Genomic DNA, 72,089 nt, shown 5'->3' on the forward strand with positions numbered 1-72,089 from the left:
GGGGATTTAGCTCAGCGACATAAGCACCTGCCTTGAAAGTGTGAGGTCATGAGTTTAATCTCTGGTACAACAACAACAACAAAAAGAATATTTAAATTTAAACAGAAAAAAGCATTATAAGGAGAGACATATTGCTATTAATTCCCCTTTGATATACTCAAACACACTTGCTCTGAAAACACTTAACCCAAAATTCTTGTCACTTTTTGAAACACTTGTGTAAATTTTCTTTTATGAATATCTTTAGTTTTTCTAGTGTGGTTTCTGCTTCAGGGTCTTGGGTTGATTCAAAACTTTTACCTTTGTGGTCACTTTCACTTTGGGTAAAGCCTGAAATCACATGGTGTCAGATCCAGTGAATAACCTCTGTGAAAACACTGTGCAATGTGTTATTTGACATGCTTGAATTGACTGAGGATATCAAAACAGTCACAGAAAGGTGCTCCTGACAATACATTCAGATTTTTTTTTCAGAAAGTGGCAACAATGATTAGTATGTTTAACCAAGAAAAAGGAATTCAAGGGGGTTCAATAGCAATAAGTTTTTTTTTTACTTTAATAATGTTTCACTTAATAATTTTATAAACATTCAATAAGTTTTGAGATTACCTGTAGAAAAATGTCTACAATAATCACCTGTCCCTGACACTGGACATCTCCAAATGATCTCAGAATTCAAATGTCTTGATACCAAATGAGTTATTTACAATGCATTTCTCTTTTCTGTCTTAAGAAAATCAGCTAAACTTACCTGAATTTTCAACCATCAGGCTATTTTATGCTTTGCTTTCTAAATACAAATTGACAAGTGGAGATTGCTAGTTGTTCTTGTATAAAACAAAGATAGGATTTTAAAGAGAAATTTGCATTTCTCAAGGGAAATAAAAGGATAGAGAGTTCAGCTGAAGAAGAATGTGAGGTGTCAGCTGAGGAAAGCTACTGCTGCCACATAGCTCAGCTCAGCACTCATCACCACTGTGCTGTTTGACTATTTTGGTTTTCTAACTCCTTAACAACCAGCCTAGAATTGGCAGGTAAAGTCACAGGAGTGTCTGCAGCTATTCAACACACATTAGTCATTGCAAAAAAACAGATGACAATTAGACAACAATTAGAGTGACTGCATCTAAAGGAAGTATGTTTCAAAGAAAATTGAGGGAATAAACTTAAAGGTGTGTAAGAAACAAGGAAAACATTCAGGTTTTGAACAGGAGAGTAGGGATTATCCAACTTCCCATGATTTTGTTTCATTTGAAAGTAGTAAAATACAACAGAACAAGACAGAATAAAACCAACTGAGACTGTGCAGTTAAACTGGTACAGAACTTCACAGCAGGTTACCAGGATAACAGTAATAGGTATCACACTATATTTCATCATCTTGATAATAGTTGTTCTTTTAATCACTTATATCAAAATTAAATAAAATACAGAATATTATAGAACTTAGGGTTTTATTGAATAGAGCAGTATCATTAATCCGAATAAAGCAAAGCAGTAATAAAAATATTTGCCTTCAAAGAGATGGTAGGAGGAAATCCACTTTATTTGCTGTAGTCAACCTCCCAAGAGATGCTCAGATTTCTGGTCCCCATTTGCTAACAGAGGTGCATAGGAAGGGGAATAGGGAGAGTAGGATGTTTGACACTAGGCCGTGCACCAGTAGGTTCACTATTGCTTAGCAGGGAGGCAGGCTGTTTGCTTAGTTTCCCAGCATCCTAAATTCCAACATGGTGTGGGTCTCAGAAGACACTGGTTGTTCTCCCCCTGGAAATGCCACAGCTGGCCACACCACAGCTGGTTACCAGGGAGGGGAGCTGCTTGCTTGGTTTCCCAGGCTCCTAAATTCCAACATGGTGTGGATCTCAGGAGCCGCTGGTGGTTCTCCCCCTTTGAGGTCCACAGTCTGCCACACCACAGCCACTTTCCAGGGTGGGGAACTGCTTTCTTATTTTCCCGGTTTTCTGTTTTAACAGAGATATTTTTCAAAGCTTCTTATAATTAGATTACTTCAAGAACTTTTGTAAAGGCATAGTTGCAAGATAAAGAATGTAAAATTTTTAGATCTTTCTAGAATTCTGATGCACACTTGTTAAAAGGAGAATACACCCTTATTTTAATTTGCTTTTTTTGTATAAATATAGCCCACGGTTACTGTCCACTCCTTGGCAAACTCAGAGTTGGTGCATAAGAATAATTACTCCATAACATACAAAGTTGGCACATAAAAAAGTTGGTACATAAAGAATTACTCCATAACCTACAAACAAGGAGAATGGATTTACACATTAAACCAAGACATTAACAATGGAGGAAAAAAAAGATTTAAAGACTGAAGAGCAAAATAGATCCAGTCAATGAAGAGCAATGTGTTCATAACTGCATCAATAGGGATTCCAGCACATTTATCAAATTATAAAGCATAGGGACTGGAATATCAGACTGAACTGTGTGAGATGCAACTAATGAATAATTATATATTTTTAAAATCTAACTTTATTTTCTAAATCCTTTCCTGAGTAGGAATCCCTGAGTAGGAGTCATTTGTTTGCAGTGGTGACAGTGCAATGTGTTCCTTGCAATCATGGCATGTGCAGTATTGCACATGAAGTGGGCAATGGCAGACACCAGATTTGGGAGGGTCAAGTAGGTTTTTCTACTTGTCCATACATACAAGAGTCATGGAGGAAAATGAGATCAATTATTCTAGGAGATGCTTATTTTTAATTTTTGATAATTATCAAATTACTTTCTCTTTTAAGAAATTATCATTATTTTTGTGGCATTTTTCATTATCACCAAAAGTTACAGAAAACCTGGTATCTGAATTACTATTCCTTGCCCAGATCAATGTTTCCTTTCTTCCCTAGGTTGCAAAGCAATGATGCAATCTGTGCTCTGGACTCAGAGACCAAGTCATCTTATCCACAGTTTACTTGTCAACTTCGCATTACCCTGTTCATTCTGTCTCTAAAGAACTCTTCATTACCAATGCTTCATTGCTCTTAGGATTGCTAAACCAAATGTAGTTTTCTTGTATTCAATAAGTTTTCTGGGACTCTTTTTTCTCAAAATTTACACAGTCAAAGGGGAAGTAGTTCAAATAAGCAACAACTGGGATCTCACCTTGTTAAAATGTTTTTACACATCAAAAGAATTTACTAAGAGCGTGAAAAGAAAATCCACAGAATGGGAAAAAATATAGTCAACTCTCCTGCAGGAAAGGACTTCTCTCTATAACATACAAAGAATTGAAAAAAGTCAGTCCTCTCAAATTCAAAGACCCAGACCCAAAATGGGCAATGCACTTCTCAGATGAAATATGAATGGCAAATAAATATATGAAAAAATGTTCAACACACTGGTGATGTGAGAAATGAAAATTAACACAACACTGAGATTCCACTTACCACAGAAAGAATGGCTCTCATCAAGAAATCAACCAATAACAAATGTCGGCAGGGCTGTGGGGAGAAAAAAAAAAAAAAAAAAGCCTGGTCCACTGTTGGTGAGAGTGTAGAGTGATGTAACTGCTGTGGCAATCAACATGAAGATTCCTCAGAAAACTGGGTTTGAAGGTGCTGTTCCATCCATCTATTCACCTCCTTGGTATTTTCCCAAAGAATTGAAAACTTCATTCCACAGTGATATATGTGCACCCATATTTTTAGCAGCACAATTTTCCATAGTTAAATCTTGGAAACAATCAAAATGGCCATCATCCATGAAATGGATAAAGAAGAATTGGAATTTTTATGCAGCAGGGTACTGTTCAACTCTTAAGATTTTTATAGGTAAATGGATATAATTTGAGACTCCACTCATAAGTGAAATGATAAGACTTACATGTGTAAACTTCACATTGTTACCCTAGTGTTCAAAACTGAAAGAGTAAATAAGATTCAAAATCTACAATAGATACTTTGAAGTGAAAGAGGAAAAATGCTCAAAAGAAAACTGAGATAAGGAAAATATATGTGTATACATAAAATATATATTAATTATAATATATAATATATATTATATAAAAATGTATATATAATATGTTAATTATAATGATAATCTCTGTTAGTTCATCAAGAAGAATGGTTTGTACTTTCATTATTTGATCATTTTTAATGCCTGTATCTTTTAATCTGAGCAACTACTTTGAAGATAAAAACATGCAGTTCATTAACCACTGTTAATCTATTATGTTGTCTTGAAATTCTGTACCATCAGAGACAAGAGGATGGTGGCTTGATAGGTAGCTGAGTGGAGAGCCTTTCTGGGAAAAACAGCTCAGATGCTGGAAGTTGACAACATGGAGAAGGCCGAAAGAGGGGAGAGGGATTCTTGTGTCCCAGGAGGAAACTGAGAAAAAAAAAGGGTAAGAGAAAGCAAAAATGCAGGTGGAGGGCTGGGGGCAGACACACTCATTGAGACCTGTCCCACGCTGTGCTGGGCACGCCCTGGAGTTGAATGATTCATAGTCATGCTGAAATTGCGGCTGCCGATAAAGAGAGTTGGTCACTTCTGGGCCCTTGGAAGGAGGACACAGCACAGTGTGGGGTGGAGCCAAGGTGGAGAAGTGCATTAATTCTCAGTGAGTGCTAAAAACTGGGTCCTGTGGCAGGTGTGGCTAGAAATTGGGTCCTGTGCCATACTGGATTTGGGCAGGATAGGCCTGAGTCGGGCACCAGAGTGGCTTCAGTCAGCTGCCTCTGGCCCAAAGCAGACTGGTGGGACCTAGTTGGGCTGAGTTAAACTCCTGGTTGGGATCAAATGGCCAGGGACAAAACTGTCCTGAAGCTGTGATGTCAGCAAAGCACAGACTAACGTGCTGAAGGCACTTGGTGGTTGACTGGCTCAGAGAAGTGGGGCCAGCCCACATCCCTGCATGCACCTCAGACAACAACAAATTGGAGAAGGCAGCAATTCTGTGGCCAGCATGCTTTAGAAAAAACATAAGCAGTATGTAGAAGGCCTGAGACGACCACCACACACCTCTCTGAAAGAAACCAGAAACATGATAAGAGAAAGAAATAAGAAAAAACCTCCAGCTGTTGACCCTGTGAAAATAAATCCAGGAGAGGTAAATACAGAAGAGATCCAGTGCAGCAATCACGTAATATTGGCAACAACATCAGTGGACATAAAGACCTACCTTTGTGACCTCATAGATGAACTTAAAACTGAAATTCTAATCCAAATGAGGCAAGATATAAAAAGTGTGGGAAGTCCTGTCACCTTATATCTGTAGGCTGCACCACCTTAACTCCCTCTAGGAGTTAAGTTTGGTAGTTAAGCAGCACCTTGCTTACCTAGCTTGTTTGGCTCATTAAGAGATTATGATAATCAGCCCCCCTTATGAGCCCACATGCGGGAAATTTGAATTGACCTATAACCCTTGGACTTGCCACTGTTGCTAAGATACCTGTTGATGTCTCAGAACCCAACTCCGTCCTCCTCAATACTCTATATATTTGATACTCCTTCCTTGAATAAATGAGATTTGATCAGACTACTTCATCTTGTCTCCATTCTTTGCATCTCTTGTTTCCTTTTCATCCCCATCACCCTCTGGGGTCTCTGTGGACTTACCCACAGGCTGGGACAAAAAAAAATTAATAAAAGAAAAGCTAAGCCCCTCTCAAGAAGACACAGATGGAAGAATGGAGGAACTCAGACAAGGAAGAGAAACCTTTGGTGGAGAATATAAGCAAAATCTAGAATACATGAAACAGATCCAAACACATTACCAAGAAATTAAAAACTCCATGGAAAGCTGTCAAAATTCCTTGATAGAAACTAAAGTTAGCCTTTCAAAACTTGAAGATAGATTTGCAATGTGTATCATGAAAGAAAAGACCTCTGAAAAATAACAAGGAACCAGGAAGTAACAATTCAAATGCTAGAAGATGACAAGAGGATCATAAACAATGTGAGTGAAGAAGCAGTAGTAACCACATATGAGTTACAAAGGCTATTCACAGAAATAATTAAGGAAAACTTACCAAGCATAGGAAAAAGAAATGATATTGAGATAGATAAGGCATTTAGAACTCCAACCAACTACAACCAAAACAGATATACACCTAAACATATAACAATCAAGATCCCAGAAATTCACCACAAGAACATAATTTTAAAAGCAGTCAGAGAAAAGAAGCAGATCACTTATAAAGGAAAACCCATCAAAATAATGACAGACTTCTCAACACAAACTATCAAATCAAGAAGAGCCTGGAGATAAGTAGTCCAAGCCTTGAAAGAAAATAACCTTCAACTGAGATTGATGTGCCCTGAAAAACTCTTAAAGTTAATAGAGAAATAAGATGTTTCCAAAACAAGGAGGAACTGTGGGAGTTCATGGCCACCAGTCCAACACTGCAGAGAATACTGGGGGAGAATACTGAGAGAGATAGCAAAAAAATACCAGGATTCCATCAACAGTGGCAGAGAGGCCTCAATGAATGGGGCAGTCAGTGGAGGTAAGGAGAAAAGTAGACAAATAATAGCAGAAAAATAGAATAGCAGAGATGAGGCAGAGAAGATGGGCTCTATTCTCTAATATAGATAACCTTGATACACTAACAAAAAGAAACACAGGCAGAGTACATCAGGGGACAGGATCCATCAGGATCCTCTGAGTAGGAAATATACTCAACCTGAAACAGGATTAATAAACTGAAAATCAAAGATGAGAAAATGATGCTTTATGTGACAGGGAACCAGAGAGAAATAGGGACAACTCCTCTAGCAGCTGCAGATAGGTTGAAAAGTTATGACACTTGTGCAGTGAAGAACTACTCAGTTACAAGGAAGGAAAACCTTGTGGCTTTAGTAAGTAAAGGAATACAACTCAAGATCAAGCTCAAGGGTAAAAAGGTTTAATATCACTTAGATAGATAAAGGGTTTCCCCTCTAATCTGAAAACTAAAGGAGTAAGTGGATCCAAAATATACAAAGCATCCTGAGAAAGGGAAACGAGATGACTTGCCTAAAAAAGGAAGGCAGTATTAAATCGGGTTATTTGGTGGTGAAGCACGAGGTTGCTGAAACAGTCATGCTTTGACCTCTATTGTTATATTGTTATGTCCTGTTTTAACTCAATCTCTCCCTTATTATTTAAAAAAATATTTAGTTATTTCTTATGTTTGTTTTAATTAAGGGGAAAATTTTTAAAAAATTAGGATATATAATAGTAATTCTTTTTGATTTCCTATTAACTTGTTTTGAAGTCCTGTAATACTCCCACGATGTTGTTTTTGACTGATTAGACTCTGTTCCATTCTGTGCTATAGTATCAAGTTTGAGGGTATAGGCAACTACTTTGAAGGCAATAAGATTCACTAAGATGCCCATTCTGGTTTGACTATTGTCTCCTTTGGAAGTCCTGTAATGTTTACAATGCCTAAGTTTTATTGGTCTTGTTCTCTACTGTTTTGTCCAACTTTAAAATATCTAATGAGATAGACAATTCTCTTTAAGGAAACAAGAGACAACGTTGATAACCATTGTTGATAACCTTGTACTCTGTTCTACATCATGTGCTATGTCTATCCTTGGTTTTGATTGACAGCTTTGTTTTGCCATATTTGACTTTATTCTCTCCCCCCCAAAAAAGTAATAAGATCTAAGGAGTAATAAAATCCAAAATGTGTAAATTTTGTTGTAAAAAAGAGAGGGGGGAAAAAAAGAGCTCTAACGGATATAACAGCAAGTGTGTTTAGGGGTGTTAAATAGCTGACTATATTAATGTTTTTGGATCATTGAACACAGCTGTTTGCAGTCTCTCTGTTTGAATGTCCACTTTGTATTCTTTGATACTGTGATTTGAGCAACTATTTCCAAGATGATAATATGTAATCTATTAACAGGTGATTTCTTACTGTTATTTTTTTTTTTGTAGTTCTGTATTATGTGTACCCTTACACTGCTTTGTTTTGTTTTATGTTTTTCTCTTTTTCCTCTTAAATAAATTTTTTTAAAAAAAGGAAGGCAGAGGAAATTCTTAATAATGTATCAGTATTTAAAAGCCACATTAGTCTTATCGCTCTGTTTAGTTTGATTTTATGTGGATCCGGTCTGTCTATACATACTAGATTTGAGACCACAGACAGCTATCCTAAAAATAGCAGGATATACCTTGGTAAATATCCTTAATTTCCTATTAACTTAAACTGAAGCTATGTATTACATTGGCTTACTATGACTGATCTTATTTGAAGCTGGTTTGTTAGACTGCTGTTTGGTTATGACTGATTTTATTCAAACTTGGTATGCTTGATAGTATTGAGTGTAAGAGTAGAGGTAACTACTCTGAAATGACAAGATGTAATAATATACTAATTCCAGATTGATTATTAACTGCTTTTGAAGTCCTACAATTTCTCCAATGCTGTTTATTAAAATTACTATGTAATGCTGTGTTCAATTATATTATGTCTGATGATGTAGACAATTCTATTGAAAATAACAAGAGAAAGCATAGTAACTACTGTAGATTACCTAATAATGTGGTTTCACATGTCCTTTTTTCACATGTTTTCCTAGGAACTTGTTTTGTTATCTTGTTTTGATCTGTTTTTCCCTATAATACAGAAAGGATAGGTATACATGTAGAGATTCACACATGTGAAGTATTTCTAAACATTTACAGGAACAGATTATATAATGCACGATGTAATGAACAGATGTTCTGAAGAAGAGACACTAAGATACCCAGTGCTAATTCTGTAGCATTGTGATATAAAATCTAGCAGTACTATTATTCACTCTTCAGAGTCATATTCGTCTAGTCTCTTATGTTTGATTTCAGCATATGTAAAAATATGGACAGCTACTTTGAAGAGAATGAGAGACATTATGGCAGTCATTGTTCACTTCCCTAATGTCAGGTCTTGAAGATCTGAAAAGCTTTCATCATCCCATTCTGATTAGATTAGTACTATAATTTTCAGTATGTATTCACTGTGTGTGAAGATGGCAACAACTATTTGGAAGAAAACTAGAAACAATATGATACACAGTGAAGATCTCCAGTGAACTTGCTTTGAAATCCATGCTTGTTAAAAATGTTTCCTTATGATCTGTTTTGTTCTGTTTTGTGATGTTTAATCTTACCCTCTTTAAAATAAAAAAAAATTAAAAAAGAAATTCTGTACCATTATTTTTGTTATTTTTTCATCTTAAAATTAAAAAAAAAAAAAGATTTACTCTGCCTTAAGGAAAAAACATAGAAATAGTAGCACAATCACATATATACAGTTTAAAATAAATTTGATATTTGTACCAAGGTTTAAATTCAAAACATTTTTTATCTCTCTACTTGTATGAGGACCACTTACCTGGCTCACTGAACTCATTAGGAATCACATTCTTCGAAGCTTAAATTCTTAGCTGAGAGCTAAGATTATTTATCCCCAGTCTTCCATTTATGTTTTCTCTTCAACTTCATTCTGGGTAATTTTCCACTCTGTTAGAGTGATGATGAAAACTAACAGTAGAGCATAACTTTTAGATCTTAGGGAGTATTATCTGGCCTATTTTAAGGACTGAGACTAATGCCTAACTAAGGATGAAGGCCCATATGACATTTAAATTTGGGTCTGAGTTGTTTCACTCAACATTATGTTTTCCAGGTACAACTACTTTTCAACAGATATGTCAAATTTTCCCTTCCTTATAGCCCTATATATTGATATATATCTTTATATCTATCTATATATATCTACATATCTATATATCTATGTATCTACAAATCTACATATCTATATATATCATCTATATATCTATAAATCTATATATCTATATATATGGTTATAAAGAATATATCACATATTATTTATTTAATCATCTGTAAATGGTTATGTATCCAAGCTCTTTCTAGGATTTTTCAATTACAAATTGTGCTGCTATAAACAATTACAAATTGTTTCACTATAGTACAATGTAGGAACCTCTTTGAGGAGGAAATCTAGAAGAGAGAGAACTCGCTTACATAGAATATCTAATTCAAGTCCTTTGAGAAGTCTCTGAACTGGTTTCCATAATGGCTGTCCTAGTTTACGCTCCCATAAACAATGGAGGAAGGTTCCTTTTACTCCACGGTCAGACCACCATCTGATATTGTTTTTCTTAAAGACTGGCATTCTTTCTGGAATAAGATGAAGTCTTATTGTTGTTTTAATTTGACTCTGTAATGGTAAGAGATAGTGCACATTTTTCATACATTGTTGCAAGATAAGAAATGTATAATTTTCATGTATTTGCATGTATAGGGAAGGTATACATTTCATATATTTGTTGGCCATTTGTACTTCCTCTAGAAAGTACCTGTTAATTTCTCTTGCTCATTTTTGACCGAGTTTAATTTAGGTGATTTTTTTTTAAGTTCCTTATATGTTGTAGATATTACTGCTCAGTCTGAGGAGGATCTGACAATTTTGTTTTCCATGTGTCTTAGTTACTTTTTACTCATTGCTGCGACAAAATACCTGAAGCCCAAAGTTGGCAAAGGAAAGGTTTATTTCTTACAGTTTTTGGAGGTTTCAGTCCACACTCAGTTGGCTCCAAGACAGGCAGACATGGCTGGACTGCCTTTCATGGCGCTGCAAACAGCAAACTCGAACCAGCAAAGAGAAAGAAACACCTTCTTCCTGCCATTACATCACGTCCTGGCTCCACCCTTTGTGGTAGGAGCAGTGACACCATCAATCTAAGCACTAGATGCCGAACAAATAACAAATGCACAATTCAAACTCAGGAGGCCTGGGGGACACAGACATAAATGATGACACCATGTTTTAGGCTGTTCCTTTACTAATAGGATATTTTGCTATGTGTAAGCCTTTTAGTCTGATATAACCTTATTTGTTCATTCTCACCACTATTGTGTAATTGAGGTTCTGTTTAGAAAATCATTTCCAAACCTATGTCTTCAAATACTTCACTTAGTTTATATTCCAGTAGGTTTAGTGTTTCTATTTAATGTTTAGATCATTCACCTATTTTCATTTTAACTTATTAAATGGTGAGACAGAGAGGCACGATTTCAGTCTTCTGTAAACACATAACAATTCTCCCAGCACCAGTTATTAAAGAGGTAATCATTCCTCCAACATGTGGTTTGGATCACTATCAAATACATGAAAATGTCTGGAGATGTTTCTGTGACCTCTATTCTATTCCACTGATCATTGTATCTGTTTTTGTTCCAGTACCAATCCATCTTTATCGCTCTTATCCTGTAGTATAACTATCACATGGTATCTCTAATCTGAATAAGACAAAGCACAAACTAAGATAAAAATGAAGGAAGGGTACATGGAGAAAGAAGTATGGGTCTCTTTTAGATGTGAAGGAGTTCAGGGGTCTAAGAGAAAGAGACAAGCAGGAAGAGATGGGGAAAAAGATAGAGAGAAGATGTGCAAAGTACAAGGTCAAATAGCCTCAGTGAAAGTGGTAATTACATGCCGTAAACATGAACTAACTTTAATAAAATCAAGAAGAACACAAATGAGGAAAGGGAAACTAGAGTGAGCAAGAGGGGGATGGAGAAAAGGGTATTAAAATAGAAAGAAACTGTATTTATGTACAAATTCCAACACCCAAGATGATTATAAAACACATGCACTAATAAAATTCTAAGAGAAAAAGTAAAGACATGTTCAAAGATTGTGTTATCAGTATTCTTAAATATTTGTCTTTGTTCCTCCTCATGTTTCTTAACTTCCTTCTCTTCTTGCACCTTTTTGAATTTTCATGTTATTTTCCACTGTCAATAACCAGTCTGATTCTCCATTACAATCTTAACTTAAATGACATTATACTGGAAAGTCACATCTGATTCATTATTTGTATTCCTGCCATCATCAATCATTTGTTCTGAATTTGTCTCTGCATCCTTGAGAGTAATTTTTGAGTATCCCCACTGCTAAATTCATAATACATGTGTTTATTAAATCATATGAAAAAGAAATTGTGAAAAGGACGTGGTGAGGAATACAGATGAAACCAGAGAAGTGTTCCCGCATCAATAGCAAGGCTAAAACACAGAGAAAAGGAAAATGCCTGACCTCTCTCCTCCAGCTAATTTTTCAAGAGTGTAATACAACTGATAAAAGGTCTATTAGATACAGTGTAGTGAGACAAAAATACTTCCCTAAATCTCAAAATGGACCAGAAATAAAACAAAAAATGAAAATGAAATTCATAGATGAAGAGGAAAGTTAGGGTGACATGGTAGGGCAGATGAGAGTGTGGGAATGGAAGCATTTGTTGAAATGTAGATCATAGGCAGCTACTCCAAAATTAAGAATGAAGCCAGAGACACAAAGACTAGGTATTGAATACTAGTTATATGTGCCGGAAAGGGAGAATATTTCTTCTGTGATCAAATGTCAGAAGCAGACCTACTAGATCAGGTGTTTTCATGTAATTTGTAATTGAATTCAAGGATCAGGTACCTATGTTTGTAGTAAAGGAAAAACAATACAACTAAAATGTTCTGATTAAATCAAACTTTTATGTTAGCTTGTATATTTGAAGCTGGGATTTTATTACCATTGATATGTGTAGCGCTATAGGTGTAAATAAATTCGAACTGTGAGGACTATCCCCCGTACTGCGCTTTTCTTATTTTCTATTCTAAATAGAAAAAAATAAGAATACTAATAAGACAGAGTTTCAAAATAGGTTAGTAGAAAAGCAGTAATAACACATTGCATATTGTTATCTTCATAGTAATTAGAGTGCAAGACATAGGCATGAAATATTGTCCAGATATCCGGGCCTCTCCCTGAAAGAAAAGCTACAATAGACAGATTGCTAGCTACTGTCACTGTGGCTCCCTCAGTTCCCATTCAACAGGCTTCTGCCTCCCAAGCCAACTTTCATTCAAATGTTTCTGCCTTGTGTTAACCGTTTCTGTTAACTCAGGAACAGACTCAACACATTTTGAAAGAGAAGAAAGATCAAATCAACAATGAACCTGCTTCAAAACTTTTTAGCAGGACAGTTACAATAATACATTGAATATTGTTATCTTCAAAATAGTTACTCAGAGTATAAGTACAGGCATGGTATCTCATCCAACAACAAAGCTTTCTTTACAATGTATCAAGAGAAACTATCTATCTTTACTATCATATATATATATATATATATATATATATATATATATATATATTCTTTTCTCTTCCTTTCCCCTTTCTGCCATCAGTTTCTTTATTTTTGAACAATTTCTTCACAATTTTTATCTGAGCTGAGCTGCTTTTTTGTGGGTTTGTGATGTGTCTATTTGGTTAGCTTGACCTCAAATTCACCAATCATACGTCTTGCATATTTTTTACTTTAGCTTGTTATCACAACAAACTATTTTAAGATTGGCAGGTCTAAAAAAGAAGAATGAACTTTTGTTAAGCTCCCATGCTTTGTGGTAGATCACCTGACTTACCTTCTTCTGTTCTCATGGTTTTCTGGGTCAGATGTGTGGACTCCAGACTGTCTTCCATTTCTTCTACTATACAATGTGCTTCCCTTCCTGATAACCTGTCCTGTGAATGTCAGCCTATAACATCATAGTCAGAGACAATGTCTTGCAGAGCAGAGGTCATTTTGACAAGTTCCCTCATCCCAACACTGGTTGGATTCTGACACACTGAGGTTTCTTCTATTTGTCCATTGAAGCTGTACCCTGTGTACGTAATGGAGTTTTCAAAATCTTAATTGCTATTTGTCGTCTTTTCACCATCACAAGTGCTTTCTGTTCTTATTATTTCCTATATCTGCTAGTCCATTTGATAGTAATAATGGAAACAAGCACAAATCATCATCAGAAATTCAAATTTTTATTTCCTCACTTCATACGCATTAAAAAGAGAATGTTTGATTTTGTTCTAACAATGAGCATTTATTTGGAAGACAGGTGCAGTGACACACACCTTTTGTGCCAGATATGTGGGAGGTTGAGGAAAATGAATCACTTGAGTCAAGGAGTTCCAGTCAAATTTGGAAAATGTAGAAATACTTAATGTCAAGAAGAAAGAGCATCTTGAAGGATGTAATATAATTTTAAAAATCATATTTAGGATTAACTTAAAATTTCACTCCTTGTGTCAGTGTAAAGCTTCTTGTTTTGATACCTTTCATCTAATGGTTTAGGTACTTCTTTCTTATGTGCTAAACAAAAAGTTTACACTTTTTTATATTAAACCTCCAGAAATCTCATAATAGTCATTGTGTTCCCCCTTGGTCATGTTCCCCCTTGGTACCCCCTCCATGTTAAGTATCATCAGATTCTCTGACTTTTCTATATCACTAATTTAATGCTGTTGAGTATTTACAGTATTTTGTTCTCAACAAGACAAATTATGTTCTCCTTTCTAAAACACACAATTTGAAACAATCAGGGCATTGTAGGCACACCATTTAGCATGTAGAATATAGGGACTCTGTGGTTTCATTAAGTATTAGTACAATGCCTGGAAGCATGTATACAAAGTGCAGTCCTTATTATCTCTGACATTATAACAGTTTATCTGTGATGTGTTTTAAAATTTAGTTAGGCGTACAATATGATCATGTAAGCTCTCAGGCTAGTCATAAAGAATTGTGACAGCTGCTTGGAGATGCACTGGCTTGATTTGTGGCAAGCTTATTGAACTGCTTAGTTAGGATTATAAATAATAAACTCCCCAAACATAATGAAGTAGTAAATGACAATAGAAAATCAATAATGCATGAAAACATGCCTGTAATTTACTGATATTCAAGACATTCACACACTGTGTGGTTCAAAGATTGCTTGAAAACCACTTTCAAGGACCAAGAAGTAATTGCGTATAAGATATTGTTGTGGAGGATGAAGATATTAAATAAATTTACCATCATGGCTTAATAATTACCTAGATGACTCTAACCCATGAGATGGGGAGTTAATTTAGACATGTCAGTTAATTTATTGTATAGCAGTTTAATTGTACCAATATTATTTTTCTTTAAAGAGTGACTTTGTTTATGGGAAAGGGTAAGTAAAAAAGTTCTTCAACTTTATTCTTTGTTAGTGTAAGAAATAACAAAAATTTCAAGTTATTCTGAATGAGTGGTTTGCTGAGAATTGAGGAATATCTAGCAACCACATGGTAAAATGACAAGTGACATGTTGTCTTCAAGAACGTGTTTTCATACTAGACAGGGACAGGAAGGAATATTATAAATTGATTAAAGACATACTAGAGATTAAAAAGCATAAAGATCTGTGGACTGAAATAAAATGTCCATAGATCAATACTGAGATAAAATAACCAAATTTAGAATTTTTTCACAATATAGCCAATGTCTTGCAGATTCTTCAATAATTATCCCAGGTATAGTTCTTTTGTTCTGGCTATAAAATGTCATTCTTCATCTATGGCCGTTTTTGCCTTCAAGGTCAATCAGCTTTCTTTGGCCTTTCTCTAAACACCCTCTAACCAGTTTTGTTTTATTCCATGTATCGTATTCTCTCTCTGGTGTTCATGGCTGACTTCCAACTAATCTGTTGTACTGAAGAAATCACCTGTCTGCCCAGTATGACATTCAGACCTTGTAGCTTATATAATGGAAACATTGATTGTATCCAGATAACCTGGATTAAGAAAAAAAACTTATCAAGTGCTTTTCCAAACTCTCTCTTCTCTATTCCAGACCAGACTGTTAATGGTTTGTTTGAATTCACATAAGAAATGAAAATATAGTCCAATGATCATAAACACTCTTACTGAGAATATAGATGTCTTCTACATAAGAACCTGATTTAACCTCCTGAAGCCAGGTATCAAGACACATCAGAGCCCATCTTTAACATTTCCCTACCAGTTTCTGGGAGTCCATTTCATTGTGCCTGTTACTGTTTCCAGTAGCATCGTTTATACCCAGTCACGTCACACTGCCTCTACTCCACCTGATACCACTTCTACCTGTATTTCACCTTTAATGTTATCTGTCTATTAACATCAATTAATTCCCCCTCGCATACACACACACCCTAAATGACAACCTTAAATTTATGATTTTCTCCTAACACTATCATTAGCTCTCTTAATTTCTCATACTCACACTTCTTGACAGATTGTCTAAATTCTTCTTAACTTCAGATTTCTTACTTTAACACATTCCTAAAGTCAATTTCTGGAACTCTAAATGTACATTACTTTTAGTGGTAGAAAAACTTTTCACACTACGTATTTTATGGATAGTAAACCAGATAAAAATGTATGCAATATAAATTTTCATAACAGAAGTTTAATAAATTGAAGTATTTTCCATTAAGTTTGTCCTTATTCCTCTATAAAGAAACAATGAATTATACCAACTTGCAATGCGAAAAGGCAAACTTTTTAGCCTGGTTATTTCTTCTGGAATAAGGGCACCTCCCCTCCCTGGGATTTTCCTCAGCCTTTACTTTTTCCTGTATATGTATTTATAAGGCCAAGGAAATGCATTCATCCGCAGCTGTACTCTTTCCCCACAAGAATGCTCCAGTTAACACCTATTCTAGGAAGTCCTTGCTTCAATGATTCTTGCCTTCCTGATAAATTTCTTTTCAAGTGTAAAATCACACCACTAAGAAATGAACCAAAGAGTATTTGGAGGTCACACATAGACCTTGAGTTTTCTGGTAGGGTTAAGTGGAAAGAACACAAGTTGTGTGAAGCTTCTTGTGGAAGGAGCCAGCGAATGGTTCTGAGGAAGACACTAGACCAGCAATCTCCATGCTGACACTGCAAACTGAGAAAATCTTAAGATTGATATTTTAACATTTTCATGTAAACTTTCAAGTCATTTCAATGCATTTGCAAAAGTAAAAAGAAAAAATTCTGAGTTGTCAATATGCTTGTTTTACTTCCCTTGTTTAGATGTGTGTGTTTGGATATGGAACATCAGCATTGCTTCCTAGCTATTGCACAGCCTGACAAATGTATGAGATGCTCATGGTATTCCATTTGTGTAGGAATGTTTTTTTTCTTTCTTCCACCTTTTTTCCTTTCCTTCTACCTTTTTTCTTGAATTTCTACATTTCTATTTTTTAGTCTTTCTATAAAGCAATAAAATAACCCAAAACATTATGCAGAAGATAAAATATTACACACAGAATTGAATTAAAACAGGCATAACAGAGAGCAATTTCATAAATATTGGATGCCAAATATTAAGGAATGCAGCTAACAAGCTAGGAGTAAGCATGGAACAATGATAAGGCCACAGGAAGCAATTATCAGGATTGAGAAGTATCTCTGAAAATTCTTGTGATTTTTCACTTTAAACAAAGAATGCGTATCCTGAAACAACATAGGACACAGAAAAAAATGAACCAAATTAATATACATAGAATATTTATGAGAAGGCTGTTTCAAAACTGTTTTCAAGGTTCCCTCTCAATAAATATGACTGATGAAAAAATTTTCACAATAGAAATGGACAGAGGAAAATAATTTTCGAGGTCAGGGATCTATTAATGCAGGGATTATGCTAAAGAAGCAGAAAATATAATGACTTCAATTTAGTTTTCCCAACATTACATTTTATCAGGTTTCATTTTTTCTCTTTTAGTCAGATAAATTTCTTCAATAAAAGGATTCTAAGAAATCCACACAAGCATAAAGTTAGCCATAAAAATATTTTTTCCATTTTCTCAATTGCTGCCTGACTCCTGCTTAAAGTGGGGGAGAAACAAAAACAAATGAGGTAAATTTGAGAGTTTATTTCATCGATTAGAAGAGTGAAAGGTCAGGGAATGAAAGGATTCAGTGACTATCAATTAACCAAGTGCTGGACATTGCCCCCAGAAGGAGACCAGCTAATAATAATACATCTAAACATATTGGTCTCTTTGTGCTATAATACAGATGACACATTCCATTTCATGTTTTTTGAAATGTTTTATATTTAGATGCTGTTAAATATTCACTAAATATTTTTCTTTATATACCTTGACCAGTATATTTCTTTCAAACTCCAAAATGACTCTATCTCTTTCCGTGTTTCTATACTTGTCCAGTTCTCCAGCTGATAATTATGAATTTTCTCCCCTGGTTGGGCATAGATCTTCCTCATTAGAAAGTGGACCTTTCTTTCCATTCAGGTGTAAATGGTGTGTAGCTCTGATAATGGGGGGTGGTGGTATTTCTTCATAGCCTCAGTGGGTTGGCAGTCAAAGCCCTCTGCGGAGAACACAACTGTGCTTCCACTGCTGCTGCTTCAGCAGCTCCTGTCTCTGCACATCTGCCTGTCCCTCATCTCTCCAGTGTCATTAGCCTCTTTGATGATGTAACAGTGCACAGCTCCAGCCAGCTCAGAAAAGTTCCATTTACTCACTGCTTAGTGCTCTCATCATAGGAGAAGCACTTGTTGATACGATCCCATTGTTGTTTTCTGATGGTCTCATGGATTCCAAAGTCCTAAAGACTCACATTAAAAAGCAGAAACCTGTAAGTCAAAGTTAATTATAAAAAGGGTAAACACTGTTAAGTTTTACTGAACTGTATTATTTCATAACCCTAGTATGTGTCTTCATTGTAACATACTTCAAGGCATCCTGTGATGTATAGAAGTTTCCTATGAGTGAGCTATATATTCTTTTTAGAATAAACGGAAATAATTTGAGAGGAAGATGCTTTAGAACAATTACCTCTGCTATTTATTCTAGTTATTTAAATTTATAATACACTCACGTGGATAAAATCCATAAAGATGTGAGGAAACCCAGGCAAAATAAATATCCTCGTTCCCACTTTCTCTCCACTGTGCAGCTGCTGCTCTCACAAGCCAGCACCAGCATTAATGGCTTCCTTTTCATCCTTGTAATATTTCTTCATGAGTATCGCACAAATGAGAGTGTGCATACTCACTACTTTCCACTGCATGCTGAAAGTAGCAACCCATGCACGGTCTTTGGATGCTGTTTCTTTCATATAATGGTGTAGCTGGTAAAACTTCTCATAAATTCTTAGTCACCATCTTTATGTCGAATGGTGTTGAGAAGCATTAAGCTGGATGTCATCACACAGTGAGGCCAGGAACCCCACCATGATCACAGTTGTACACATCTGTGTACGCAAAGGTGTGTATGCAGGTAAGGCCACGATAATGCTGTAATCTTGACAGATACTGGAAACTGGCCTTTCAATCATTTCATACTTTCATGACATACATAAAGGGCTCTTAATTTTAAACAGTGCTGCCTCAAAACAGAATTTCAGAGCACTAGACTTTTGAAAAACGGACTTTTGAAAAAGAGGAAGTTTATCTTGGTGTATTTTCTTTTTACTTTTCTTTCTTTTAGGTGAAAACAAATACAATTTCATGTGTTTACTAATAGCTTATAATGATTTTGAATAATTTTGTTTCCTGTGAGGTTTATTTTTTCTCATTATTTAATAACTCTTAAAAGTCGATACATTAATACTTACCTGGAAGGGGAGATACCAGGATCACGAAGGTGGTTTTCCCAGGGTGAGGCTCAATTTTGCACTCTGGGTGTGCCTATCCCGTTGGTTTCCCCAAATGTGGGAAACTAGACTGCATAATTTGTGGTAGTGAGGGACTGCCTTTGCATGCTTTCTCCTGATTGAAAAAAAAAAGTCAAGACATTTACTTGCTTCAATTAGAGGTTGAAATGTGTTTTTGTCATTTTTTCTTTTTGAATTTTCATATTGATTACGGTGATGTTATCCTTTAATATTTAATATTGCTTATTTCAGTGGAATTGACATATCAAGTGTTAACTTACCATGTTAATAACATATATTTTGGATTATCCCAAATATTTTTCTTACCCCACATTTATAAGAAAATTTACTACATTTTATTCTGCACTTGTATAAATATATTTGATGATCAATTAAGTTTTGCTTTATTTAAAATCATACTAGTATACAACCTTAGCTTTTGTCATTATGTTGCTCAATTCCTCGAAACAAATCATTTAGAAATTTTATTCCTTTCATTCTGATTTGAAAAATTAAGTTTGTTGTCTACTAAAACTTCATATTTATTTTAAAGTATTTACTTACTTTCTATTTTGTTTCTTTGACTTTAAAATATAATATGCATTATTAGCTTATTTGTCTGCTTTTGCATCATAGTTCACAGTTACATTTTTCTCAGACTATTATTATTTATATTTTTAAGTTTAAACTCCATCCCTCTATATATAGATATAGATATATAGATCTATAGATTTTTTTTCTAATTCTTATTTTACATACTTGCATTTTAGAAGATACAGCTCATTATTTCTTAATGTGATGTTATTATATTTCTGAACTAAGTACTAAATACATTGGTTCAGTCCCCCAGGAAGCAGAAGCCAATATAAAGTGGAATGTGCAGAAGATCTTTTGAGGGGTGTGCTTGGAAAAGCCTGAAGGACAACATAGACACACTTGGGGTAGCAGCTTTCAGTCCACTGTAGGGTTGAAGGAGAGCTGCATATAGGAGCCTCAGTCTGCTGGACAGGCTCGGAAGCTTGCACCTTCCCAACTACAGATGATAAATGAAGAACCCTGGTGGCTCCATTGTGAAGATAATCAAGCAGCCCTAAGGAGGCATATGGCCACTAGAGTAGGAAGACTCTTCCCAAAGCCATTTAGGGAAGCCATCAATATAGCAGAAACTCCAGCCCTGTCATCATATGATGACAGTAGCCAGAGTGAAATTTTCATGACGTCCTTGTGAGAAACTCTACATCATACTAACTAGGTAAGTTTCACTCATATTTCATACACACATGATTAATAAGTGTTTCTTTTTATATTAAACAGAAAAAATTAAGAGATAATAATAAAACAATTTGAAAACAGTATAGGAGGGGAGAAACCATAATCAACACATTGTGTATTGTTATTTGCACAGTGGTTGTTATGAGTAAAAGATACAGACATGAAACATTGTCCAGAAAATTACTGACACAAACCTCAGTGGACCAAGAGAAACAAGCTGTTCAATTATCTAAACTTTCTTGCATTTTTATATACTCTTTTATTTCTCCTTCTTTCCTTTATATCATCACTTTTATTTTTCTTTTGATGTACCTTTCCTATTCACAATATCTACTGTACATTTTGGATCTTGTATACTCTTTTAGGTATTCACATAAGTGAGACAACACGACATTTACACATGGGAGTCCAGTTTATTTCACTTACAAGTATGGTCTCCAGTTTCATCCATTTATTTGTAAAAATATCAAATTTATCTTTTTTATGGCTGAGTAGTGTTCCATTATATTTAAAAAATATTTTTAGGGATGAGGATTTAGCTTAGCTCAGTGGTACAAGCACCTTCCAGGGAAAGAGTGAGATGATGAGTTTGATTCCCAGTACAAAAAATAGTCTTTTTAAAATCCATTCCTCAGTTAAAAACTTTTTCTTGTTTTGAGCTACTATGTTTGGTATGATTCATTACAAAGTAGTAGATGAATAATAGCTGCCACCTACTTCAGCCACTGTCTGTAGCTGCTTTTGGAAGAGAGTCAAGAGCTGAAGTAGACCCTGAAGTTGCTGATAGAGAACCAGTTAGTTCCTGGGCCCTACATATGACCTACTTGAAATTTTATGCTAGAAAGGTGGCTTCTACACATCCATGGTAGTCACAGAGAGCATGGGAACCTTCCAGGCTCCAGGCAGTTAACTGCACAGTATAACACAGTGTTTCTGCTCAGACCTACCAGACTTTTTCGGTTTTGTAAAAATTGATTTCCAACTTTTCTGATAGCCTTTTAAAACATTTTTTATTCCTGTTGAAAACGTTTGAAATTTTAATTCTAAGGCTTTTTTTGTATATGAAATTCTTTTTCTTATGGTTGGTGTATGTGAAGGCTATAGATTTCTGCATGTTAATTTTATATTCTTCTCTTTTACTGATTTATATTATTTTGAATGCTTTCATGTTTTCTTTTGAATTTTTAAGTAATATAATTAGTACTTATTTACACTGTGATAGGCCTACTGACTCTTTAAGCTTCTTATATTTTTCCTTTCACATTCCACTGACTATATTTGTAGTAAAATAACAAATAATGGCATACACAAGGCTTCATGTAACTGTCCTAGACTTTCTATATCAACTTCTTGATTTTACACCAGGAAAAACAGTTCTGATAATCAGTTTCTCATGGCCATATAATATATGCTGTGCAATGTATGCTTCAAGGAATTTAACCTTTCTAAGATTCAGGGAAACATTCATAAACACTCCTGTAGAAGTATCACAATTTTGTCCATATGTTCAAAGAAATCTTCATACTTATTTAGTAAACTTAAACATTTATTTTTGCTTGTTCATAATCTGACTATGTTAAACACTTTTCCACTTTTTGAGCAACAAAATTTGAAATTCATTCTCATCAATCTATGGATTTTATGTTTCTCTTCTATTTTATTCATGAATAAAATTTCCAAAGACAATTTTGACTTCATTGTTTGATAAGTGATTAAAGTTACAATTAATTAAGAATTTGAGAAGTTACATTAAAGTGGCACTTGGATATTATATAAAAGTTTTAACCTTATAGTGGTTTTTATTTCATGAAACCATAGGGCTCCTGGACTTTTCTCCTAAGCGTTAAGGTCTGGTGAGCCAAAACATGATGTGACTGTCCTTAGCATGCATGGCATATTTCACAGATCCCTAAGGAGTTTTCATTCAGTATGATTTCATATTGGTTTGTGTGTGAAAGAATGCTTGAGTTTCACCTCTTCTGTATCCTCAAGTTAGTTGTCTAAGGTCAAATATTAGCACTCCCACTGAAATTGAAGTCATCACACCATGAAAAAAATGCAGTACACTCCTTATCACCATGAAGATTAAAAAGTGATAGATAGGTCAGTGCTTCAAAGACTCAGTTCTAGATATACACAGTTTTCCAACTTAAAAGACAAATATTGCATGTTCTTTGTGGAATAATTCCTTGCTGGACTCAGTTGTATTGACTGATTAGAAAGGGAGCCCCTGAAGGAATTGGTGTAGCACAATTAGGGTGTCTTGTGGGTCATACATCTATGACCCTGGGTATTATATCAGGTGCCCAGACTTGTGAATTCCAGCACTGATTCTCTGCTCTGCATACCATGACTTCAGGGTCTTTGGTTTCTCATTCTCTTTCACCATAATGTTTCTACCTTAGAGCTAGCTTACCACGGACTGGATCCTAGAAAACTGCAAGCCAATTAAATCTCTCCTGCTTTGTATTGTGGCTATCCAATTTGACTCCCAGTTACAGGAAAGCTAAATGATGCTTTCTTTACTTGCATTTCTCTTTAATACTTACCAGTAAAATCTTCATATTCTGTTCCAATACTCCTTGCAACTTTTCAATACATTCCCCTTATATAATGCAAGCATGACCTCATCATTCCTCTATTCATAATTTTTTGCAAATAGATCTCACCCATCTCATTAGAAGCCTATGCTTCATCTACAAGCCAGGGTGTATGTGTCCTGATTCCCAGCTTCATCTGGAGCCATGTCTTCACCCTTTCAATATGTTTTGCTATCTTCTCTTGTGCTTTTTCAAATTGTTGCCTCTCCTTGGATTCACATCACCTTTACTGAAGACACTAGTGGTTTTTGTAAATAACTCATATTCCTCCTTTCCCTTGGATCAATGGAAGCAATTATTAGGCATTTATTTCTACAAGTACCATACGAAGATGTTTGGGTAGATTACCTGTGGGCAATATTGAGTGATGCCACTTTTTTGACCAACTTATAATACCACTTTTCTATAGATGGCATTGAGGAAGAAGACAGAGTCTCCCAGAGTAATTCATAGCCCAGAAGGTGCCTGACATCTGAATCACTAAATGTCTGTGGCCCCACCTACTCCAAATAACCTGTGAAGAGGTTAAGTGTAACATGCAAAAGAAAGAAATCTTTATTGTGTTAAACCTTTGGAAAAGAAGTCTTTCTTGGAGCTAAAATGTCTTGTGTAATAAAATTTCCACCTTCCCCTGCATCGTGTATCTTAACATCACAGATTCTGAAACACTTCCTTAGAAAGCTTTTCTGATCCTCCTAGAAAAGCTCAGCGGCATAAGCCCCTGCCTTGCAAGCAGGCGGTCATGAGTTCGATCCCCGGTACCGATAAAAAGAAAAAAAAAAAAAGTCTCCTTTCTGTAGCATCTTTATATTTCCCCTGAAGCCTCACTTTCTTATAACAAAACTCTTAACATTTATCATTACAAATGTTCTACAACTCCATTACATTAGGAAGTTTATCTTTCTAGTTTTAGGTCTAGTTCAATGACATTAAATATAAACCAAAAGACTTTCAATTAACATTGAGCAGATAAGTGAAGTTATTGAGTATTTATTCAACTTTATACACATAAATTTTAGCTGAGTAACATACTTGAAATGTCTGAAAAGCAGTGTATTTTAAATTTATTCCTACAGTGGCAGACTATATTTTTAATCATTACATTAAGAACCAGACTTGTGGATTCTACATGGTACTTTCAATTTTAAATCTCATTTCAACTTTACATTACTTTTCTAATATTTTGGTTCCAGGTAAAATTACCTAGCCATGTAAGAGGTTTATAACTCAAAGGTATCTAATAAATTGAAAAAACCGCAGGATTTGATTACCTTTGATTACTTTTATAAAAGATAAACTACTCTAAGAATAGCTATTTAGAAACCTCTGTGTTCTCCTACATTGGGCCTTTGTTTCTACTGGTAGGTTATAATTTCAAAAATATTTCTGTTTTATGACAGCAAGAGGGTTTATTAACTGTTCTCAGCCTTTAGACACACACAGAAGAGGAAGCTATTTTTATATGTGCTTCCACTGTTACTGAAAAACACACAGAGCCAGATGGACTCATCACATTATGCACCTCTTACATTTGTATAATTACAACTAACTACAAAGTGGGAGGATTAATTACTCTCTTAAGTTCTTTTAAAATATCTAACTAAAATGCAGAGAGAATTATATTAAAATGGAAAGAGCAGAGATGAGGAAAGTTTAAACTAGATACCAATTTTAAAGGAAATGCAAATACATGATTGAAATGTAACTTGCTGAAGTGAAGGCCCTGCAAGACACAATCACAGCTAACATCATCCATTTTCTACTGCTATGACTAAACATGTGAGATTAGGTACTAGACAAAAGAAAAAAAGAGAATTTTTTTTAGCTAATAGTTTTAAAGAATCAAGGGCTTAGCGAAGTCTTCATGATAGATGATATAGTACATTAAAGAGAATGTGTGGGGAAAAGTATTAAATAACAACACAGGAACACAAAGAACAGGGAGAATCCAATCTACCTGTTTTATAAAAAAAGTTTGCAATCCCAGCACTCAAGAGGCTGAGGCAGGAGGATCAAGATCAGCCGGAGCTACAAAGTGAGTTCAAGGCCACCCTGAACTGCATAGGGAGACCCTGTCTCAAAAAAAATCGCTCTTATAAAACACTTAATATCTTACAAAAAGTGTGACCCTTCTTATTTCATTTAAGGGCAGCAACTAGAAGTGACCTATCTACTTCCTACTAGGCCTCATTTCTTGAAGGTTCTAACTGTTTTTACATGATCATACTTGGGTCCAAGTTTCCAGCACAAAAACCATTAGAAGACACACTCAACTCATATCTAACTGTAATTTTACTTAAGGAAAAAGATTGAAAACTTTGTTTCTAAGATCTAGAATAAAATAACAGTGCTATCTCTTGCTCTTTCCATTCTACAAGATAATAGAGATCCTTGCAAGCCAGTTTGAGGAGAGAAAGAAATAAAAATTTTTCCACATTGGAAAAGATGTTAAATTATCTTTCTTTGTAGATGATATAAACTTACATAGAGAAAATGCTAAACATGCCACTCCAAATTTGTTAAAATTAATAAATCCAGTTAAGTTCCAGTGTAGAAAATCAACCTACAACCATCAGTAGTATTTCTATGTGCTAACAAAGAAAAAAATCTTGAATAACTTCAAGAAAATAACCTTGTTCTCCATAACTACAAAAATATACTTAGGAATAGGTTTCACCGAAAAGTTTAAACTCCAAACACTTAAAAATATGAAACAGCAAAGAAATAATTTAAAAACTCAAAAACAGTTAAAGGCTTTTTAAATTTTTATTTTACTTTTTTTCCTTTGGTACTTGGGAATAAAACTCAGAATCTTGCACTTGCCAGGTAGATGCTACAGCACTAAACTATATAGCCAGCCCAAAGATGACAGCAACAAATAAAAAGACATTATTCACTAATGGGTTGAAAGAATATATATTTTCTGGGTTAACTGTACCTGAAGTGATCTGTAGATTCAAAGTAATTCCTACCTTAAAAATAGAAAAATTATCCAGACATTCATATGGAACCATAAAATAACCCCAGAAAGTCATCTTTGAGCTCAAGTAGCACAGACCAGTGGAACAGAATGGAGATGTCGGATACTAACTCAAACATTTATAGCCCACTGATTTTCAACAAGTTGCTAAGAGTGCAAAGTTGGGATAATTCAGTATCTTCAACAAATAATATTATGAAAATCTGGTATCCACATGCAGAAAAATAAAATTATAACTCTATTTCATGCCACATACAAAAATCAAATCAATATGTTTAAAGATGTACATGAAAGTTATAAATTATAGCATTACTAGAGAAAAATATGAAGAAAATGTTATGAAACTGTTGTAAACAATTTTATATGAACCCATAACAGTCACCTATAATAAAAATAAATACATATGATTAAGTAAAAGTAAAGTAGTTAGTCACAGCAAAGACAACATTTAAAAATGTTAAAAGGCAACTTATATAATGAGAAGCATTTCCAACTATAAATCCAAAAATCTACAATGAACAGAAACAACACAATAATGGGAAAAATATCAAAGAAATAAAGCATTAAAATGAAGTAAAGACCTCAACACATATTTCTGAAAATCTGACATACACATAAATGTCCAAAAGGTATGTGGAATAAGTTTAGCATCACTAATCATTGATAAAGTGTAAGTTAGAACTACAATAAGATATTACCACCACTTTTTAGAATAGTCATTGCCAAAAAGATTAGAAATAACACATATCACTGACCTAAAGAAAACACTTGAATACGTCTTTGTGAATGTGAATGAGTACAGTCACTATGGGAGATGTCTAAAAAGCTTAAATCCAATATACGTGTGTGTGTGTGTGTGTGTGTGTGTGTGTGTGTGTTTGTGCTGATATCAGTATGTATCAGTACCTCAAAGACAGCCCATTTGTATATACGATCATATAAAAGTGTCCATCATTGAATGAATGAATGAAGAAAACATGATACATAAGAACTAATGCTCAGTAATATAAAAGAAAGGGAATCTGATCATATTCTAAAATACGGATGAACTGAACAGCAGCATGGAAAGTACAGTAAACCAGGCATCAAAAGCTAATGTCACGTGATCTCACTTCTAAGTGCAATGTGAAACGACGGATCACCCAGTAGTAGAAAACTGAATGGTGGGTTACCAAATGCTGGGGTATTAGCAGAAGTATTGAAGAACACAAAATTTCCTTAAAAATTAAGGTCAGGAGTTTTGCTTTTATGCCATAGTAAGTATAATAAATAGCAATGTATTCTATTCTTGTATTGCTAACATAAGAGACATTCACTACTTTTACCATAACAGCTATAACTACATGAGCCAATACAAATAGCAACTAGTAAGATTTATCATTGAACAATACATGTCTACTTCAAAATATCATGTTGCGTAAAATAAATACATGCAATTTTAACTCATATTTATTGTCAAATTTTTAATAAATTTAAATTTTCCCTGTAAATTCCACGTCGTGAGTATCAAAATGACCTTTTTTTGAGATCTGTGGAAACATATGTGGCAGAGATAGTAAGTAATCTATGAACTTTGAGATTTCAATAGGGTCAATAGTGCCCACTATTTATTGCACAATAATACTTTAGTGATTTTAAAGGGGAAATGATACATTAATTCATATCTGGATCAAAATGAGCATGTAATATTGATACAGAAAAAGAAAGGCTGTGTCCTTTTATTTATTTTACAGACTCATGTTAGTGTCTTAAATTCATGTGTGACTTCTTAGCAGATAATTGTTTTTATAGGTAATAAAGGAGCCATATGACTTTCAATTTTGTGTTAATATCCAATGAAAAATACTAATGTATTATTATCCATGTGAGAAAAAAATGTTCTTTCTAATATACTTCTACTTAATAAGTGTTTGTGATAAGGCTTTTATATAACATATGTATATATGTAGATATTATATTTTTATTATAACTACCCAAATATGTAAACATTATGTATATTCTTCAAAAGCAATACTATGAAGTACTTCAGAGAATTTTTCTGATGTCTCATAGTTCCATACTAGTATAGGGAAAGTCCTAAAAGGTGGAACCTTCTTGAAAATATCTTCCTACAGCACTGACTTTATATTAAAGAAAAAAAGTTTCTAAAACACAAAATACCTTGATCTCCAAAGTGGAGCCTACAAACTTAAAACTATTCTTCATTAAGGAGCTGCATGGTCAGTCTTGTATTTGCAGAGTAATCATCAAATTTTCTTCTCCTTTGAGAACAGAATGGACGATGAATTGGTGTACAGCCTCATGATATGCACAACCAGGGGCAAAATTAATTGTGGTCACATATAGCTGTGATTATGCAGGGGTAAGTCTGAGCATGTGTTGACTTATGTGTATGTATATAAAACTTTGAATTTTGTCAGCATTTACATTCGTGTGTAGATTTTTATTTGAAACTAGCATAGAAAGCTAATGTGTGTGTGTTATGAATATTGACATACTTGAAAAAGCTTCTACTTCATTGCCAAAAAACCCCCTGAACTATGTCAAAGGTGAACATCTATGATAAGAATTTGCATAGTAAGAAACTATTCTCTCCCAGTAATGCATTTTAAAATACTTTTCAGATTTTATACCCTTTCAGGATCAATGTGATGACAAGTTGGTTTGGATAGCAAACAGGATGAGAAAATATTATCAAAAATAGTATAACCATCAGCTCTCAAATGTCCTCACCTGCAAGTTTGGGACCCCCCCCCACAAATTCCCCTTACACTGTAGTTGAGAGATACAAACCACTTTAGTCTTATGAAATAAATCAATAGTGTCAATATCCAGAATTAATTTCACTTCACTTTACCAAAGATGAAAAGTAGTTTGAGATCATCAGAGGCAGAGGTTAGGAGCCCTTTTCTCTGAGGAGAAAATCTTCCATGCAAACACTTTCAGGTTTTCATTTCTTATCCACCTTGATTCAGTGACCATCAAACTCACCCTCACTTCACCAGGCTGCATCTCTCTCAGGTCATTCTCCCTCATGTTGTGGAAGCAACCTTACACAAAAGCAAATTGTCCACTTCTGTGGTAATTTTCAGTCACCTTGAAGGAGAAAATGCAGCTCATTGCTTCAACATAAAAGATCATGGAACCAATTCAGAGCTCTCTATTTTAAAAATGACTTTGAAAGTAGGAGTGCATCTAAAGGACACCAACATAGCTTGTAAAAGATCACAAAGTATTGACAGAATAAATATCCTAAAGCACTGAGACCTCATAAACAGGATAATGGAAGTTAAACTGAAAGGGACCAGTACAGTGAGGAGAAATACAGGAGGGAAAGATCATTAAGAGATGCAGAGGGCTTAGCTATCTCTGCCCTGTATAGAGCAAATAAACTTCATCTCTCTCTCTCTCTCTCTCTCTCTCTCTCTCTCTCTCTCTCTCTCTCTCTGGAAAGAGACATTGATAGAAGAGTATTCCATTTGCATCTCTTCACCCCATAAGACAAGATAAACTGAAGTACTTGTTATTTACTGTAAGGTAAATTATTAGGAAGTCCATCTGTGACTCAGAAGACTTTGGGCATGCAGAATGGAATTAATAAAGATGATGGTTAAAATATTCAACACGTGTTAATACTGAAGAGATAGATCACTACTAATCATGAGGTTTAAAAAAGATTACTAATTTCATAAACATCGGTCTAGCTAAGGCTCAGATTTGAGTGAAAGCGTGAAATATTCATTTTCCATTTAAGTCATCTTTTGGAAGGAAAGTGAATGGTTTTTTTTTTTTTTAAATGAAAGACAGTAATACGAACTGGATTTTTAAAGGATCAAAAATAATAATGTTGTGGCTCTAGGGCATTATACTATGTTTGATGCAGGTCATGGGTGTTTTAACTTTTGTAATGCACATCACTCTCCTTAGATTTTCTGATTCTGATTAGATGAATACCTCTATGTAGTACCTGCCGTAGGAAAATAGCTTAGTGAAAACACAGGAATGTAAAATAGCAGAGGTTTGATTTCTGCCCACCATTCAGTAAATTATTCTACAAACTTTTCTCATATGGAGATATCTATTAGCTTGCTGCTTTTAATTTTGTTTCTTCCTCTAATATTAAAATATGACTATTACTTTCATTAGACCAATTAATCCAGTAGCATGAGCCTCCCTTTGGACATCACACCATTACATCCTTGTCTTTAGACACGGGCACATCTCCAAAGCACAGTTAGCCCTAGACTTTCCAGTGAGTTAGGAGCAGAAGACAGAGATACAAGAGGTTAATGTAAAGCTCTGTAAGGTTTACTTTTGAGACAGGAAGTTCTTAAACTGCCTCTGATTTGTTCTCTGTACACATGCATTTGTTCCAGAGAAGTCTGGAGCTCTGGATATGGCCTTTATATATTGTACCTGAAAGAAAACTTGGACTGTGGGGGCTTTTTGTTTTTCTGTTTTGTGAAAAATAGATACCTCCTAAAAAATGAAAAAGGCTTTTAGAAACCACAGCTCCATTTTTTTTTTTATATTTTCTTGCTAAAATCATATTGTTCATAAGAAACAGTAATTGACTACATTTTTAAACTCTGAATTTCTTCACAGTAATAGGTTATAAGATTATATAATAAATAGATAGGAACTAATATAACTGAGTGATTTGATTTTTCATCTATTTGAACAAAACAGGACTGTGGTAGTCAGTTTCTGTGGACTTCAAAGTTGTTGAGATTGAACATCGCTCCTCAGTAATTTCTTACTGTCAAAGATCGGAGGAGGTAGAAAAAGGAAGTGTTATTACCAGTCTAAATTATTCCTGGACAGGATTGAAGTCATGTAAAACTAACACTCCGAATTTCATTAATGTGAAGAAATACAATAATTCCAACATTTAAATCACATGTACGTAGATGTAACAGGGTTAGGCATACTGCCTGTCACTCTGTACATTTCTGTGACATTATTTTTGGCAACTCTCACAGCTATTTTGAACAGAACAAGAGACATCATGGTACCCATTGTTGATTTTTCTATTGTCTGGATTTGAAGGCTGGTAATGCTTTTATTCTTTGTTTTGATTGGTTTTATACTGTGGTATGGATTAAGAACTGGTGGTCAACGTTAACACCAGTTGGATTATATCAGCATGGCAATGAGTGAAGATGCTCCACTTGAGGAAAGTTGCCAGGATAAATAGGTGGAGAAGGGAGATGTTGAGGCATTGAGGCATCATAGCATTGTGGATATTCCCTACATGTTGCTGTTTGAGCCTTTGGTTCTCCTGGAGAAGCTTTGTTCCTCACATTGAGCATTGCTTCCTGGCTCCAGAGGGGAAGATGTGCGCCACTTGGTCTCCAGGATGAACTTGTCACGCTGCTTCCGGGAATGTACTCAACTGTGCTTGTTGTCCTTGGAGCTCGGGGCCTCCCTGTCACCAAGGATAGCTGTGGTTCCTTTCAGGACAGCCCTAGTCTTTGTTGTGAGTGTGACTTCTCAGCTCCAGCATAGAACCCTCATCCTACCAGCACAGCTCCTTCATCTTGCTGACATAGACTTTCTGGCTTCCACCCTTGACCTTTGGGCCTTCCCAGCACAGTAAAAGAGACTGGTATGTATTCTTCTTGTGGGCTCTGGACCTCCAGTTGGACTCATGGGAGGCACTGTCATGAACTCTGGGTTCTTATCTTGGACTCATGTGGGACATTGTTGTGGGATTCAGGCCGTTGATTAAATAACCTATGTCTTTGGTGTTGTGGATAGATTTCTTGTATTTTCTTGTGTTAACTCCCAGTGACCATTATAAAAATAATATTATAAACCATGTCCTGATTCTAATTGTTCTCCACACAACCGCTAACTATAACATACTGTTTTGTTTTGTTTGAACTTATTGTGTGTAAAGAAGTGGACAATTATTCAGGGGAGAACAGGAGACACTGTTGATTTTCTGTTGTTTTGAAATCTTGCTTTTCTTGCGTTTTTTTGTTGTTGTGATCTGCTTTGTTCTGTCTCATTTTGTTTTGTTTAATTCTCTTTAAAATGTAAAGGAAAATTATAGATCCTTCCCTCTAAAAGAAGAAACTATCCATTTAATCATCAACTTTCAACATCCCAGTTTGAAAGATTTTAAAATACAGACTTCATATTTTGGCTCCTTTGTATTAAAGCTTTAGTCAGGGGGACTTTTATAAAATACATAGTCAAATGAGCACTAATGGCAAGTGCTAGATGTGGAGTCGTGGTATAATTAGCAATCTGATGTCTTTGTTATTCACCTATTTTATTTCCCATTTTTAAATGTACAAGAAAAATGTAATTCCTGGTTCAAAGAATTAAAGAAGTATATCATCATTGTAATATCAATTCCATATTGAATAAAAGTGAATATCTTATAAAATCTGCACTAGAATCCTTCTTTCAATTTTCTTGAAGCTCATAAGAGGAAAATGTAGAAGGTGGCATTTTCACTGTCTCTGTAGTGCTGAATAGGCTGATTCTTCAGAGTATGTTCAGTGAGAAGTATTAAGTAGCAGGCTAGAGACCAGTTCCTCTAAGTATAGAAATTCAAAGGAGTTTATTTTTACATTCTGTAATCAGAAACCCCACTGACTGTGAGGAAAGTATTTTTGAGGAGGTACAGTGAGAGCAGGATACAGAGACACAGGGGGAAAAGTTGAATTGTGTGATGTGTCTAGAATTCTAAGTGAAATCTATCACCATTCATAATGCAATCTGGAAAGGAAAAAATAAGCATGAACAAGACACGAATAGCAATTTTTATTCCTGGATCTGCCCAGGCTATGGTCTACTTAGCAGTAGACACAAAACACCACCTGAAGCTGTATTGACAATCTGTCTGGTCCCAGATTTCATATCTTTTATACAGAACACTCCAAAGGATTTTTTCCACTCTAAAAATTTCACGATATTAGATTTTTGCCTTTGGCTTCCATTTACTGCCTTGACACATACAATTAGCCATGAGGTGATTTCACTAATGACATATTTGTATTCAGATTGATGCTCAAATTCTTAGAAAAACAAATAATAATTGGAAGAAATTTCAGCAAATGACAGTGGAAATCTGTCAGTTCCAAAAGTGTATTACACAAATTGGTCAGTAATCTACTTAGATTTTCACTGACTGACTGAGGGACTAATGGAAGAAAAGGCAGGACATGCAATATAACATAAGAATCTTTAAACCCACAAAACCAAATGGTTAACTGTGTGCATGTGTTATACAGCTGATCTCAAGTTTATTCATCTTGCACAACTAACTGCATACACATTGTGCCCTTGGACCCTCCCATCCACTTGACAATACTATATTTCCTGCTTCTGTAAATTTGACATTCATGAGGGGATTGATAAAATTTGAATGAGATGTACAAATTAGATAGGTCAATTATCGTAATAAAACATCACACTTTTCCTATTATTAATGGTTGTATTACAGGTATGTATGATAATATTTTTGCTTCAAAAATGTACAGTACATAATCTTAAGGTATACCAATTTTAGGAAAAATAATATTTATATGATACTTTTATGTTTTCTGCAATTATTAGATTATCAAAATAACTTAAAATGACATTAAAATAATAAAATTTCATTTTTATTTTCTAAAATTTGTAGTTTGAGTTTTAGTGTTAGTATACAATGCTGTCTTTTAGGGCCAAAGTGCTTTAAAACAGAAAAATAGTGTTTGGAATAGAAAAATACAATCTTATCCAAGAAATCATTGCCAAAAATTATCACATGAAAAGTTTCCTACATATTATCTCATATTATCTTCTAATATCTTTATAGCTTCAGATATTACACTAAAATCTTTTGTGTATTTTCAATATTTTTTGTATGTAGTAGGTATAAAAAGATCAGTTTTTATTTCTATGTGTGAGTACTTAATTCCAACATATTTATTAGAACTGTCATTTCCCTGTTATGTGATCTAGTCCTTTTATTTAAAAAAAATCACTTCTCTGAAAATTTTTAGATTTTTTAATAAGGTCTTTATTTTGCTCCACTGTTCTGTTGTTATGATCATGCCCAAATGCCTTGATTGTAGAAACTTCATGGTACAATTCAAAATCAAGCAATTTAATGCCTTAAGCTTTTTTTCTCTTTTCCCAATGTTAGCTAAAAGAGATCTTTCTAGTTCCATAATAATTTTAGGGTCAATTTGTATATTTCTGTTGAAAATGAAATTGCAGTTTTGGTAGGATTACATTGAATATGTAGATTTCTTTGAGTAGTACAGATATTTTAATGACATGAATTGGAAGAATGTAACAGCTCTCCTCGATACAAGAACATGTGATAGCTCTTAATCTATTTGTATGTTATACTATTTTTATTCAATATTGCATAGTTTTTGAATCATAGATCTTTCCCCTACTAGGTTAAATTAGGTTTTTTATAAAACCTAATTTGCATGCTATGGTTTATGTCAGTGGCCCCAAGCCTCATGAATTATGGACTCGGCCAAATGTAGCTTTTGTGATTGGTTCATTGTCTAGTGCTCAGAGTGGTAGTGGTAGTGTGAGTGCTACACTCACCTAGGAGTGGAGCCAGCGTATGATGTAACAGAGGGAAGAAGGTGTGTCTCTCGCTTCTGCCAGTTCACACTTGCTGTTTGCAGCCAGCAATGAATGGCTGCCCTGGCGTGCCATTGGAGCCAACTGGGTATGGGATGAAAATTCCAAAAAATGTATGAAATAAGCCTTTCCTCCCCTAACTTTGGGCATCAAGTATTTTGTCTCAGCAATGAGTAAAAAGTAACTAAGACACTCTGTGTGGTATTATTTCTTTTCCAGATGATTTTCTGGTAATGTATAGGAAATCCCCATGCTTTTGTGTGTAATATACCACACATTTACTGAATTTATTCTTACAGGTTTTTGAAGGAGCCTTTTAAATATGTTTAAATATAAATTACATAAATTATATATATATAAATATAAATTTCATTTTAAACACCCACGGTCTATTTCATTTTCTAATATTGATGCCTTTTATTTATTTTTCTTGCTTACTTATTTAGGTTAAGACTTCCATGAATATGTTTCAATACACGTGGAGAATCAGCATCCCTCTCATATTCCTGATCTTTGAGGAAATCCAACTTTTCACCACTGGCCATAATGTAAGCTATGGGATTTTCAAACATGGTTTTCATGTATTAAGGTATATCCTTCCTATATGTATTAAACAAAATATTTTTAAGTCATAGATATAATATATGCATTTTGTCTATAATTTCATTAATATTGTGTACTTTTTGATTTCCTAATGGTGGAAATAGTTTCGTATTTTCCAATGCTGATTTTGTATTTATTAATGTGGAAGTAGTTTTTTATTTGGTTAAAGGGAATGATCATCTTAGTGTGCTACTGAATTTAGTTTCCTAGCATGTGGTTGACTATTTGTGTACCAGTGTTTACTGGGAATGTGGTACTATAGTTCCCCTTATTTAGAGTGTCTTTTTCTGATTTTGTATGTTAATAGTGGCACTATAAAATGAGCATTAAATGTCTTTTCTCTACAAAATCAACAAGTAGACTATGCCATAATAGCATTGAATTTGAAACTTCTGACTAGAAAAGCAAACAATGGATGAAAAGACAATCAAAATACTGGGAGAAAATATTGCAAATCATAGATTTGAAAAGGAGTTGAGCTTTACTATACTTGTAATATACTCAAACAACTTACAAGCAAGAAAATATGTAATTTAATTAGAAACTTGTCAAAGAGAATTTTGCTTCAAAAAACAGAAAGAGATATATGGAAATCACTAAGGAGATTCTTTTTTTTTCAAAATTTTTTTGCCTTTTTCATTTTTTTATCGGTACCAGGGATCGAATTCATGACTGCCTGCTTGCAAGGCAGGCGCTTATGCCACTGAGCTAAATCCCCAGACCCTACTAAGGAGATTCTTAAAAAATTTAAAACTAGAAATGCTATTTATCTCAGCTATTCCTCTTCTAAGTATCTTCCCAAAAGAGTTAAAAGTGATTGCCAGGTGATTCCTCTTTCCATCCAGCAGGCCAGAATGGTGGTGCTGGTGAGACTGCTAGTCTTGGTTGGGGTACACATGATGGTAAGGTGGGACTAGTGGCCTGGAAAAATTTGAAGCAACTGTGAAATATAAGCCAGAAGCTGGTAAATTAGGTGAACTGGCATAGTGCTTGAGCAGAAAGACATACAGAATAGAAGTAAGAGGATAGGGCCACCCTCCTTTCTTTTTCTTTGTTCTATTTTTGCCTTGTTTTGCTTTTCTTTTTGTATGTTTGATTGTTCATTTTTTCTATGTATATAGTTATTTTTGTTCTACGTTTCCCCACTTCTCTTTCTTTTAATATAGATCTCTAACCTTTCTTTTGGTTTATTTCTACTTGACTTTTTTATGTCTACTTGACTTTTGAGTGAACATTGTCTCTTTAAGGTTCACATAGATACTCCTAAACTTTCTCTTGTAACCCTTCCCTCTTGTGCCCTACAATTACCCCAAACTTGGATAATCACCCTTTACCCTTAATCCTAGTTTCTATTTCCATCCTACCATAGCCCTCTTAACCACTTCATACAAAAAGGTAAAATCACTCTAATAAGTGGAAAATCATTGCATATATGTTCCTGGTACAAGTTGGATTGTATCATATAACTGTAGAACTTGCACCTGTGGGTGAAGGTTGCATGGTAATAATTACCATAGTTTGTTGGTAGACAGACTATCCTTGAGTCTAGTGTTTTTGCTAACTGTACTGCCTTAACCAGGATGTCATACCTGTTAAAATCAGTTTTTTCTCCCCCATATGATAACACTAATTTTGTAAGAGGTCATAGCAACCACCATAGTCTAGTACCAAAAGAATGAGCCAGGAGTCAAATAGATAGAAATTTCACACTCTTTATATATTGAGCAAGTAGGTAATTGGAATAGACATTTCCCACATCAAGAAGAACATCCTACATCGTGAAGACATTTGGAGCAACAAACATTTCAAAGGAATAGCTTGATAATAGCAATAAAGCATATCTAACACAAGAAATTCACAAAATCATCATAGAAAAAATAAAATAAAAAGAGAAAAATTTAAAAACGTCAAAATAAAGAAGAAAAATGCAACCCCCAAAGCCTAGCCCACACAGGACAAGTCCAGCAAACGAAGAAATAGGGAAAATCAGAATTCAACCACTGGAACATTCTGAAAGGATAGCAGAAGAATTGCAAAACAAAACAAAATGGAAGTGGGTGTGAAAAAAAAATCTTTAAGATGCAGAAGGAAATTATTATCTAAATGAAAGATATTAAAGCAGAAATAGATAAAACAAAATACAGAAACTCAGGAAAATTATGGAAACTAGGAATGCCCAACATAAAGAAATTGAGTCAATGAAACAGATCCAACTCAAACTTGAGGAGGTTAAAAATTCCATTGAAAGCTGGAGTTTCAAAAATGGCGGCTTGCTAGGGTATTGGGCGGAGAGTCTCTGTGGAGAAATAATATTAGATGATAGAATATGACAACATGGAGAGGGCCAGATGAATGGATAATGATTCTTACTAACCAAGACAGCGCAGCAGGAGGATTTAAAGTCATGCTGAGACTGTGGCTGCTGATAATGGGAGTCTGCAAATCCCACACCTTTAACGTGGCACACTGACCAGTGGATCCAAGAGGAAAAGCTGTATAGGCTTTTGGCGATTGCTGGAAATTGAGATCTGGGACTCCGCCAAGCAGCCAGGACTGCCTGGCTGTGCCAGAGGAGATTGTGAGAAGCTCCGGAGCTCAGAAGGCAGACACCATGCAGTTTTCTGACCGTTCTGTGCTGTGTCGTGAATGCAGTGAAGGCAATCAGTGCAGTGTGCAGTAGACCCAAGAGGAAGACCTGCATTGAGTCTTCTTGAGTACTAGGGACTGGGTCCCATGGCTGCTGTGGCTGGCGGAAGGATATCTTGGAATTGGGCAGAGCCCACCACCACGGTGGCATCAGTAACACGGAGAGTCTGGTGGAGGACATCTTGGAGTTTGGCAGAGCCTGGCACTGTGATGGTGTCAATGACACAGAGAGAACTAGTTGAGGACATCTTGGAATTGGGCAGACCCGGTGCTGCAGTGACATTAGATAGTTGCTCCTAGCACATAGAACTCTGGTAGAGGACAGATAGGATTTGGGCAGAGCCCTGTGCCATGGTAACAGAAGTCAGCTGCTTCTGGCACAGAGAGAATTGGCAGGATCTGCTGGGGCTGAACCAAGCCACTGGTTGAGACCCAATAAGCAGATACTAAATAGTTGCGACTCTGTGACATCCACAAAGTACAGCCTAACTTGTGGATTGACTGGTACAGAGGCTGGAGGCTAACCTGAACCATCCCTGCATCTTTACCTACCCCAGGTAACAGCAAATTGGGGAGGACAGCAAAAATTCAAGTCAGCATTCTTCTGAAAGGCCCTAAGAAATACAGAGAGGGCCAGAGAACCCCAGAACACTCCAGTCTGAAAGGAACCAGAAACATGACAAGCGATAGAAATAACAAAAAATCTCCAGCTGCCCAACATGAGAAAATTAGCCCAGGAGAAGTAAACACAGAAGAGAACAAGGACAGTAACCATCCAATACTGGACACAGCATCAGCCGGAAAAAAAAAAAAAAAAATACCTCCATGACCTCATAGATGAATTTAAAGCTGTACTCCTGATTCAAGGGAGACAAGATATGAAGAGTTTAATTAAAGAAATGATAAGCCCTGCCCAAGAGAACACAGATGGAAGAATGGAGGAAATAAGAAAAGAAAGAGAAACTTCTGAGGAAGAATTTAAACATAACTTAGAATACATGAAACAGATCCAAAGAAATTACCAGGAAACTAAACACTCCATTGAAAACTGGCAAGATGCCTTGACAGAAACTAAAGGTAGCCTTTTGAAACTTAAAGAGAGATTTATGAAATATGATCATGAAAGAAAACACCTCTTAATAATAACAAGGAACCAGAAAGAAACAATTCAAAGGTTAGAAGATGACCAAAGGATACATAACTTAAGAATAAAGCATGTGAGTGAGGAAGCAGAAGCAACCAAAAATGAAATACAAAGATATATATTAAAGGAAAATTTCCCATGTATAGCAAAAAGAAATGATATCCAGATAAAAGAGGGATACAGAACACCAGATACCTACAACCAAAACAGATCTACACCCAGACACATAATAATCAAGATTCCAGAAATCCACAAATAGAACAGAATATTAAAAGCAGCCAGGGAAAAGCAGATTACCTAAAACAGGAAAATTATCAAAATAACAACAGACTTATCAACACAAACTCTTAAATCAAGAAGGGAATGGGCAGGGCTGGGGATTTAGCTCAGCAGCATAAGTGCCAGCCTTGCAAGCAGGCAGTCGTGAGTTTGATCTCCGCTACCGATAAAAAGGAAAAAGACAAAAAAAAAAAAAAAAAAAAATGACTTCTGTCAAGAAGGGAATGGGCAGAAATATTCCAAGTCCTGAAAGAAAATAATTTGCAACCAAGATTCATACCCCCATCAAAACTCTCTCTCAAAACTAATAGAGAAATAAGATACATCCAAGACAAGGAGGAACTGTGGGTGTTCATGGCCACCAACCCAACCCTACAGAGGGTGCTGAAAGATATTCCAGAGAAAGAGAGGAAAGGATACCAGGATTCCAGCAACAGTGGCAGAGAGGCCTCAATGAATGGGGCAGACAGTGGAATGAGGGAGTAAGGTGGACAAATTATAGCAGTAAAGTGGAGTAGCAGACATGAGGCAGAAACGGTAAGCTGTAATCTTTAGCATAGATAGATTTGATATACTATTAAAAAAGCATAGGTCATTGTTAACAGTGTATCAGGATTTAAAAGACACAGTAGACTTATTGCCCTGTTTAGTTTGCATTTAATTTGTTCTGGTCTGTCCACTCATATCAGATTTGAGGTCACAAGACATCTGACCGCAAAATAACAGGTTATACCATGGTAACTATCCTTAATTTCCTATTAACTTAAACTGGAACCCTGTATTACTTACATTGTCTTAGTATGACTGATTTTATTTGAATCCAATTCATTAGACTGCAGTTTTGCCTTTACTGATTTTATTTGAATTTGGTATTCATGATAGTATCAACCCTAAAAATAGAGGCAACTACTCTGAAGATGACAAGGTGTAAAAGACATCCATACTGGTATTGATTATTAAAAGCTCTCAAGTCCTACAATGTTTTCAAAGTTGTGTTTTTATAAAAATAGCTATGTAATACTGTGCTTAACTATATTAAGCTTGATGATGTGGACAAGTCTATTGAAAATAACAAGAGAAAGCATAGTAACTACAGTAGATCACCTAATATTGTGGTCTTATGTGTCTTTTTCATTGCATGTTTTTTTTTTAGGAATTTGTTTTGCTGTCTTGTTATGATTTGTTTTTCCCTGTAATACAGAGAGGATAGATATACATGTAGAAATTCACACATGAGAAGATTTTTTAAAAACTGTTTATGGGAACAGATTATATAATGCAAGATGTAATGAACAGATACTCTGAAGAAGAAGAGACACTAAGAAACCCAATGCTAATTCTGTAGCATTATGATATAAAATCTAGCAATATTATTATTCACTGATCAGAGTGATATTAGTGTAGTCTCTTATGTTCAATTTTAGCATATGTAAATATAAGGACAGCTACTACGAAGAGAATGAGAGACACTATGGAAATTATTACTGTCTTCCCCAATGTCAGATCTTGAAGACCTAAAAAGCCTTCATCATCCTGTAATTATTTGATTAGTTCTATAATACGCAGTATGGATTTAATGTGTGTGAAGATGAGGACAACTATTTGTAAGAAACTAGAGACAATTAGATAAACAGTGAAGATCTCCAGTGGACTTGTTTTGAAATCTTTTTTTCTTTAAATTGTTTTTTTTTAACTGTTTTGTTCTGCTTTGAAATGTTTAATCTTAACCTCTTCAAGATAAAAAACAAGTGTGTAGGACTGATAACCATATTACTAAGTTTTTGTTAGATCATTGAGCAGAACTGTTGGCAGTGTCACTATTTGAATGTCATCTTACATACTTTAATTTTGTAACCTGAACAGCTATTTCTAAGATGACAATATGTAACTTATCAACTGGTGATTTCTTACCATTTATTTTTCTGTAATTCTGTATTATTTATAGCTTTTTTGTATCCATATTTTTTGTTTCTTTCTCTTTAAATAAAAGAAAAAATTCCATTGAAAAATATATGTAACAGGCCTGGGTATATGGCTGAATGGCACAGCACATGCTTGGCAAGTGTGAGTTCATTAGCTTATTTCCTGGTAGCAAAAACAAACAAACAGAAAGAAATGCAACAGATTGAATACAAATAAGGATAGAGTATAAGATCTATAAGACAGGCCTTCTACTAGCACAAAGGAAAAAAAAGATATATTAAAAACAGCAACAGACCATGAAAAATAAATCCAATAGGTATAAGATGAAGCAAAGAACAAGAACATAAGAATTATTGGAGTCAGTGAGAAAGCTGGAATAAGCACAAAAGACATTAAAAAACTCTTCACAGAAATAATGGCAGAAAACCTCCCAACCATGGATAAATAATTTGACATACAAATTAATAAAGCATGTAGATACAGAAAACCCAACACCAAAGTAAATCTGCACCAACACATATAAAAATCAAGATTCCAGAATTCAGCACAAGAGCAAAATATTATAAACAGAGAATAGAAACAAATTATCTATAAAGGAAAATCTATCAGAATAACTTCAAGTTTCTCAAGGCAAACCCTCAAATCAAGGAGAGCTTGAAATGAAGTACTTCAAGCCATTAAAGAAAGCAATCTTCAACCCAGATTTATGTGCCCCACAAAACCATTTTTCCAACTTAATGGAGAAAATAAATACATGCTTGACAAAGAACTGAAGAAATTCATGACCAACAAACTAGATCTTCAGAATGCAATAACGGATGTGTTAGAAAGAGAAAATGAGGACCACAACCCCAAGAACAACAATATAAAGAAGCCAAAAGTTAGGGCAAGCAACTAAACAGAGGAGAAAGACAGGGAACCAAAAACAGAAAATAAGATGAAAAAATCAATGTATATAAGTAATAACCATCAATATAAATGGTCTCGATTCAGTCTTAAAAAAAAAAAAAAACCTGCCAGAATGAGTCAAGAAACAAGATCTAATAGCAGGCTTTGTACAAGAAGCATATTTAACTCAAAACAAAATTAAAGACTAAAAATCAAAGAATGGAAAAGAATATTCCATGCCACAAAAAACCAGGAAAAAATCAAGAGTAGCTATCCCATTTGCACTCCACATAAGCTTTAAGCCAAAACTGATCAAAAGAGACAAAGATGATTACTACATAGTTGGTAACAGAAAACTCAAAGAGAAAGAGATAACTATCATAAATATATATGCATCAAATACCAGTGTACCAACTACATGAAACAAATATCAACAGATGTGTAAAACCAAATAAGCACTAACACAACTGTAGTAGGAGCCAACAATACCCTATTCTCACAAATAGATAGATATCAAGTAGACAAAAGAAATCAACAAATAAACATCAGAATAAAATCAGGTCTGTGAACAAATGGGCTTGATAGATGCTTACAGAGTGTCCCCCACAAACACGTGACAATACACATTCTTCTCAGCTATATGTGGGACATTCTCCAAAATAGAACATACATTTGCCATAAAATGCTGCTGAATAAATGTAGAGGAATTGAAATCATCCCATGTGCACTATCTGATCATGGCAAAATGAAACTGGCAATCAACAAAAGAAATCACAGAACTACATATACACATGGAAGTGAAACAATACATATTGAACAACCAAAGGATCACAGAGGAAATTACAGATGAAAATAAACAATAGCAAGTGTTAAATGATAATACTGATCAATATATCAGAATTTATGGAACGCAATGAAAGCAGTCCTATGAGGGAAATTTATAGTAATGAATTCTTAGATCAGAAAAACAGAACAAACTCAAACAATAAACCTAATGTTGAACTTCAAACTTCTAGATAAAGAAAACAAATTACACATGCATTCATATGACAGAGGGAATTATAAAAATAAGAGCATAAATTAATGCAGTTGAGATTAAGAAAACAATACAAAGAATTAATTAAAAAGTTTGTTATTTAGAAGAATAAAGTTGCTAAACCACTAGCCAACTTCATCAAAAAGATGAAAGAAAAAACACAAATTCAATCGAGAATGAAAGAGGGAAAAGCATAGTAGAACCTACAGAAATTCAGAAAATCTTCAATATCTATTTGGAGAACATATACTCCAATGAAATTGAAAATATGAAGAAATGGACAGATTTCTAAACACAATCAAATTGCCAAACTAAAAGAAGAACTTATAAAAAATCTATATAACTCAATATCAACCTTTGAAAATATAGTTTAAATTGTGCAAATAAGGAAATTCCCAGGTCCTGATGGATTCATTATTGAGTTTTTCAAGAAATGGAGAGAAGTAATGCCACTAATGCTGAAGCTTTTTTTTTTAGTGGAGGGAATTTAACTCAGATCTTGAGTGTGCCAGACAGGTGCTATACCATTGAACTATCTCGCTAGCCACAAAATTCTTTAAGGATATTGAAAGGGAACCAATACTTCTAAATTCTTTCTTAGAAGCAAGTATAGCATCATTTTAAACAAGAGAAGAGCCCAGTCAAAGAAAGAAAACTAAGTAAGTCTCCCTAATGAACATAGATGAAAAAATCCTCAGTGAGACATTGGCGAACAAAATGAACCAAATCATCAAGATTATACACCATGACAAATAGGATTCTTCCCAGATGTGCAGGAATGATTCATTATATGCAAACAAATAAATCCAATACACCACATTAATAGAAACAAAGACAAAAAACACAACATCTCAAAAGATGTAGAAAATCATTTGAAAAACGTCCAACATCAATTCATGATAAAAACACTACAGAAAATTGGAATAGATGGTCTTTCACCTCAATCTGACAAAAATCACCTATGACAAACTAACAGCTAACATCACACTAAAAGGTCAGTAATTGAATACTTCTGCTCTAAAATCAGGAACAAGACAAGGATATTCACTTTCACCACTCTTATTCAATATAGTTCTAGAAATATTCTCTAAATCAATTAGATAAAAGGGAGAAATAAAACATAGTTTTAGAATTACAAAAGAAAATGTAATTCTTGCCAACAAAGGCAAGTCAGGGACATCACAATCCCTGACTTGAAATTATATTACAAAGCTGTTGTTGTAAAATGAGTAGAGTACTGGAAAAATACAGACCTGAAGATCACCAGGACAGAACAGAAAATGCAGGTGCAACTCCAGCCCCGCTCTGCCAAAGTATCTTTGACAAAAATATTAAACATGTTCACTGGAAGAAACATAGTCTTTTTAACAAATGGTGCTGGAAAAATTGGCTTTCCACATGTCAAAGACTAAAACTATGTAAAACACCATGCCCTAAATTCAAATTGGATCAAAGTTCTAAATATTAAAGCAGAAATATTAAATATCCTGAAAGAGAAAATAGGTTGAAATCTTGAAAATATAGATGTATAGACGTATAGATGGACTTTCTTGAATGATAATATATTTTAATTAATTTTTCCCATTCCCCTTATATTATGTACAGGTATAAGTTTCCTATGATGAATGTGATCATTACTGTATTCCAAATTTACCAATAAAATTAATTTCACTTTTTTTATTTTTAAAATGTTATTTTAAGGAGAAAAAAATAAACAAAATCAAGTTACAAAACAAGTTTATAGGATAGTTGCAATAGTTGATACATTTTGTATTATTTTCTCCATAGTAGTTATTTGGAGTACAGGAGGTGGGCATGGTATCCTGGTCATTCAAGAAAGTCCAGTTAAAATAACACTGAGATTACATCTCACATTAGAAGGAATATTAAGAAATCAAACATGAACAAATACTGGCAGAGCTGAGGGAGAAAAGGAACATTTCTCCACTGTTGGTGGGAGGGTAGACTGGTGCAACCATTATGGAAATCTGTGTGGAGACTCCTCAAAAAATTAGGATTAGGGGTCCCATTTGACCTAGTTTTTCCCCTTCTGGGTATTTTCCAATTAAAAACATCATATATAAAATAACAATATACATACATCTATGTTTATAGAAGCACAATTTGTAATAGATAAATCTTAGAAATGACCAAGATGTCCATCAGCTGAGGAATAGGACATGATAGTTTTGTTTCTGATATTTAATGGAGTGACACTCATCCATAGAAAATGATGACTTTTACAAGTAAATAGATACAACTCAACACAGTACTCATAAATCACATAAATAAGACTAAGATATGTAAAAATCATATTTTGTCTCACTATTATGAGAAACTGAACAGTTAGACAGGATTTAGAATGTACAATAGATAGTAGGTGTTGTGAGTCAGGAATGAAGTATTTAAAATTAAAATTAAAAATATACAAATACCCAGCAGATTTGTGAAAAAATTCCTTATCTCTAACCACCTGAGAAATATAAATTGATACCAGAATTAGATATTATTTCACAATTAAATATCAAAATGAAAAGTGATAGCAGTATTAGGACATGGAAATAAAACAAATTCACGCACCTTGTAAAGAGGAATGTGAATTAATATAGTAAAGTTGAAAACAGAATACTGGTGGTTTTAAAATATCTAAAAATAGAACTGTAGCATGATTTAGAAGTTCTATTTCTGTTCATATAATCAAAAGAATATTTTTAATGTATCAAAGTGACATTTTCACTCTCAAGTGTATTGGTGTATTATGCATTATAATCAAGATGAATTGATAAAGCAAATTTGGGTAAAGGACCCAAGGTAATACTATACAACCTGAAAAATGAACTTCTGCTGTTAATGGCATTGATGGAAATAGAAAACTTTATGCTGATTGAAATAAGTCAAAATCAGAAAACTAATACTATAAGATTTCATTATATTTAGAAACCAAAAAGTAAATCTCATAAAAATAATGAGTCAACCATCTGTGGCTACCAGATATTGGGACACTGGGGAGAGGAAGAAATGGGAAAGAAAAATAATTTCAGTTCAGTGACAGAAATAAGCTTTAGTGTTGTGCTGCATGGTCGCATCAGCTAAGGATAATCTATTTTGTTTTTCAAAAATCACCAAAAAAGAATTTTTATATCATTATTTGGAAAATAAGTAGAATGAGGTGATGTTAATTAACTTAATTGAAACTTTGTATGGTGCATACACACATAGGTTAAAATATATATTGTATAACTATTATTGTTTGGTAATTAAAATTATTTTTAAAAGTAAACAGATATTTTTGAATTTTGAATTTAAAATATAACTGCATCAATGAAATTAAAATATGCATTACATTTTAGTAACATAAAATCCACCTCAAAACACCTTGAACCTTCAAACAAATATATATTTAATTATTGACAAAACTATGAGATGGCAGAAGAGAATTATTTATAGACCAAGCTTCTCATTATCAGATGAGGAATACTATACTTAAAATGAACGGAAAAACAGCTTGAATACTGCAGTTTTAATGAATCATGATCCTGGAAAATGGTTATCTCATCATTCTAACAATAAGAATATATCTCTAGAAACACAAAATGTACCTAGATCTTAATCAGTGAGGTTTTCTTTTTAAAGACTATGACAAAAAATTGAGCATTTAATTTTACAACAAGAAATGTTTTCAAATGTAGACAATAACATCTATACAAAGTTATTATTATTATTATTATTATTATTATTATTATTATTATTGGTGCATTTGTATAGTACATAATTATTACATTTTGTTATGACTTGTGCCTAGTTGTTCCCCATAGCCTCGTGAAGTCATCGGTGGGACTGTTCAGAGGTGGCTGCATTTAAAGTACATGATGCTGGGATATAAAGCTGTGTGATTACTATATTAGTTCACTGATTGGTTTGACATAGTTCTGGGACTCCTAAACACCCTAAGGACTGACAGTCTGGGAAGAATAAAACAGGGAAAAAGGACTTCTGTGGTCATTTCACTTGCTGGTTTGCTGCTTTCTCTCTGTCATGGACTGTTTCGCTTCTACAATGCCTCTCTGCCATGTCAATCTGCCTTGGAGCCAGTCATTTATGAACTGAAACCTTTACAAACTCTGTGCACTACAATAAACATTTATTCCTTTAACACTCTGTGTGGGATATTTTGTCTCAGCAAAGAAAAAAGTGACTGAGGCACATTTGGGAAGTTTATACAGTTATGTGGGAAGTTTGTGCATGTATGTGATATTTCTTAAGGTTTTCTTAAGATAACCTTCTTACATGTCACTATTCTTACATGTTTCACAGTAAGTCTTTAAGATAACTTCACTAATGAAGATTTTATGACTGGAAACACTTACATATTAATGCATAATAAGTCATAAGTGGGGTTACCAGAATAGAAAAATAAAACAAATAAGTAGCAAGAAATTAATATTATTGGACAAAGACAAATATACTGATCCATAATTTGAATCCAAAATGGTGTTCAGTGTTGACAATGAAGATTTCATACACTGAGAGTCCAACGTTCATAAAAACATTCCAAAGTTTGAGATTCAAAAGAATTGATTTGAAATCTAATGTCAGAAGAACTGAATCTGTAACAAGAGCAATGGCAAGAGAGCATTAAAAAGAAGCAATGATGTGTATTTAACATGGAAAATTTAGAACAAAATTAATAGTTTAATGATTATGAGCCAAGAACTCCATATATTTCTACTTCTAAATCAGTAAGGGTTTTCTCATCTAAAAATCAGTCTACTATTTGATCTTTCTATCCCACACCAACAGATGAAAACCAGCATATTCTATAAGTACCCACATACCACGTTTATTGTGGTATAATTCACAAAATCTAAACTACAGAAACAGCATCAGTACCCATCAAGTGCAAATGCAATAAAGCAAATATGGTGTATACACACAATGGAGTATTATGTAGCTACAGAGAAATATGGAATTTCTTCATTTGCAAGTAGTGGATAGAAATGGTGATTATCATTAAAGCAAAGGGAGTCAGACTCAAAAACAATTATTACATGGTTTCTGTCATATATTGAATCTATAATTTTAAAGAGAAGGGTGAGAGAGACAGACAGACAGAGAGACAGAGAGACCATAAAATTAGAAGGGCAATTATTAGAGAAGAGCAAGGGAGTCAGCAAATGGGGGATGAGAAGTTAAGTTCTAAGGGTTCAATGGGTATGGAAATAATCTAGGTAAATTATTTTCCTGTAAATTTATGCCAAAATGAAATGCATTATTCTTCTTAATTAGTATAAATTAATAAATAAGTAAATCCAGACAAATTAAAAAGTGGAAAGTAAAAAAAATAATCACATCTATATTTCTAAAAGTAAATAATTTTCAAGTGTGGCTTATAGCAAAGAAGGATATGACTCACGGTTTTACCCAAAATTTTAATACTTTGGGTTCTATTTGTGTGAAAAGTTTCTTTCTTATATCAGAAATCATGGCCTGTTTAATTTACTTATACTTTGGTTTTCTCATGCAAGAGAGTGCATATAACACTTAAGCTCCTATATCTGATTCATTTCACTTAACATTATGATCTCTGGATGCAATCATCTTCCAACAAAGGGCTCAAGATTTTTGCCCTTTATGGCAAGATAATATTCTATTTTGTATTAGTATACATGTTCTTTATCCATTCATTAAACAGAAAACCAGAAAACATGGGATAGAACTTCTGCAAAAGAGAAAGGGTTTGATAAACGGGAGGGGGGAAGAGGATGGATAAAATGGGATTAAGATGTACTAATTCCCCACAATGAATGATGTAATCAGTTTGGTGCAAATATGTACTCATAAAAAAGTAAAAATTAATAAGATAGTAACTACTGTGCCTCTCCAAAAAGGAAAATATTATCTTCTTTGGGATACTTAACAGATTGGTAATGCTCACTCCAAATCTCTCCACAGATTTTAGACAAATTTATATTTTCTTTGTTTTGATCTGCAGACCCACAATGAAGATGCGAACTAAATATTAAAAGAGAAACTAAATTTTGCTTACATAATAATAGAGAAATGTGAGATCAATGGACCATGTGTTTGCAGAGCTTCCACACTTTGACAAGAAAGGTGTATCTGCAACAGGTAAGTGAGGAACCCTAGGGAGGCAAAGACCAAAAGGAATGTCTTTTCTGACAAGGAGGAGCTTACATGCATCCCACCTTTACTGCATCAAGCCCTGAAGATTCCCTCTGACTGGGAAATTTAAAACATGGTCTTGGAATGTTTGCAGTAGAGAAGTGACGTGGTCTAGGCTATTTCAAATGATGCAAGTGGGGACCAGATCATATACTGGAAAGAGTCTGGCCTGCAATACCCAGGATGACCCAGTAGTTTTGTTGTTGAAATACTAGATGATATCAGGATTCTTTTTGAAACAAGAGGGAAAATAAAAACAAAACACAGTTTTAAAAACTAATTAAGTCATTAGCTATTTTTGTTGGTTTGTTTTGTTTTCTCTTTCTCTCCATTTTCTGTTCTTTACAGTATTCTTTTAATGACTAAAGAACATTTCAATTTCTGAGAAATGAGTAAAGTCCTCTAAGTGGGAGTCACAGAAGGAGAGAATTGTCAGTAACAAGAGAAAGAGAGCAATAGAAAAATATTTTTGGAGGAAAATGTGAGTTTAGATATGGGGCATCTCAGGCACTGTTAGGATGATCAGAGCATGCAGAGAACTGTGGAGACATGATAAAGATATGAATGGAGCGTGTCTGTGAAGGCTGGAGTGTGAGGGCTCTGCTGGAGCCCTGAAGAGTTACTTTCACCTGCCGTACACCCAGCACAGTACTTCCGTGAAACTTGGTGGATTTGGGAAAATGGTTCATAAGATATGAACTGTTTTCTTAAATAGTTTACCATTGCTGGTCTCAGACAGGATTGCTAGGTCTGGAATAGGGCAAGCAGGTCCCATGTGGCCAGTTCCATGTCATCACAGTTGGTTCCAGGTTCAGGTATCCAGTGAGGTCCCAGAGTCTGCATCTTGGACCCTAAGAAGCATAGAGTATAAATGTTGCTTTAACACAGAATTCTAGAAAGGCTGAAATACCTTACAAAGAACATATAAGAAAGTGAAATGGAAATTTCCAGACACAGATGACTCTGTTGGTCTGCAACCTACAAGCAATATGACTATAGACAAGTCATCCAGACTCTCCAAGTTTCATCTGGAAATGATAAAGCCGGCCTCAAGTCATTCTTAACAAAAACTGAGCAGTTCACTGTTGTCTTAAGCCCAGTTCCAAGCACAGTAAATGTGTGATACCCAGGAGCAGCTTGAACTCAGCACAGAGGAAGAACCTTATTTGTCGGCAGCATGTATACCCAAAGTATCCTGTATCAGAGGACTTCCCCTGAGTTCTCTGTCCTCAAGCAAGGAGATACATTGAATTTGCTGTGCTCCTGAATGTCACTTGAGCACTCCCAATACATTCTCATTGGCCGCCTGTCTGGTCTGTGCATTTTTTCAGGTGTACAGAGCCATACTCCATAAGGTGGCAGTACATGCTGAATGAATGTTCAGCTACATAATTGTCGACAAAGCATACAGTATACTGCTCCTGTCTTCCTCATATGCTTCTCTTTTCCCTTCCCCACACTGCCATTCTTCATTTATGTTCTCTGATGTACTTTCACTTTCTCTCTTTCTGCCTTCTCCCACCAGGTCACAATATAATGAAACAGCACAATGTATCAAAATTATCTCAAGTAATGGGTCATGATTGGTATTAAACTGCTTTACCCCATAACTGTCTGCCCATTATGTGTAATTAACCAGCAGCTTATGAATGTTGAAAGGATGCAGTTCGTTCCAAAATATTCTATAATTTAGCTGAAACATAAATAGAGGGAAAAAGTCTTCAATACTCATTTACATAATAACAAGTTTTGTTGGAGTGAGATCACAAATGCATCTATTTAAAAATGCTTTCTTGAAACATCAAGTTAACTAGACACTTCCCTAATAATGGTAAAAAAACAGAAGCAGGGTTAAGTGCTATGTGGGTTCTCTTTAACAGCCCCCTCTTACTACTTGGAGCTGGATTTCTTTCACATAGTATGCAGCAACCCAGTGGTCTGCAGTCTCCTCATTAAAGGAAGACATTACATTTCTTCAAAAATGGGAGCAGATACTGGTGCTTTAACTGTTTTGCCAGGACAGGGACAGTCAATGAAAAAATGATTGAGTTGTGTTAACAAGATGAATATATAATAAAGACCTAGAAGTCAGTATAGGGCAAGGAGACTGACATGTGTTCTTTATGCAGGAAGAGAAACATCTTAATGCTTTATTATTAAAAGTTTTAATTTATGACACTGTGGAGCCCTGGAAAAGATGTAGGTTGAATTGTGTCCGCCAAAATGGCTTGGTACTTATGAATATGTACTTTTATTTTAGTAAAGAGAGTTCTGCTGATATATTCAAATGAAGATGAGGCCATGCTGAATTAGGATGGGACCTAATATAGTGACTGATGTTCACATAGAGGAAAGTTTGGACAAATAAGAAACACAAGGAAGCCACGTGAAGAAGCCAGAGATTGGAATGATGCATCTAAAGTCAAGGAAAACAAAAATTTAGACACCACTAGATGGTAAAAGAGAAGCATCAAACAAATTCTTCTTCACCTTCAGAAAGAAAAACTCTGACATTAAATTGACTTGAACATCCAGCTCCCAGAGTTATGAAGGAAAATTTTCTTTTGTTTTTAACTACCTTCTGATTGTGGAGTCTTATAAAACTCATACAAATGATAATTTTGAAAATTCATATGGATTCAGAAAACATTTTGTTTGGAGTCTGAACAATTTTAGGAAATTGTGAATATATTCAAATACATGCTGAAAAGAGCTATTGTTTCTGTTTTCCAACATTTTATTGGAGGCCAAATGTGATTCAGAGGTTGTATTCCCTCAAGGATCCATATTTTATAGGAATTTTCATGCATCAGACTTTGTGATATGAACTAATAGGCAACAGTGACAATCCTATCTTCATTAATGCTGCCTCATAGCCACGTTATAAGTGATTACAATAAAGTGTCTTGAATATCATTCTCAAGGAGGCAAGGGGGGAATGGACTCCAACAAAATCATGGAAGTGCTTATACTCATAGACGTTTTCCTTAATAAAAAATTTTATTCAAACAAGGTGCTCAGTAATATTAGTTGGTTCCAGGTCTTGGTGTGCAAGGGAAGACTTCTACACCATGTGTTCCAAATTTAATTCAGACATGTAAATGTCACATTCCTAAAATGACAAGATTTTTTACCTTACTATTTCCAGGTCCTCCATGAGGAACTGGAGATGCATCCTTATACACCTACTATATGAGGCTGTATTGTTTTCAAACAGATCTTGTGATTTGGTATCTCCATGGTGGACAGCCAGTCACAATAGCCTCCTGCTGTGACCAGACCAGGTGATCAAAAATTGACAGCTTCCTGCTGCCTTCTGATGAAAATCATAAACAACATACCTTAGTATGAGTGTATGAGTAAGAGAGAGCAAGAGACACGACCAGAGAAAAGAAAGGAAGGGACTTTGACAGGGTAGTATGATGACTGCAGTTTTTGGGCCATTGTGCATAATGTATCCAGGAACAGATATATTATTATAAACTGTCTCATACTGCTGGTGTTTTTTAGAGAAAACTGTCTAGATTATTTTCTTGATCAGCCACATTCTTATCTACTTCCTCCTGACAAAAGAGCCATCACATTGCTGACTACAATGATGAGCAATAATAGTTCCAAATCTGGACTGTATTCCCTTAACCCTGCTTTATTTCTGCCCTGGTATTCTCCAGTCTGAGAAATACATCTTCTTCTGATTTAAATGTTCCAGTAAGAAATGCTCATTTTATCTTTGATTGTCTACATCTGTGATCTCTCTTATTTAATTACTTAAGACATAATGCTAATTTTTTCCTCAAACTTGTATTTCAGTCTAAATTTTCTACCAAAACCGCAGTATAAACTATTGTTTTTTTCTCTTTGATGATAATAATACCCCCTGAGCAAGTTCTGTTTCCATTTTTGCCCAAATTGGTAGTTAGAATTATCTTTTGAAATAAATCAAATTAGGCTACTATTGAATAAAACACTCCACTCATTTTACTTGCTATCCCTGTGATTTGAAGCATGGTGTTTCATGCCTGTTTGATTCATTTTATCTATTTATAAAGTGCAGCAGTAAATGTCCCTACTCAGCCAGTACAATTCAGTTCCCTCTGTGATATTTCATGTTTCAGCTTTGGCTGTTTCTGTCTCTTAGAAACAGCTGATAACTGTGACGTAAACCTGGTTCACTAAGAAGTATATTCAAAGAATCAATCAAAGCAGTCAAGTAGTCTGTCTCTGTATTTCCCCTCTCCAAAAAAACCCCTCCCTTCATGGATTTTTGGGGTCTCATATTTTGGGAATGATTCCAAGCAATGACTTGGGACATAAAATAAATCTGCCTCCAAATCCTGGGTGCCATTTTGATGTTTCTGTTTGTCTTTGCTTTTGGCATGTTAACCAGGAATACTGACTGTGTTGACCTCTTTGATAATTGCTCATGGCTGTCAAGGATGGAGCAAGCATCTCTCCAGGTCTCAATGGGTAGGTATGCTCTTAAAGTCTCTTGAGTGTCCTTGGATATCTATAAGAGAATTCTTAGTACCTTGCTCAAAAACTCACATAAGACCTCACACGGAGGAATATGCAGTCTCTCTTTCTGTCAGTCTTTCTGTGTGTCTGCCAACTTGCCTGATTCTGGTAAGACACTGTCAGGCACCCCAGTTATTCTGCTGTCAGTACTGCTCAATTCAAGCAGGAGAGTCTACTGAACTCTCATTAGTCAGGATGACCCCAAGGGAAGAGGGTTGGAATGTTTAACTTCTCTATGCCTGTTGAATGAATGTGAGTGAATGGAACAAATAGCATAAACAATGGGCTGCTCCATCTGTGAACTAAGACTGGGAAGCATTGGTCATGATGACTGAGTAATCCCTTACCTGCGGTTCTGTGGCAATTACCATATAGCATGATGGAGAATTCACAGCCTGCTTAACTAAGTTGTGCCTAAGTCCTCATGAAGAATGAGGCCAGAAGGGCAACAAAACAGTTTCTCTCTCTGAGAGGCAGGGACTCTTTGTGGGTTGCACCAACACTCTAAGGTGCACAATACACATGTAGGGTGCCATAAATGAGATTTATTTAGTCAAAATCCACTGTCTCTGACTGCAGTGAAAAGGGCTTTCATGTAAGTAGAATGAAATCAAACTGCTCACTGTATCTCAAAAATATAAAAGAGGCTCATTCATCCTGATAATTCCACTTGACACCCTTGTCACTTCCTGTAGTTGTTGCTAATCCTATGGCTTTACTGCCTGCTTATTAATTCGTAGCCAAATGAATTGGTTCCAGCTAGGCATTGCCTGCACTAAATCACAGAGTCTCTCTCTCCAGGGCCTTCTGTTTTACGTCCTTTTCACATGGTGTCATCTGCCCCCCCCCCAAGATGACTGACAGCCACTTCTGAGTTCCACATTTTGCCTGAAAAAAAAGTGGACTGTCAGCATTGATGAATGATTTGCTAGGACCTTTCCCAAATGTTGACCCAACTAGAAAGAATCCAGTCAAGCACTTCTCCAAATGCATCAAAAATGTGGGCTAAAAATGGTATTTTCAAAGTTACTACTGTTATTCAGAAGCAAAATATAAGTACTTAAACACTAAAAAAATAGGTACTCATTCAGATGAAAAAAACACAGAATCTCAAAAGATTCAGCCTGGATCAGATAACAATGATTTCATTGGCCTGACAGGCTCAGAGCAGGTCCAATCAGGCTCTCTTCTTCTGTTGAGCCACTGGGAACGAAAGTGCCATCATTGGAACACTTCACCCCTTCTGCCAAGCATAAACTTACAACCTGGGAGGACATCACCTATGTAAGCTAGTCCCCATTTCACTGCAGAGAAGTCGCCTCCATTTCAAGTTATAAGTGACTATCTTCTTTACCCCAAGCCAGTCATCCTCACTCTTGTTTAATCCTGAACTTTCATCTATGACTATTCCCCAAGAGGAAGATGACCCTGCTTTTGCCTGAGACAGATAACTGCAATCCTGAAATACTGAAAACTCTCCTTCCAGAAATATGAGCCAAAAGCATGGTTAGAGACTTCACCAAAACAAAACAAAACAAAACAACAACAACAAACAAACAAATAAAACCAGTCACTTCATGACAATTTACATTGCTATCATATGTCATAAGAAGCACAAACAAACATCCAGCCACAGATCAGCCACCTAAAACAAAATAGGATCTTGAGACTGATAATCTGTGGTTCCCTTTTTGGACTGTTACCTCCAGATATCACCTGATTTAAATGTCTAGATATAAAATATAGCTTGTTGCTATGGGTTCTCCCATAAGAAGATCCTGAAACAATATGAAAATGGCAGTTCATTTGGATTCTAATGCCCCCAGGGCTTGGGAACTCTCCCACCATTTTGGGGAGGCTCTACCAATAGATTTGGCTACTCTGAGACAGCCTGCTTCTCTATCCTTTCCAGCTCTGTCACTATCTCCTGAGCCCTGAAATTGGGCCAATGATCACATGCTTCTGATTATGGAACTCTGTACTGGAGCTACCCCCATCTGAGTTAAACAGTACCCCATACAATGAGAGGGTCAACTAAAAATTCATCCACATAAGCTTCAAAGTCGCAAGATGTCTACAGACTCCCAAGTTGCTGCTGTGAATGTCTCTTGACTGTAAAGATAGTCCAGGATCTCCGAGATTATGGAGCCACCATTATAACCCTCTATGTATGTTGCCTTAGTGTTCTTCCATCCACAACCTGATGATACACCAGTGTAAACCATAAAAATGACTTCCACTTTGTCTACTTTCAGTTAGCCCCACTTTTTCTCCAAATGGAAACACTCCAGTTCTATACTCAAAAGTCTACTTACATTTCTCAACCTCCCAGATGTTCAAAACTTGTTTACCCTCTTTGGAAAAGATCATTGCAGTTCTGAATAATGGCACCCAAGCTATCTGCTGGAAAAAAAAAAAAAAAAAAAAAAAAAAACATAATCTCTACTACAATATCTGTCAAAAACTAGTTAAAAAATAAACTCTGAAATTTTATTAAAGCTGATAGCTTCCTTAAAATCTGAATACTTCAGTTCACTAAACAATGATGCTTATTCAGATTGTCAGGCCCTAGAAATATCAGTGTGCTACCTGTGTGAATACTTGGATCTTGTCACAAGGGCTGCATGCTTGTTTTGCCTTTGTACTAATACAGCTACCATCTTTCTGATCAAGAAATCTAATAAGCTCATCTTTGGCCTCTACAGACCTAACTGTCCGGATACCACATGCTGTACAGGACCTGTTGAGGAACTATGGACTACTCAACCCTGCCATGTACCTGATCACCAAGCTGGGATTATAAGAATATGACTTAAAAATAATATCCCTGAAAGATAATGAGTATACGCCATTTAGAGATGGAAGCAGTTCTGTTAGGAATGGAGTCCAACAGGCTACATATACTGTGGTAACTGGGACTACGTTATTTTGATCAAATCTCTCTTGCTACTTCTTCCTGCTGCTCTTTGCAAATGTGCCATTAATGCAAAATCAATCAACCCTGGGATCTAAAAAATTGACTAGAATATCAACTTCAACTTGAAGATATTTACTTGGTATTCCCAGAAGATTAGAGTAAGACCTGCTCTCATCATATGTTCTACAAGTTCAGGTCTGGCACTTGTACCCTGACAGCCAACTCAGGCTTTGGCATCTGTGCCACTGGATCTCACATTATGCATTATAATGGTCTCTTGCCATTTAACAATATATAGATAGATAACACAAAAATAATATCTTACAATCATTAGAAATATCTGTTAGTGCCTTTGCATCTACTCAAGCTCACCCAAGGCATTAGGTACTTGAGCTTAAAAGTCAATAAAATTTGTAGGATCCCACTGTGAAAACTCATCCCTAGATATTACCTACCCTAGATCATCCATAGCAACAATGGTCTGCATTTGTGGCAGAAATAACTAAATAAAAACTGCATATAACATAAAGGCCATAAAGTTCTGAAAGAGTTCCTTAGGGAAACAGATTGTCACTAGTTTAGTAAAAAGACCAGCTATACCTGTAGACACTATCACACACACTAGGTGCATCTTTACTAACTCTACAAAAGTAGAGAAAAAAATTCAGAAATCCAAACTTAAATTTACCATTCCACAGTTAAAATAACCCATCCAAATGGTTGTTTCAGAATTTACCTGGACTGAAAAGCTCACTCTGAAGGGATGATACATTCAAAGCCCTGCTCCAGGTGATGACCAGTTCATGTATGGACGAAACCGGAGAGCACCATTGACAGGATTGCTCTTTATCTTTATTCTTCATTTTATTTTTTTGCCTTTTCAGTCTGTTTATATAAGTCTTTACTTTCCTATCCTCTGCTAGCTGTGTTTTGTTTTGCCTTAAAATCTTTGGATGGTTGCCCCAAGAGAATAAAACAATCATTCAAAAACTTGACTAAGATTTGATGAGCATCTAAGACATATTGAGCAATCTTCTAGATCATTTTTACTTCCTCACTACCTTACTAGAGTAATACTACAGAAAACACAGGCCTAAATTATGTCTCTATCTAAAAGGGATAAAAACCTCTGTAATAATACAATCTTGGGGACCTTTGGTAGGACTGACCATAACTAACAACCCTAATACTACTGCTTCTAGTTGGGCCTTATCTCAAAAAATCACGTGTAGTATTCCCAGCAAAGATTTTCTGGAGAAACTAAAATTGGAGGGAAGTGTAGCAGAAAATGAACTCTCATTTAGTACAGTTCAGTTGTCCATTTTCTGTGGCAGATTTGCTTGCTTCTTAGTCATAGAAATGAGTGGTTTCTATTATGAATGCATAGTCCCTATGGTGTATATTATAAGATCAAATTAAGACAGTCAAGTAATCTTTCCCTTACAACTCCATAGTAACCTCCCTCCCTGGGCCTTTAGGGCTTGATATTTTAGGAATGATCCCAGAAAGACCCGTTAACATAAAAGAAATCTGCCACCAAATCCTAGGTGTTAAGTGTTTCTGCTTGCTGCTACAAAAGTGGAGGGTGTGATACTATTTATCTCTGATAAAAATTATTACTTCTGAATCAGGTGACAAATATTAAGTACTTTGATCAATAAAGTTAATATAAATATGACAACATTACCTTTTAACCTGTATCTGTCATTATTTTCAATGTAATTATTATTATATTCAAAACCAAAGTCAACTCTACTCTCTTAGCTTTTCATGATAGGTCCCTTATCTCCTTGTGTGCAAGCATTCCATACTCTCCATCACTAAGTTCAAATCACCAATGCTTCTGCAAACTCCCTTCTACTTCAGATTTTGCATACCCACTCTTGGTTCTTATGGAGGTTGTTTTTCCCAACTCTTCGAGAGGTTTAGCCTGCTTCAGAGGTTACCTCCTCAGAGTCAGCACTAACATATTCATTTTATTTAAATCTTTTTATTTTAAAGTGCATTAAACAAACCATAACAAAACAGAACAAAGTAGGCTAGAAGAAAACAATGCAAGTGACATGGATTTCAAAGAAAGACAAGAGGAGATCAACATTGGTTACCATAATGTCTCTTGTTTTCTTCTAAATACTTGTCTACATATTTACAAACAATGAATTCATACAAAATGAAATAGTATAAAATTAACAAAACAATAATTAAGGCATTATAGGCTTTCAAAACCAGACAATAGGAATAATCTCTTTGTTTTAGTCCCAGTACTTTTTTTAGAGAAAAATTCCTACTTATTGTTACACAAAATTTATTATGGTCATATCCCTTCTCTTCTCATAAACTGTAAGCTTCATATAAACAGAGATTCTGTCCATCTTATCTTCACTGTGGCCGGACCATCTAACTTAGGTGAATATTGATCTCACTGTAGCTACCCAGGAGATTTCTACTTAGAGTACGATTAGCAACACTATATTTTTCAGATATGTGTTTTTATTTTTCACTAACCCTTCAATACACTCTTCTCATTTGCACCACATTTTTGCTTCTGAACACAAATTATTTTCTTTATTTCTCTATCTGATAAAGCCCCACTCTTTCACTTATGCTGTATTATACATTATAAAATATTCTGGGAAAATGTGAGGACAAGTTAGTTTGTAAGTAGCATATGCAGTCCTTAGTTCCTTCTAAAACACATCTATGATTGAAAGAAGGTGGATTGGAAGGGAAAAGTTTGCCATGAATTAGATAGTCTCTTAAATACTATTTTTTAAAGTGTACATATAGACAAAATAATGCTGTGTAAGACAATATATCAAGGCTATGTGAATGTCTCAGTAGTTCAAGCTCCCCTATTTTAGTTAGATATGCCATTTGCAGGACCTGAGATCAGTGAGATTTTGAAAGTATTATGTTCATTGTGCATAGAAGGATGGATGGAAAAATCAGTATCATCTAGGAAAATGGAGGGAAATGTATAAGTGATACCAAAGCACTTGTAGGTTGCCAGTCTTTGTGACAGCTATATGCAAATAGACATTTACTGAGCAGGAGAGGTGGAATTGTACACATCAAAGCCATTTGACATTGGCCTTTACGTTATTGCAACCAGTCTGGTTCACTACACAGACACTTGTCTGTTTATTTCTGCTTGATTCATATGTCAAAATTTACAAACAGGTTGTACACCTGAGGGTTGTTTCTGGCTTTGTTTTATGCTGTCAAGCTTCTGAGCCATAAATGGAGACCAGTGTTGTGCCTAGAGATGACAAAATCCCGTTGCTGTGCTTTGAGCCTAAGAACTAATATTCAAAAGTTCTTACACATGTACATTTTTGAGGATTAAAGAAAGAGGAAGCCATAAATCTATGTTAATGGGGTCTAATGTAGTTACATGGCCTCTGTCAGGGTTGTGACCTTGCACTCAACTTTTCCACCAAGGCTGTTATTAAAACATCAAACTTAGAAGTCATCAAGTATATTTAAACAGATTAATCTAAATATATCAAATGAGGGAAGCTGGGAAGATGGCAGATCAATAAGCAAAAAAGTAAAGAGCCTCTCTAAAAAAAAAAAAAAAAAAAAAAAAAAAAAAAAAAAAAAAGCTCAGATGCTAGAGTAAAACATCTGGAGAAGACCAGATGGAAGAAGATAGATCCTCTCAACCCAGGAAAAAATTAAAGGGGGAAAAAAAAGAAAAAAAAAAAAAAGAAAAGAAAAGAAAATGATAGATGAAAGGACTTAGCAAGACACACTTTCACTGGAGACTATCGCAATGTGTGTAAAGCACTGCTGGAACCAAAGACATGCTGTTGCAGTGAAGTTGGGAGTTGACAAGCCTGAGGGCCTTGGTGTGAGGATGAGATCACAGGAGAATCGCAGAGCAGAGAATAGCACACAGCTCACAGTGAGTGCAGGGAAATTAGTCCTCCCATGGGAGTGGCTGATTGTCTGGGCAAGATTTTGGAGTTGGCAGGATAAGCTCAGAACCAGAACTGCAGCAGCTTCAGTCAGTCACTCCTAGTGCAGAAGAGATTGGTGAGAATTTCTTGGATTGAGTCCTGCCCCCGTGCACTATCCAATAGGCAAGGCCAAGTTCTCCCTGAAGCTATCCCTAATTAGCCCCATTTGCACGGTACACACTAATGTGCTAAAGACTTCCAGTGATTGACTAGCTCAGAAGGGAGGGACCAGACTGCCCCACCTCTGTGCTTGTACTTTAGCGGTCATCAGCAAACTGGGGAGGGGAGCAATCCCTAGTCAGTATGCTTCAGAGTAATCGTAGCCCAGGCAGCAAGTGCCAGGGACCCACATTATTCACTCATCTGGAAGAAACCAGAAACATGAAAAGAGAAAGAAGCAAAAAGAAGTCTGCATCCCCTAACTCAAACAGTACTGGTCCAGAGGAGGTAAACACAGAAGAGATTGGGAGTTTCATACCTACCGTGTCTGAAAAAGCAGCATCTGAAATAATTATCTTCATGACATTATAAAACAACTAAAAACAGCAATTGTAATATAAGTAAAATAAGATATAAGAAAAATAATAAAAGAAATGTTAATTACATCTCAAGAAGACATGGAAGAATGGAGGGGAATAGAAAAAAGAGAGAAACCTTCGATGAAGAATATAAAAAAATTCTAGAATAAATGAAACAACAATAAAGAGTTTACCAGGAAATTTAAAAAGTCCATTGAAATCTGGCAAAACTACTTGAAAGAAACTAAAGATAGACTATCAGACTTTGAAGACAGTTTTACAATGTGTGATCATGAAAGGAAAAATTCTCTAAAAAAACAAAGAACCAGGAAGTAACAATATAAAGGCTAGAAAATTACAAGAGAATCTATAACTTAATAATAAAAAAAAATGTGAGTGAAGAAGCAGGGTAAACATAAATGAAATACAAAGAATATTTACAGAAATAATTAAAGAACACTTCCCAAGCAGAGGAAAAAGAAACGATATCCAGATATATGTGGCATATAGAAATCCAGCCTGCTACAACCAAAACAGATCTACACCCAGACATATGCTAATCAAGATACCAGAAATTCAACGCAAGAACAGACTATTAAAAGTTGGCAGAGAAAAGAAATAGGCATCAGAATCACAACAGACTTCTCAACACAAACAATCAACTCAAGAAGAGCTTGGAGAGAAGTATTCCAAGTCCTGAAAGAAAATAACCTCCAACCCAGATTGATGTACCATCAAAACCTATCTCTCAAAATTAATGGAGAGAGAGGCTGGGATTTAGTTCAGTGGCATAAGCAACTGCCTTGCAAGCATGCAGCCATGAGTTTTTTCCCAGTACTGATAAAAAAAACTAATGGGAAAAAAAGATGCTTCCATGACAAGGAGGAACTGGGGAGTTCATGACCACCAATCTAACCCTACAAAAAAAATTGAAGGACATTCTAGAGAGAGAGAAAAAAAGACTTTGGTTTCAAGAATATCGACAAAGGTTGCTCAGGGAACAGGGAAGACAATAGAATGGAGGGGAAAAGTAGACAGCCAATGGCAAAAAATAGCATGGCAGAGAAGACTGGCCATAATCACTAACATGGATGGCCTCATACACTAATGAAAAGAAACATAGGCAGAGTGGATCAGGAGATAGGGTCCATCAAGATGCTCCATATAAGAAACATATTTTACCTCAAAGAGGGTTTATGGACTGAAAGTCAAAAATGAGAAAATAATGCTCTATATGACAGGGAACCAGACAAAAGTGGAAGTAGCTCACCCATCAGCTGCAGATTGGTTGAAAAGATATAACACTTTTATACAGTGGAGAACTACTCAGCCGTAAGGAGGGAAAACCTTGAGGCTTTTGTAAGTAAATAAATACAACTTGAGACCAAGCTCAGGGGAAAAAGGTGCAGAACAACTTAGTAAATAGAAGGCTGCCTCCCTAATGTAAAAACTAAAGGAGTTAGTGGGATACAAAATGTACAATGTACTCTGGGAAAGTGAAAGGGGAGGAATTGTCTAAATAGGGAACGCAGAAGACATTGGTGATCTTGTATCATGATTTGATAGCCACCTTTCATCGCTCTGTTTGGTTTGGTTATATTATGTTCCAGTTTGTCTACTTTGATGTCTAGATTTGATGGCATGGACAGCTATTCCAAAGATAGCAGGATATACTATGGTAACCATTTTAAATTTCCCATTAACTTAATCTGAAGCCCTGTATTGCTTTCACTGCCTTGTTTTGAATGATTTTATTTGAATCTGTTCTGTTTAATAGTATTGAGTCTGAGAATATTGACAACTACTCGGAAGACAATAAGATTCACTATGATACCCATTCTGATTTGACTATTACCCTCTTTTGAAGTCTTATAATGTTTCCTGTGATTTGTTTTTATTGATTTTGTTCCATACTGCTATGTTCAATTTTATTGTACCTGATGATACAGGCAATTCTATTGAAGATAGAGACATCATGATAACCATGGTAGATAACCTTGTATTGTGGTTTTAGATTATGTATTATGTCCATTTTTTTTTGTTTTGATTAACCCCATTTTTGGATTTTTTTACCTCATTTTTCTCATTTAAAAGTAAAAATAAAAAATATTTCAAATGAATGAAAGAATTTCATTAGTACATAAACATTAAAACTAAATATATATTTTTAAATTATCCTTCAATGAGGCTGGGGATTTAGCTCAGTGGCATAAGTGCCTGCCTTGCAAACAGGCAGTCATGAGTTCAATCCCCGGTACCAGTAAAAATGAAAAAGATATATATATATATATATATATATATATATATATCCTTCAATAATTGAAAAATGCAGCATCAACATTATTTGTTTTTATTTCTTCAGTTTGACAGATAATATTTGAAAGGGACTCCAATTCATGTCATTAACTTTCTGTACTTCACTTAATCCTCCTTCCAAATGCAGAGCTGCTGCAGGAGATTCTTAGAACTGTGCATGCTGTTTACAAAACAACACACATCTCCAAAATTTCCCAGAGTTGCAACTCATCAATGAGAGTAACACCATGCAATTCTAATATCTTCCTTAAAGCACATTGCATATGAGATCATAGTCCAAAGAGATCAGAAATAAAGCAATTGGACCAGACAACACAAAAGAGTTATAGAAGACATGAGGCCATGAAAAATGTCCTGAAGTAAAGCACAGAGCCCTCAGAAAGTTGGTTAGTAGCAATCCAGGAGATACTGTTCTAAAACCTTGTGTTAAAAAATCTAGATTATAGTTTTTAAAATAGATGAAAATTGAGACCATAAGATTTGAAATAAATCAAACTCACAAATTTAAATGTCACATGGTTTCTTTTATACTAGAAAGTTAAAGAGCAAAGTGAAAGACATAGTGACAAAGTAGGGACATAGATATTTTTTGAAGGGGATCAAGAGAAGAAGGGAGGCAGAGGGAGGAGAGAGGAAGAGGTGAATAAAAGTTATTAAGATATGTTATTTGCATACACCAACTGCCCAGAATGAATGTAAAAATCTTGCAGTACGAATGTGTATTTAAAATATACGCGTGTGTGTATTAAGTAGGAAAAGCTGATTTAATATAGAACATGAAACTGAATATGTAAAATGTAACAATGTAAGTACATTCCTCATTGCATAAGCACCAGGAGAATAAAGCCCAAAACATAATCAGCAGTGATCTCCATTTTGTGCCTATGAAAATATTGTCTCTATTCCTACATTTCTCTGAATTTCTAAAAATTACATGTAATATTATCTGTAGGCAGGAAAACAATACCAAGTAAATGTAATAGACAGCTTTGGTAAAATCTTACAAATTACTGGTGCAATTTTCATCTTAGTCTACTATTTTGTTTCATACAGTGCAGTAAAAATATAAGAACTTTCATATCATCACTCATTATTTTTAAAATGAAATGTAACCCAATGTAAACTATTTACCCAGAAGCATTTTCCATTATGTCCCAACATTTTCAAGGAAAATATTTTAAATTATCAGTTTTGTCTTTGAGTTGCTGCCCTATATTTTCTACTTTTTAATATTCTCAGAAATAAATGGATTTCTAAAGTTTTGAGTACTTATTGCATTTTCTCTGTATAAATTGATAGCTAGTAATATTTCCATTAATCCTCAACAACCACTGAGTCATTTAATGGTAGTGGATGATTAAAAAGTCCCCAGAATAAAAGAGATCAATAATTTTCTCTGAATGAATAGAAGGAAGAAAGAAGAGAAGACAAAAAGGAGTAGTGGAATAAAAAAAGCAGGGAAGGAATAAGAGAGCAAGTAAGGAAAGAGAAAAGATAGGAAGTGAATGAGAAGGATAATGAAGAATGGAGGGATGGTTGGAGGGGAGAAACAAGCAGAGAGGGAACAAGAAAAGAGATGATAGGGAGAGGAGGAAAAACATAAGATGACACAGCACCTGATACGTTAGACAGCAGCAGCAGGAGAATTGGGAATTCTATCTAAAAATTATACATTAAATCATGTGCCTCATAGGACTTTAACTCAAGTCCTAATTCTGCAATGAAATTAATAATATATTACATTACATAAACCATGAACATTTTATTGTAAACTATAGTGTAACAATTATGAAAACTACAAATTTAATGGAATTATACAATCCCAATGTCTAGTAAATAGTAGATACAGTCTTAATAATTGTTTCCAGCCTGGATAAATTATTTCATGAATGAAAAATACAGGGATTAAATCCTGTGTTAAAGTATTAAATTCGCACCTGGCCTGAAGTCCATTAATGTCTTTTCTGTCTCAGTTCTATCAACAATTTTTACATTGTATGGACACATTTTGTGATTGTGCCTTTCTTCTCAGGAAACACTGTATAAACAAAAAGAAGTCAAATTTAAATATACAATTGCATACTTAGCTCAATATTTATTACTTGCCATTTTCATTAATTTTGAAAAGATCAATGAACATCATTTCATTAAGATTTGTTATTTTTGCTAAAGGACATTGTAGATTGCAATAATAGTAGTGTCTGATATTTTGTTAAAGAAATTTTAAAACTATATTAAAATAAGTGGTTTCCTACACATGACTAGTAAGGTCATGTTTATGTGTAAATCTTCTACAAGTGTAGACTATACTTATGAGACATAACAAAAACTGTTTTTGAAAGAATATTGATTGTGCTCTTAGCAAATTTTAGATACAATTTTGGTACGCAAAGATGATGGCATTTAACATATTCAGTCTATAGAGAAGTGACACAAAAACTAAAAAGATAATAAAATGTGTTAAGCACAGTTCTAATGGTGATCATAGAACAGACAAGAGTATCACACACCATACTCTGTACACTGTGCCTGTGGATACCAGAGACTGCACATTTTTGGTGGAGAAGTGGGCCAAAAAAAATTTTCTGTGGTGGTTTTTATCTGAATTTAGCCACACAGGAATTAGATAGTCAAATTATGCAGGAAATAATTCTATATAAGTTGTCAAACTCAAGTACAAGTTTCAAAATGAGACACTTCAGAGAATGGAGTGGTTCAATGGGGAGGAATCATGGACTAGAGATGAAATCAGCAGAAAAGCTGGAGAGTAGAAAATTCCTGGGTTTGCTAAAGAAAAGGTTGCATCACATACAAGGCAGAAATAAATTGTGAATGATTTTTAGCAGGGGTTCAGATTGTGTGAAAATCCTGCTAACATTAAGGACATAAAAATGTATAAATCCTTGCATTTTCATTTTGGATGCTAGGTTTATTTCTTTCAATTTCAAGCATTAGAAACTTTTAAACATTAAAGTTTCAATCCATTCTCGTGTATCTCTGCGTAATTATTAGTGGTATAGGCATTGTTTAAAATGATGATTGACACAGTGGTCTAAACAACAAAAGGAAAAACTTTGATTTTGTGTTTTTCATTCTGAGCCTTGGGGTTTCTATTGTCTAAAATGTTGATAAAAATTAAATTTTGAAAAAGGTTTTATTTTCATTTTCCCAGACGAACAAAAATATGAAACATTGCTTAGACTAGAGCAATAGTAGGAAATGTTTAGAAACAAGAAATTTGAATGTGGTGTTTGGGACCTTCATTGATTCCTGTGTACTCAGGGTTGAATTGATGGAGAGGAGAATGATAGGGGGCACGAGAGTGTGTACACTTGCACTTTTGTTTCTTGAATCAAGTTAAACTTTTTCCATTTTTCATGTAGAAATTTTGACATGTGTAGACTAGAAATGGTGATGGTTCATTCTTTGGATATCTTGTCCATTTGGGAACAATTATGAAAAATTCAAGCTCTGCATTTTCCACAGCGTTGCAGTGCTGGGAAGAAGTACATTAATGCTCCTCAGGCTTGGGTGAGGTGGGAGAGGATTCAGAATTATACGTTAGTTGGAATATTGAGATAATTTTGTTTTTTGCAAATAAAAATTAGATATTTCTCTAAAGAAGTTATAAATTTGTGACAACATGAATGAACCTGAAACACATAAAGGCAAATAAACCATACATAGAACAAATGTATTACTCATACATATAATCAGAAACAAGATGAACTCAGAAAAACAAATTAGAACAGAGGTCACTAGAGAAGAGAGAAAAGACTGAACTGTGAAATGTAAGTCAAAGAGGACACAGGTGTATTCATTCACAATGAGTAAGTATAGAGAGCTAATGTATAGTATGTGTTAATAGTGAGTTAATAATGCATTTTAGAGCAACAGCAAGTAGAAACACTGAAAGTACACCTACAATTTGGGGGAAGATTTATTTGTGTTTCATTAAAATTTTATTAAGATTTGTTATCTTTGCTAAAGGACATTGCAGATTGCGCTGATTGGAGTCATTCTCAAAATGTCCCACTCTGATCTCTGGTGATCTAGGCCTTATATGGGATAAGCAAGCAGGAAGTGCAGTGGAAGAATGCCTTCTCAGTTGAGCATGGGTTTATACAACGTGATCATAGTGATCAACTATGAATCACAGTGACCAGCCATTTTTTAAGAGACAGAAGCAACCACAACTGAAACAGTGACTATTATCTGACTATAACTTAGAAACTGATATGTACTAGCTGGGGGAGGGCACTTCTATTACAAGGTAAAGGCAGTCTGCTGTCATACTACACACATGAATATCCAGAAGATGAATATTAGGAGGGGTGATCCATGAATATCCATGAATATCCAGATGGGGTGATCTGCCTCTGATCACCGCTCTACCTCTGCTGGAACCCAGATGAAGGGCAGCCACTCCCACTGCCATTCCATCATGGGAATGCAGGTGAAAGTTGCTTGAGAAGGGTGACCCATCACCATGCTACTGCCAGGAGTGAGGTGAACTGTTTGGAAAGGCCCAGAGTCCAGAAGGAATTCGAGCAATACACTAGTCAACGTGGTTCAGCTAAGGCACACTGGATGGACTGGGAAAATCACTTGTGTGGTAACAAAAAAATATAAGCCGACTCTTAACTGAGGTCTTCACAGGGCTGGTCCCCAGTTTGACAAGAATGCAGAACTCATCAGATGACAGCCCTGAAGAGCAGACTTTTTTCTAGAGAGGCCTGTATACTAGTGATATAGCAACCAATTACAAAACCTCACAAGGATCATCACAGAAAATGAAATAAATTTTTTGAAGTACAAAATGGCCAAACAAAGAAGAAAAATACAATCTCAGACATTCAGCACAACCAGGACAAGTTCATGAGACGTCAACATAGAATAAAATGTAAGACACAAACTGGAAATTTCTGAAATAACAGCAAAAGGGTGGGGTTGGGGGAGGGCTTAGAAATCCATGAGGTTATAGAGTAAATCAGATGAGAAACAATATTTCAAATTAAAAAAGAAATGTCAATGTTTTTTGTAGGATGTGATAAACAAATCTACAGCAGAGATAGACAAGAAAATAAGGATAGGAAGATTAAAAATGTTAATGACCAAGACAGAAAAAAATAGGATGTATGAAATAGATTCAAACATGTATCAAATAAATTACAATTACTATATGATCCTGACAAAATGGCTTGAATAAAACTGAAGACAGACCTTCAGACCTTGAAGATATGACCATGGCTAGTGAACATGAAGGAAAGATATTTAAAATAAACAATGATTAAAAAACAGTAATTCAGCTACATAATGAAGCAAAGAAAAATAATATAAAAATACTGGTGTCAATGAAAAAACAGGAGCCAAAAAAAATGACATAAACATAACTATTTGCAGAACTAATAGCAGACAATTTTTCAAGCATGGGAAAATAACCTGACATAGCATAAGTGAGGCTCATAGAAGTTCAGTTAGCAATAATTACAATAAGTCTATATCCAGACATTTAATAATCAATTTCCCAGAAATTCAGCAAATGATTAGAATATTAAAAGCTGGTAGGGAAAGCAAATGGATCACCTATGAAGGAAAGCCCAAGAGAATCATGGCAGACATCTCAGCACAAACATTTAAGGCAAGAAGAGCTTGGAGTGGAGTGTTTCCTGCCCTTAAAAAAATCATGCAATGCAGATTGATGTACACTACAAAACTGTGTTCCAAAATTAATGGAGAAGTAAGATATATTCCTGAGAGCAACTGAAGAAAATTTTAACCACCAGAAAAACACTACAAAGAATATTGAAAAATATTATCGACAGAGACAAAGATGAGCACAATTCCAAGACCAACAACAGAAAGAAACTACTAAGCAGGACAAGGAATTAAGCAGAGAGGAAAAGTAGGGAACTGAAAGCAAAAGACAACATGACCAAGACAAGACAATAATTACCAGTTATTGTTATCAATGTAAGTGGCCTCAGTTCACCAATCAAGAGAAACAGACTGCCAGAACGGATCAAGAAATAAAAACCAAAAAATTCTGTATAAAAGATTTAACTACAAAATAAATTTATAGACTAAAAGTCAAAGTCAGGAAAACAATGTTGCATGTAATAGGAACCAATATAAAAACAGGGTCAGCTATTCTGTTTGCAGATGATATGAACTTCAAACCAATAAAGATCAAATGAGATAAAGAAGTCACTACATACTTGCTAAGAAAAATGTTCAAGAGAAATAGATAAAATTCATAAATATATAAGCCCCAAATAAGGAAGCAACCAATTTGTAAGACAAATATTACTAGACATGAAAAAAGAAAAAACAAACAAGAAATAGCACAATTGTAATGGGGCAACTTAACACCCTATCATCACAAAGAGACAGGTCAACAAAAAAAATCAGCAAAGAACATTTGGGAGACTGAGGCAGGAGTATTGTTGTGAGTTTGAGACCAGGCTGGCTACAAAATGAGTTCATAAACTGTATAGTGAGACTCTGTCTCAAAAGACAAAAAAGTAACATAAATAAAACCATTAAAGAAATAAAAGAACCAACCTGTGAACAAAGGGACTTAGTAGACATCTACAAAGTGTTCCAACATGTAACATCAGAATGAACTTTCTTCTCAGCTGCAATAGAAAATGCTCTAAAATACAATATATACAAGCCCACAAACGTGCTTGACTAGAGGCAAAGGAACTGAAATTATCTAACATATATTATCTGATCATAGTACAATAAACTTGAAAACTCATGACAAAAGAAATCCGAAACCACCATAAACACTCAGATATTAAATAACACCCCCCCACAAAAGCAATTGGTCATAGATGAAATTAAAGAAGAACTTTATCAATATTCACAATGAAAAGAAAATACAAATACAAGTTACAGAATACTGTGGAAAGCAATGAAAGCAGTCCTAAGAAGGAAATATATAGAGGAAAATTCTCAAATCAGGAAAACAAAGTGAGCACAAATAACTAATGCTACAGCAGAAGCTATAAAAAATGAACAGGGGGTCAAGTTCAAAGTCCAACAAGTAAAGACATTTTAAAGATCAGATCAAGAATTCATGTAACTGAAACTAAGAAAATAATACGAAAATTAATGAATTGACAAGTTAGCTGTTTGAAGGAATAAAGAAAATTGATAAATGCCTAAAGAACCTTATCAAAAAAGGAAAGAAATAAATCAAATTTATGCATTAAGGAAAAGAAAGGATAAAGTCTCCATAGATTCTGTAGAACTGCAGAAGATCATCATTACCGACATTGAAAATTGTTACTCCCATAGGATGGAAAACATACAAGATAGAAAACTCAGAAGAAATAGATGGATTTTTGAAACATATGAATTACCAAAGCTGAATCAAGCATATATAAACATTTTGAATAACCCCATATAAATTTGTGAAATTGAAAACATGATTAAAAACTAACCAACAAAGAAAAGTCCCAGTTGCGATGGATTCATAACCAATCCTGTATGAAATTTAGTGAAGATGTATTGCAGTACTCCTCAAACTCTTGAATGAAATTGAAAAGATAAGTAATTCTTCTTATGCAGAAAAAGCTTTTGATAAAATCATACACTCATTCATAATAATAATAAAAACTATATAGAAAATCATAATACATTGTCTTTACCTCAATCTGATAAAGCCCATCTATGACAAACCAACAGCCAACATTATATTAAATGAACAAAATATGAAATGCTTCAATGCTAAAATTAAGAGAATGATAAGGAAATCCACTCCTATTCAATATATTTCTGGAAACATTTGCCAGAACAATTAGACAAGAAAAGGAAACAAAAGGAGTAAGGACAGGAAAGGCATAAATTAATGATTATTCACAGATGATACAATACTCTACACAGATGACTTAAAAACTCCACCAAATGAATTCTAGCATGAATAAATTCAGTAGAATAGCTGGATAAAAGTCAACATTCTATAGCTTGGCTGTATACAAACAGCAGGCTCACTGAGAGACAAATTAGTAAAACAATAACCTTTCACAATAGCATCCAAAAATATGAAATATTTAGGAATCAATCAAAGAAAAGAAAGGATGGGTCTATGGATTGAAAATTAAAGCATTATAAAAAATGACATTGAAGATATCAGAAAATGGACAAATATCATTTGTTCGTGGAATGAAAGAATCAACATTATGAAAATGACCATACTCCCATAACTGTTATATAGATTTAAT

At 34.8% G+C, this 72,089-nt stretch overlaps 1 non-coding gene across 1 annotated transcript; it reads left to right on the plus strand.

Moving 5' to 3' along the window:
- Positions 1-19,428: 19,428 nt before the first annotated feature.
- Positions 19,429-19,593, plus strand: LOC111757823 (U1 spliceosomal RNA). The gene has a single exon (XR_002792092.2). It is a non-coding gene; the product is annotated as a U1 spliceosomal RNA (small nuclear RNA).
- Positions 19,594-72,089: the final 52,496 nt, after the last annotated feature.

The sequence above is a fragment of the Cavia porcellus genome, unplaced genomic scaffold (assembly GCF_034190915.1).
Source record: "Cavia porcellus strain 051 isolate PalLab524CR breed Dunkin Hartley unplaced genomic scaffold, mCavPor4.1 scaffold_19, whole genome shotgun sequence".
NCBI lineage: Eukaryota > Metazoa > Chordata > Mammalia > Rodentia > Caviidae > Cavia > Cavia porcellus.